Source organism: Nansenia antarctica (assembly GCF_963989245.1).
Source record: "Nansenia antarctica genome assembly, chromosome: 3".
In the NCBI taxonomy this organism is placed as follows: Eukaryota; Metazoa; Chordata; class Actinopteri; order Argentiniformes; family Microstomatidae; genus Nansenia; species Nansenia antarctica.
The window spans coordinates 53036513-53108601 of NC_137688.1; the positions used below are offsets into that span (position 1 = coordinate 53036513).

General features: G+C 44.1%; 4 protein-coding genes across 5 annotated transcripts in view; 2 read left to right on the forward strand and 2 right to left on the reverse strand.

The window, feature by feature from the left end:
• Positions 1-13221: 13221 nt before the first annotated feature.
• Positions 13222-20878, reverse strand: tdh (L-threonine dehydrogenase). Of its 2 annotated transcripts, none has more exons than XM_080525170.1 (9): positions 20751-20878; positions 18242-18437; positions 17850-17892; positions 17616-17686; positions 16475-16624; positions 16207-16379; positions 15994-16084; positions 15232-15501; positions 13222-14868 (listed from the first exon to the last, which is right to left on the reverse strand). In XM_080525170.1, exons 2-9 carry the CDS (start codon positions 18423-18425, stop codon positions 14729-14731), a joined length of 1122 nt encoding a protein of 373 aa, XP_080381296.1. In that variant the 5' UTR covers positions 18426-18437; positions 20751-20878; the 3' UTR covers positions 13222-14728. The 2 variants fall into 2 exon arrangements, with proteins under 2 accessions (XP_080381296.1, XP_080381297.1); XM_080525171.1 differs by lacking the exon at positions 20751-20878 and adding an exon at positions 19663-19676.
• A 4389-nt stretch (positions 20879-25267) lies between these two features.
• Positions 25268-42165, reverse strand: mtmr9 (myotubularin related protein 9; the record flags this gene model as incomplete). The annotated part of the gene is made up of 11 exons (XM_080526730.1): positions 42132-42165; positions 41387-41592; positions 40977-41085; positions 40040-40165; positions 39442-39615; positions 38841-39058; positions 36639-36800; positions 36355-36496; positions 33758-33978; positions 31111-31262; positions 25268-25428 (listed from the first exon to the last, which is right to left on the reverse strand). The coding sequence occupies exons 2-11, from the start codon at positions 41566-41568 to the stop codon at positions 25268-25270; spliced, it is 1647 nt and encodes a 548-aa protein (XP_080382856.1). The 5' UTR covers positions 41569-41592; positions 42132-42165.
• Positions 42166-64092: 21927 nt separating this feature from the next.
• Positions 64093-67602, forward strand: LOC308152993 (alpha-1,6-mannosyl-glycoprotein 2-beta-N-acetylglucosaminyltransferase). The gene has a single exon (XM_080526072.1). It carries the CDS (start codon positions 64444-64446, stop codon positions 65692-65694), a length of 1251 nt encoding a protein of 416 aa, XP_080382198.1. The 5' UTR covers positions 64093-64443; the 3' UTR covers positions 65695-67602.
• A 355-nt stretch (positions 67603-67957) lies between these two features.
• The window catches only part of brox (BRO1 domain and CAAX motif containing), a 12595-nt gene continuing 8463 nt past the window's right edge, over positions 67958-72089 (forward strand). Inside the window, exons 1-7 of the mRNA XM_080525511.1 lie at positions 67958-67998; positions 68581-68711; positions 68930-69036; positions 69238-69334; positions 69888-69983; positions 70105-70177; positions 70412-70517. Of these exons, the coding sequence (XP_080381637.1) occupies positions 68611-68711; positions 68930-69036; positions 69238-69334; positions 69888-69983; positions 70105-70177; positions 70412-70517 (580 nt within the window). The 5' untranslated portion in view covers positions 67958-67998; positions 68581-68610. The remainder of the gene's footprint in view (positions 67999-68580; positions 68712-68929; positions 69037-69237; positions 69335-69887; positions 69984-70104; positions 70178-70411; positions 70518-72089) is intronic.

Below are 72089 nucleotides of genomic sequence, written 5' to 3' on the forward strand. Positions count from 1 at the left end.
GATATTTTTCCAAACACACCAACAGTTGTGCGCCTTTTATCATCAATGAATGAAAGTTATGTAAGATGGGCCTCCAGCTTAATGTTAATACTTGCTGTTTTGGTAAACCTCCATGGGAAAGAGAGAAATAAAGAGAAAGGGAAGGGGGGGGAAGTCAGTTGACTCAGAGCCAAACACAGAGAGAATTACATTATTGCTTTTCCATATTCTTACAAGGGAGTGGACTGGAGGTCATGGGAGGGGAGGGGAGGGTTGGCTTGTGTTCCCATAGCAACAGGCTACTATGTGAATAACAGCTGCGGCGTAGAGTGTTTTGGCATTTCTGTCTGCCTGTGTCTCCTTTGAAAGACCTTCTCTCCAGTCATGCTTATGTTAAGCCTTTCCTTCACTCTTACACCCCACCCCCCAGTCCCCTCCCCCAGAAATGAAGAACAACAAGGCCTCAGAGCTTTCAGGCTCTCTCATTGGTCAAGCAGAGAACAGCGTGTGGGGGTGTGCGCATGCGCAAAGAGTCCCATTACATAACAAGGATGCTTGCCCAATCAGGAAGTGGCGCAAAATTAATGGCCTGTTCAGCTCCCACCGCAACAACCCCCTCTTCTCTTTCAAGGCTTTGGCTCATGATATCATATTATGAGACATGTTGGAAAGAGGAGGATTTCTTAATCAAGATTATGTAATTTGTATGGGGGTGTTTGAATGTGTGAAATGTTCCATGTAATTCAGTGTTCCACTCAATAATGTCCTTGCACTCTTATCATCAGATACATGTACAGAGACAGTATTCATGGCATATTTATTTTGAAAATAGTATTTATGAAATCCCAATTTGATAATCTGTCGTATCACATCTTGTTGCACCACGAATCCCATTCGAATGGCACGAAGATGCATCCAACGATAGCCTTGCATTTGGCCACTTCCTGATAGTTCCTCCTGCACAAAGGCTATTACCTCATTTAAATCTGAGTGATTTCTCCTTCTGTAGCCTAAAGACCCAGTTCGCGACAACGTAGCTTCAAAGTACGAATACTTGTTATAATAAGGGGATTTTGTGCCAATAGACAAAGAATGTCCTTATTACTAAAGCCAATTCCAAAGTATAACTTGATAAGAGCATTCATGTCATTCATTTTAACCAGTAGGACCAATAAACACTAATAAATTCTGACTTTTTATCTCAGAAATTCTGACTTTAATCTCAGAAATTCTGACTTTTTATCTCAGAAATTCTGACTTTAATCTCAGAAATTCTGACTTTTTACCTCAGAAATTCAGACTTTTTTCTGACTTTAATCTCAGAAATTCTGACTTTAAACTCAGAATATAACCCCCCCCCCCCTTTCGGGAGAAAAAAACCCTCAAATTGGTGGCCCTAATACTCTTCCGTAGATTACACTGAGCAGGTATCACTGCTCTCAGCCCCTCCCCCCTGCTCCAGAACAACACACACCAAGGTCCCCAGAGGGACTTTTCTTACTGATGTGCAGAAATTGAAGAGGCAATCAAGCATGGTGTCACATAAAATGCCCTCTGGTTAAGGTTATGGCCTCGCTTGATCACTGAGAGAAACAGGTAATCGGTAATGATGTACTTCCATTGACCACACTCTAGTGCGTCATCTTTGGACCATTAATTTCTCCTCAGAGACATCTACCAAAGAAAAATGGTTGGTGTAAGAAGCTGTTCTCCAACCATTTCAGACATGATGAGGGGGGGGGGCATGCTCTTAAAGGGATAGTTCAGATTTTCATTTTCCACTTACCGTACTTGTGTTGTAGGCTAATCCACAGTCATATTTCCATTCTTGAGTTTTCTTTGGCTGGCTCCGGGGCTGGTATTTTGCCATACATTTGTACATTACATGGGATCACCTGTACACTATACACTCACTGAACACTTTATTAGGAACACTATACCTATACTGGGTAAGGCCTTCCTTTGCTCTCAAAACAGCCTCATTTCTTTGTGGCATTGATTCCGTAAGAAGTTGGAAACATTCCTTTGAGATTCTGGTCTATGATGACATGATTGCATCATGCAATTTCTACATAAGTCAACAATACATCACATTACACAAGTGTAAGAAAGTAAAATTCTTAGGCTTCAGTTCCTGACATTGCAGCACAAAACAATATGGCAACCGGCATAATTCAAGATTTAAAAAGTGACAATAGTACAGGACATAAGTGACAAATAAGACAGGATACAATTAGCAGTAATTAGTAACTAGTAATAAAATAGATAGTTCAAGTAGTAAAGTGGCTATGAGCTTAAGGTTTAGGTAGTCTGTATACAAGGAGTGTGCTTGGAGATGATAGTCAATTATCGACAGTGGGCTTGTTCATTAGGCTGATCGCCTGGGGGAAGTAGCTGTTGGTTAGCCTCTGAGTTTTGGCCCTGAGCTCCGGAAGAGGCTTCGCCTTTTGGACAGCATTGGTTCAAACAGACTGTGGTTGGGGTGGCTGGGATCTTTGATGATCCTCTGGGCTTTGCTGACACACCGTTTGTTATAGATAACCTGGATGGAGGGAAACCCACATCCACTGATGTGCTCGGCTGTCCGCACCATCCTCTGTAGTGCTCTGCGGTCGAGGGCAGTGCAGTTGCTATGCCAGGCAGTGATGCACCCAGTCAGAATGCTCTTGGTCATGCCTCTGTAGAACGTCCGCAGGGTCTTGGACCCCATGCCAAACTTCTTCAGGCCCCTGAGGTGAAAGAGGCGCTGCTGTGCCTTTTTCATCACCTGTTTGGTATGCACGTCCCAGGTGAGGTCGTCTGAGATGTGGACGCTGAGGAACTTAAAACTGCTGCCCCTTTCTATGGCTGACCCATTGATGGTGATGGGGTCCTGTTCCTGGCCTTTCTTCCTGAAGTCCACCATCAGCTCCTTGGTCTTGTCAGTGTTGAGAGAGAGGTTGTTCTCCTGGCTGTCGACCTCTCTCCTGTAGGCCGTCTTATTGCCGTTGGTGATCAGGCCAATCACTGTTGTGTCATCAGCTAATTTTATTCATTGAGTTGGTGCTGTGTGTGGCCACGCAGTGTGCGTATACATGGTGGGTGTACAGGGAGTAGAGGAGGGGGCTCAGGACAATGCCTTGGGGGGCTCCTGTGTTGAGGGATAGAGGGGTGGAGGTCTTTGAGCCCATTCTCACTACCTGGCGTCTGGAGCGAGCAGGGGGTCCCAGTGTAAAAACTCTGGTTTGGGGTAAGTGGTCGTCAAGTCTCTTATGTGCAGTAGTGTGTCATACCTGAGGTAGCTAATCACTTTAAAGGGTAAAATAACACAAAAAAACAATAAAATAAGCAAAAAACTGCAATGTTGCTCAGGAGCCCGAAGCATGGCTGCCATGCACGGTGCCATCTTGGTCTTTTTTCAGGTGCACTTTCAAGATGTGAGTCTCCCGTTCTACCACATGCCAAAAGTGTTCTATTGGATTCAGATCCAGTGACTGGGAAGGCCAACATTGAACTCTTTGTCATGTTCATGAAACCAGTTTGAGATTACTTTTGCTTTGTGACATGGTGCATTATGATACTGGAAGTAGCTATTAGAAGAGGGGTACATTGTGGCCATGAAGGGATGCACATGGTCAGCAACAATACTCAAATAGGCTGTGGCATTCAAAAGAAGATTGATTGGTAATAACGGGCCCAAAGTGTGCCAATAAAACATCCCCCATACCATTACACCACCTCCACCAGCTTGGACTGTTGACTGAGTTCCTAATAAAGTGTGAGTGTATGTATGACTACATAAAAACATCTCCACCAGAAATTCTACAGCCATCTCATATTTTTGTACATACAGTGCAACATGCATGTAGAAAACAATTTGTTATTTACACTATTACAAGCATAAACGTATATTTCACCAGGACACACACTCAAACCCCCCATAGATAGGTAATAATAATAGTAATAATAATAATAATAATAATAATAATTAATTGTATTTATATAGCGCTTTTCCGGGACTCAAAGATGCTGACATGGGAAAAACTGAAAACACAGAAACAACAAGCAATAGATAACATGAGCACATCAGAATCAGAATCAGAATCAGAAGACTTTTATTGCCATGACATGTAAACATGTTAGGAATTTGGTTTGGTACCATGGAGCACGGTTTACAGAAGGACAGGTGCAAGACAGGACAAGACAGTGCAAACCAACATCAAAGTGCAAGAGTCATAATTAATATAAATATAAAGTGCAGAGATCAAGTGTTCAAGTGTTCAAGTGTTCATATCCAGACAGTGCAAAGCTCTCTGGGTGGGGGTGGAGGGAGGGTAGATAGATAGGGGTCAGGTCAGGGGGGGGGGGGGGCCAGCGGCATTTAGGAGCCGGATGGCTGTGGGGAAAAAGCTGTTTGTATGTCGGACCTTCACAGTATTTATGGACCGCACCCTCCTGCCTGAGGGGAGCGGGGCGAAGAGACCGTGTCCTGGGTGTGCGGGGTCAGCCATGATCTTCCTGGCCCTCCCCAAAGCCCTACTTTTAAACAGGGCCTCAAGGGGGGGCAAAGGGCAGCCAATCACCCTCTCCGCCGAGCGTATCACCCGCTGCAGCTTGGCCTTGTCCTTGGCCGCTGCAGCGGGGAACCAGATGATGATGGCGGAGGTGACGATGGACTCAATGATGGCCGTGTAGAAGTTCACCAGCGTGGTCTTAGGAAGGTGGAATTTCCTGAGCTGCCTCAGGAAAAACAGTCTCTTCTGGGCCTTTTTTGTGAGGGCGTCGATGTGGGGCCCCCACTTCAAGTCCCGAGAGACTGTCACCCCAAGGAAGCGGCATGACTCCACTGTGGTGACTGGAGTGCCTCCCAGTATGATTGGAGAGGGAGGGGGTGGGTTCCTCCTGAAGTCCACTATCAGCTCCACTGTCTTAAGAGCATTTAGCTCTAGGTTGTTCCGGGTGCACCAGGAGACCACCAAGTCAATCTCGCTCCTGTAAGCAGATTCATCCCCCTTGGAGATGAGCCCTACCAGGGTGGTATCGTCCGCGAACTTGAGGAGCTTGACCGACTGGTGGCTGGAGGTACAGCAGTTGGTGTAGAGGGAAAACAGGAGGGGAGACAGGACGCAGCCCTGCGGGGAACCGGTGCTGATGGTCCTCAGCTCAGAGATGGACTTCCCGAGCTTCACCCGCTGGGTCCTGTTGGACAGAAAGTTCGTGATCCACCTGCAGGTGTAGTCAGGCACCTGCAGTGCAGAGAGCCCACACTCCAGTATGGGTGGCAAGATGGTGTTGAATGCCGAACTGAAGTCAACGAACAGGATTCTGGCGTAGGTCCCGGCCGTGTCCAGATGTTTTAGGACATGGTGTAGGGCCATGTTGACTGCGTCCTCCACGGACCTGTTGGCTCTATACGCGAACTGCATGGGGTCTAGGAGAGGGTCTGTGATGGACTTTAGGTGGGCAAGGACGAGGCGTTCAAAGACCTTCATGACTACACAGGGCTCGACAGTGCGACTGTTTTGGTCGCATTTGCGAGTGAATATATTTCTGTGCGACTTGGAAATACATTCAATCGCACCAGTGCGATCAAAAAAAAAAAACGGAACTACTGTCATGCGCAGTCAATCTTATGTTCGTTAATAAGATCACAGCGCATCTAAACCAATGCAATCCTTTGAAAACAGACACGTGACAGACACGTGACCCGCAAGTACAACAAGCGCGCATTTACATTTGAAAATCCTGTCAGAAAAAGACCGCTGTTAAAATGAATCCGATTACGGCATACTTTAGCAAGAAGGCTAATGTTAGCAGCGTTCCAGACAGAGAGGAGGTAGAGGGGGGTAGTGGAGTCAACATTACAGCTGGAGACGAGAGGGACGAAGAAGACAGAGACGGGGAAAGCGAGGATGAGAGCGCCCGGTCAGAAAGTGTGTCAGGGGAGGAGGAAGGTCATTATCCGCGCGGTGATAATGGCGGTGCCACTGCCAACGCGAAGTCTGGTCTGACAAAAGTGACAAAGGTCTACAGGTACAGTGCCGAGTGGCAAACATCTTTCCCGTGGCTGTTGCTGAAGGAAGGGAAGATGTATTGCAAGTGGTGTGTCGCCCACATGAAGTTAGCTGGAAAGACCGTGTTTGTGTCAGGAGACGTACAGCTGAAACGCGACACAGTGAAAAAACATGGTCTGTCTCGCAAACATGTGAAATGCAGGGAAGCTTTCATGTCAGCTCAGAACAAGCCCCTTGAGAAAGCTGTTGTACGCCAGAAGGCTAGCTCCAGTGAGGAAATTAAAAGACAGCTCAAGTTAAAGTTTAACATCGCTTACTACGTGGCAAAAGAAGAGATCCCATTTATTAAATTCCACAAATTATTCGCCCTTCACAAGAAAAATGGCGTTGAATTAAATCCAACCTATAGTAATGACAAACGATGCGCTGACATGATCGGGCAGATAGCGGATGCCATGAGAGAAGACCTTGCTGTGAAGATCAATTCCGCACACTATCTCGCCGTACTGATAGACGGGGACATGGACATCACGAACACAGAGTGTGAGATTGTATATGTACGTCTTCTTGACAACGGGAAGCCTGTGAACCTTCTGGTGGGACAACAAGCCCTCGAACATGCCCATGCCATTGGTAAGTTTTTTTTTAATAGTCTTAATTTATGTAAGTTGTAATTAGTCTATTTGGTTTTGGAGACTATTGTGTTTTTCTAATTGTGTTTTTTTCTGTAAAGGGGTTCTGAAGGCCACAAAGGCTGCCTTTGCAGCTGTTTGTGAAGGTGATGGAGCGGCATGGATGCAGAAGTGTGTGTCGTTTGGTGCTGATGGGGCCGCAGTGAACATGGGCAGGCAGGGGGGGGTGATAGCCCATCTTCAGCGAGAGGCAGGGCCTCACATCATACCCATCCATTGTATGCCACACAGGTGAGTGTAAATGCATAACGCTACACTATACATAAATAATTACTACCTACTGTAAACTATAAATACTATGCACTAAATAAATAAGCCTATGATAACACTACCATATACATAAATACTGTACACTATAAATACTATACACTTAATAAATACTACACTTTAAATAAATACTCATGAACACAACCATTCATAGTTGCATTACAATCTCCATACTCTTAACCTTGAAAACATTTTTAATTAAGTGGCAACACATTTGTTTGAGTCTCTTGTGTTGGAAGAATATGTCTGCTTCTTACACAGATTGGAGCTTGCCATACTCACTCTACAGAAGACAGAGCCAAAGGTGTCGATAGTCTATGATCTCCTGCACCTCATCTGGAAGACCTACCACTACAGTGGAAAATCTAAACGAGAGCTCTGTGCTCTTGGACAGGAGCTTGGAGTGGATGTCCACAATCCCAGCAGTGTCAAGGTGTTGTATTTAATACTTATCTGGAATGTTGTTTTGTTATGGACATGATTCCGATGTTTTACCCTGTAAAACACTTAATAATTATTATTATTATTAAGGGAACTCGGTGGATCCCCCACATTCACCGGGCGCTGAAGGTATTCCTGCAGTATGGAGAGGGGAAGGACCTTGCCAGTGATCCTGATCAATACTCTGTGGTTCTCCAACATATGGAGCATCTGGCAGCCTCACAGTCCACTTCTGTGGAAGTGCAAGGACGGGCCAAAAAGGTCAGTTTTCTTGTGTTGACCACTATGAATAAATAAACTAAAGTTAGGCTTTAAAGAATAGGTTAAAAACGCAAACACTACTGTCATCAAGTTGTTAGATGGTTAAGTTTATTTTCAACAGCTAACCATTTTTTATCGTATCCATTTACTCAACTACTCAACAGATAAAGAAGGAAATGGAGACTACACTTTTCTGTGTATTCTGCCACTTTCTCTGTGACCTGTTTGGCCTGCTAGCCAGCCTCAGCCTCACACTGCAGAGGAACAGTTTAATCCTCCCCACAGCCACTTCAGAAATAAGAAAAACGTTAACCAAGCTTCAGGCACTCAAGACACAGCCAAAGGAAGGTGGCTTGTTTGAGAGAATCCTGGCCACATTCGCACAGCAGCAGGGAAATGAGATGAGATTCCAGGTTAGTTTAAGATAAGTCAGTGTTTGTGATGTCAGGGTTTAACATTGATCATCTTGAGGATTATGCTGGGTTGAGAGAGTTTGAGGATGAAATACTGCTATGGTCACAACCAAGATTTTGTGTGTGTGTGTGTGTGTGTGTCTTTTGAAGGGAATGACCCTGAAGGGGAACATGAACGGCCTCACACATCCACAGCTGAAGCGACATGTGGATGCTGCCATTGACATCAGCATGGATGCTATCAAAGCGAGGTATGGGCAACAAACACTAAAGGAGCTCTGTGCTCTCTTTTGTTTTTAAAAGCATCACACCAAGGTAAATCACAAATCGATTGTGTTGACATCGCAATAAATCTTCTTTTTTAGGTTTGGTAGTTTGGTGTCAGATGAGGGCGTCAAGTCTACGCTGGACTCTTTCAAAGTCTTCAACCCTGATGCCTGGCCAAAAGACCAAGCCAGCCTACTCACTTATGGAAATGAGAGCGTTGCAGATCTGGCAAGGCATTTCCATGAGCCTCTGACAGGGTAAGAATGCATTTTAAGACATTGCATTGACAGACGTGAGACACTAGTTGCATATGTGCTAACCCAATTGCTCTCTTCTATCCTTCAGAGTGGGGTGTGATATTCCTGCCCTGCAACAGGAATGGGAAGGGCTGAAAGTACTCGTAAGCGAGAACTTCAGCGACAAAAGCTATGCTGAGCTGTGGGAGGTTCTCCTCACAAAGGACCCCTATAAGAAAGACTACCAAGTAAGGCAAAGTAGATCCAGATAGCCCTACACTTAAACACATTCATGTTTATTGTATGTATGTTGTTTTTGAATAGTGAGAGGTGAGGGTTAAACATTTATTAAAAATGAAAATTGTTCTCCCCTTAGAACATACTGGAACTGGTCCAAATTATGTTGGTGCTCCCAATCTCGGCTGCCCAATGTGAGAGGGGGTTTTCAGCCCAGAACCGCATTAAAAGTGCAACCAGAAGTAGCCTGGCCGTTTCTACCACAGAAGACCTAATGCGAATCAGTTTGGAGGGGCCTCCGCTTGAGCAGTTTGATCCAAGTCCAGCGGTTGAAAGATGGCTTGATAGCTCTAAGCGGGCCAGGCGACCAGATTATCAAGACTGCTGGACCACAGACATTCTTAGCATTTAATTGCTCAGAATTTATGAATTTTATATGAAAGCCTGGGCTTAATTATTTATTTATTCATGAATCATTTATTAATAAATGAATATTCTTACTTCCCCTTTACATTGTGTGAGTCTCAATTTTTATTACGGCCAAGAGCCGGTTATGATAATTCTGATATGTTATGATTATGATCATTTGTTGTCGTCATACGAAAACTGCGCAATTTTCATTGTGCTACTGAAATTGTTGGTGTGCTACTAAATTTTTTGACATGGTATCACAGTGCTACCTGGGGAAAAGGTAAGCGTCAAGCCCTGCTACAGAGGTCAGGGCAACGGGTCTGTAGTCATTCAGGCCTGTGATCCTCGACTTTTTGGGGACAGGGATAATGGTGGAGGTCTTGAAGCAGGCTGGTACCTGACAGCACTCCAGGGAGGAGTTGAAGATGTTGCTGAACACAGGGGACCACACATAGAACACAGAGTTAACGAACAGGCACAGGGAACAATTAACACAGCAATGTCCAGGGGGGGAGGGGGTGGCAGGGTTAGGGGAGATGGTTAGGGGTAGGGAAGGTTGTATGCATGGGAGAACAGGTAGGTTTTGAGGTGGGATTTAAAAGTGGAGAATGGTAAACACAGAATGAACCTGAATGTGGAAGCTGGGACGGAGGTTGGGACGACCAACAAATGTAACTCTCATAGGCAGTGGCGAAAACACTGCACATGTGATGTGTTTTGCATATGTAAGATCAACTGTCCTTCACCTGATGACCAGCTGCCCCTTAAAGTGTTCTGCCTGAACCTACATAAACCTTATTGGAACTGAGTAGTTGCTACTACAGTTGAAGTAGCTAGTCCATTCTGTTCAAAGGCACAATGACCATTGATAATTTTCTATAAAAACAACATAATATTTTTCTACAGAACCCCCCCATAACTTAATTAAGTTTTACATTTTGTGTGGGAAAGCCATTTTCTGTGGTTTTGATAGCGTACAGGTGATCCCATTAATGTACACTGGTGGTATTGTGTGATGCACTGTGTAAGGAAATGTGATCAATGATAAGGCCAATCAAACATGTTTGTCTAGTCATCATTATGGGAACAATGAATGAGGGGCCTCAGCGCGACCTCTGAAACTGGTCTGGAAACACAATCTGCTACTTCAATAGTGAACAGGAAGGCTATTGTTAACCACTCTCAGGTCACCACACCTTTGCGGTCTCTTGTATGAAATGGATTTAAAAATCACATACCGTAGACAAAGTCACAAAGTCACCAAGCTCTTCGGCTATCAAAGCTAGGTATATACAGAAAACACATTCAACAAGTTAAACTTTTCTGCCAGATGTTCCATGCCAAAAAACGTTAAAACAACATAATCTCTCTCTATCTATTATATTATTATTAGAGGTGGGATGGGATGAAAAAAAATATCGAATTAATTAGAGGCTTTGTAATTAATTAATCGAAATTAATCGCATTTTAATCGTATATCAATATTTGACACGAGAAGCAACAGTTCAATTCAAATGGATTTGGTATACGAGTGAATCAATGAATAGACATATACTGTACATGTGTTTGTAGCAGTCTCTAGGCACAGAGGGAGGTCGACACAGAGGAACAGTTGTAGAATAGGCTTTTATTTAACAGTTGCACAGCTCAGCACCGTCACTGACGTGCTGAGCGAGTCTTTCCCCCCCCGCTGTTCTCCCTTTCGGGACCTGCTCCGTCCGCTGCTGGCAGAGCCCTCGCTCTCGCCCCGCTATTCCGCTCCTGGCAGAGCCCTCGCTCCCGCCCCGCTAGTCCTCCCTTTCGGGACCCGCTCCGTCCGCTGCTGGCAGAGCCCTCGCTCTCGCCCCGCTATTCCGCTCCTGGCAGAGCCCTTGCTCTCGCCCCGCTAGTCCTCCCTTTCGGGACCCGCTCCGTCCGCTGCTGGCAGAGCCCTCGCTCTCGCCCCGCTATTCCGCTCTTGGCAGAGCCCTCGCTCTCGCCCCGCTAGTCCTCCCTTTCGGGACCCGCTCCGTCCGCCCGGCTCCCTGCACCTCACCCCCTTTCGGGGTCTCGTGCGTCCTCGCCGCGGCTCTCTCTCTCTCGGTCTCCCCGTGTCTCCGTGTGGCAGGTACTTCCTGCCCTACTCATCTCCCGAGGGAACAAACACACACAGGTTAAATAGACCAGTGGAACAATGAGTCTGATCACTGACACCTGTCCGTAATCAGCCCATCATTCCCCTCCAATGGCAGTCTAGCTCCCTCTGCAGGCCAGAACGCGCCATGTTCCCCACAGTGTTTAAAGCAGCAAAATCCTGTTTATTTTAGCTACACAGACCAACAGATCACACAATGTACCTAACCTAATGTTACACTAACCCTCCCCACCCTCCCGTACCCACCCAAATATCCTTGGGAGGAAAAAAAAAACAGTACCCTTCACAGTAACAACAAACCCATTGGTCTCAGGATACCTCTAAGCCTACTACATCTTCTGCTTCTTCTCTTTCAGTCAGTTGCTGAGACAAACTAGCCTGTTTACATTTTCAGAGCTCAAGGCTGCCCTCTTTTTTTGCACTATGTTGCCTGCAAGGGAGAAAAGTCTCTCACAAGGGACAGAATGAATGAATGAATGAATGAATGAATGAAGAAGTGACAGGGCTGGCCAAAAAAAAGCTGCGTTAAAAAAGTGAATGCGTTATTTTTTCTGTAATTAATTAATCGAAATTAACGTGTTAAAGTCCCAGGCCTAATTATTAGATTATTATTATTATATCTATCGCTCTCTAATCTATATATATAACTGAGGTCTTACTGCATACAAACAATGTGATTAATTGTTGCCATATTGGTGGGATTTAAAGTTACATAAACTTGAAAGCTCCCCATGATAGCTGAGGGCAGTGACCTGGCAGACTGATAAACTCTCATATGACAAAAGGCCAATCCTCTCCAGTTACAAATGTTCCTGGACGCATCCATCAACAGAACAGTAGTCTCCGACCAAATTCCTGCAAAGATTTTGATCCATGTTACAGTCAATGCTTAAGCCAAGTAAAACAACAAGTAGCCTGGGAATATATTTTGTTTTCACAAAGTTCCGCACATGCATGTCAAGCTGTTCCATGGTTTTACGTCACATGACACACAAAGTAGCACATTTAGCCTGGCATGGTGGTACTGTTACGCAATTCCTCAAGCAAATGTTATCTGCGGCTTATATTAGTCTTGGCTCGAGAAATGAGGACCCAACCTTAAAACTGTAGGAACATACAGTATCTTTACTTTAATCTTTCCACTTGATGTGTTCACACAAGATGCCTAAGCAATCTCTAATTGCTACCTTTTGTTTTGGTGTGGTTTAGGGCCGGCACTGATCCAGTAGTTTGATTCTTTTATGAGGTATGATGCTGCACCTCACAGTATCCAGCTTTTCTGATGCTGTTGTTGAAATCAAGAGGTCAACAACATGACTGCCATCTCATCATTTTTTAATGAGCAATCTACTAAAAGTGCTTTGCTAAACTGACCGATCTGAGGCTATCTGAATGCCATCTCAGGTGTCTTCAAGGGAAACTGCACGTGTATGTTTTTATTAAGGCACACCTTGAATAACTGACAATCGCTCTAGATTCTTTGGCTCATACAATAACTGTTGTGACAGCCATAGGACATGACTGAGCATATCCCTTTCACTTTTACAAGGCCAACCAAGATGTCACTTTAATTACATACCAAGCAACTTAAGTAATGAATTCACTTTAGGATTAACATGCATATTAAAACATTCTCATCTGTGCTTTTCAGACAGTGACATTTGAGCAGGAAAAGTTTACATGATTTTCACCTGGTATTCAGGTATCACGGCCTCCAGTCATTCTGTGTTATGCTTTTGAAAAGGGCTTGAAAGAACATGGTAAAAACTCAGAGGAAGCTCGTTAACATTGGAATAGTGCAGCAGAGACATCCGTAGTGACATGTAGTGTACACATCCGAACAGAGAAAGGGTATTTGGAAAAAAGGTTTTTATTGACAAAGCAGGTTTTGTGATTGAAATAACATAACGTGCTCCAACTATCACACAATAAGCAATATTCATTTACAGAATCTGAAAAGAAACATGTAACCACAAAAATGGCTAGATTTCCCTTTTTACCCACAACTCTGAGACCTTTTTTCTTTTTTAAAAGTTTTTTTTTTTCTGAGTGGGGCAGTCCCACAATTTTTTTTATTGTATTGGATAGAGATAGTGAAGATAGACAGGAAAGTAAGGAGAAGAGGGCATGGGCCGGATTCAAACCCATGCGGACATTTGTGCACTGTAGATCGCAGTGCTAGACCACTGGACCGTATTGCATGGGTGAATAAATTAATAGTGTTGACAGCTAAACGAACTAATTCAAACAGTCCATATTTAGCCAATCAAAACCAGCACTGGACCCAACACCAACCCCTAACTAAGCCCCAATGAACTTTATTGAACTCTACTGAACATTATTGAATAGCACAATCTCTGTCTTTGTTGTTCATTTTTACAGTTTTTGATGTAAGGGAAATGGCTGTAAATGTAAATATAATGTAAATATGTAAATATTCATTGTACAAATTGTAAATACTGGTGTTCATTTTATAAAAAACAAATAAAAACACCTTTAGCCAATCAAAATTCCTGTGGAACATTCATACAAAAGTGCAAAAAACACATTTACTCATGATTCCCATACATTTATCACCAGCAGACAGAATAAATAGAATTCAAAATAAGTGGAAAATAAACAGCAAAAATAAGAAATACAAAATGATCGTTCATCTTCAATGAATGCCTTCCCACCATGATAAACACAGATGGACTGTCAGAATCGCCCCCTCATGCGATTCCCCACACCTGTTCAGCAACAATGTTTTTAAAAGGATGAAATCATACTAAAGTGCATCAAACGACAACGCTCACTTTAATTTCTAAACCTCTCAATCATTACTCATCTACCAACTTGATGTTGGCTATACACCTATAGGGCCTCCCTGATACCTGAATTCTCAAAGGTCTTGGCAAATTTGAAAAATTCAAATGCTTGCATTAGTTTTCATAAAACAAAGCGTTCAAGCGAATAAGATCGACCGACGCTACATTCATTTGTTTCGTTTGCTTGGTTTAGCCCAGAAAACGTTACAATGGTTACAATTCATAGCCATGCAAACCAGAGGCCCTGTGATCTGCATCGGTCTTCATGATGACATCCCAACCAACTGACAGAGAGAGAACGAGGAAATAGAGGTGGGAGGGTAGGAAAGGGAGTTGGCCCGCTCCGTCACGGGACCTTCACATTCTGCAGACATTATGTAAAGCACTTTGAATTACCCCCTGTTGTATGAAATGTTCTGTACAAATAAACTTGCCTTGCCTTGCAGATGTGGTAGCTTTGCGCCAGGCAAACAGAGCCCTTCCTAATTACACAGAGGAGAGAGAGAAAGACTATTTACAGACCACATTTCTCCCTTCTCTTAAGCAGTCTTTACAGTATGTACAGAGAGACTCCCGCTGCTCCCGTCGGCTCAGTTGGCACGTGCGATGCGCGAGTCTGAGCCAATGAAGTTGAGCATCGTCTGGACGAGCTCTGGGAGGTCGTAGTCGTGCTTCCATCCCCAGTCATTCCGTGCATTGGTGTCATCGAAGTCCATGGGCCAGCTGTCAGCTGAAAAGAAAAGACACAAAGACGTTCATGTTTTGCTCTGTTGTGGCTCATTTCATTGAACTGGCTAAAATGTCCTAGTTTTAGGCACAACCTAGCTAATCCCCCGTCGGTGGCAAGACAGGAACATTAATCAGTTCATACATTCATTCATTATAGCTAGGAAAAAAGTATTTATTTAAAATGCATGGTAACAACAAAACTGCAATCTGAACAAAATAAATATTTATGTTGATTTAGGCTTATTATTTTACAGTGAGGCTTTTTTTGTTGTTTTTTGAAAACGTTTACTGTTACAGTTAATCCAATCTACAGGATTCAAATAAATGTAAAAAAAACATAAACAACAAACATTAGCATATTTACCGATGGCTTGTCGCACGTGATCGATTTCGTAGGTGACCTCTAGGTCAGGCAACTGTTTCTGGACTTCCTGGGCCAGCTCGTCCGGGGTGAAGCTCATGGCGTTGATGTTGTAGGTGCGCATACTGAGCGTGTTAGCGGGCGCCTCCATCACCTCCAAGGTGGCCCGCAGGCAGTCGTCAATGTACATCATGGGGAGACGCGTGTCAGGCCCGAGGTTGCACTCAAACTTGCCCGTCTTGACGGCGTCGTGGAAGATTGCAACAGCGTAATCTGCAGAGAGAAAAGGCATGCTCCTTTTTAAATTGTGGATACCTTTTTGTTTTGACACTGACTACTCAGGATCTATGATGAGCACAAGAGTGGAAAACACTTTTCAGTCTCTACAAATATTGTAGTTTCAAGAGACTTACTTACTTTAGTTTAGCAATCTCATACAGTAGTGGCTCAACTATAGATGTTGCCCTTCTCCCAAGTTACAGATACCACCCCCCCCCCCCCCCCCTCAGGTGCCACAATTAGATAACCACCCATGGGAAGACATGGGGTGAGGGGTGTCGAGGGGAGTGGTTAAAATATGGGGTGGCCCTATCTAATGTTATCAGCGTGGCTAAAAATCCAGTGGGCCACAACTATTTTCTAGAACAAATTACTGTTTTATTTAAGCAATGTCATGTTTAAGTCAGGAGGGGATGTAAACAGATAAATGTAAAGGTAAATGTAATGGATAATTTTTAAAGAAAATTACCAAAAAGCCTTGCTCACCTGTTGTGCCTCCACCAGGCTGGGAGTCTGCAGAGATGATTCCTGGGTAGCGCAGACAACGGAAGTCTAGGCCATAACGATGGTGGTAGTACTGTTGAATGGCAAATAGGAATAACAATTAGATGGTATAAAGACTGGTTGATTAATTTACCTTTTAGTGCAAAGATGAGGAAAGAATGTGTTAGGGTTAGGGTTAATTAGGGTTTATCTCACCTCGCCCATGAGCTCAGCGTGGACCTTGGAGACACCATAGATGGTGCGGGGCCTCTGGATACACAGGTCTGGGGTGGGGTTTCTGGGCGAGGTGGGACCAAAGGCACCGATGGTGCTAGGGACAAAGAGACGCAGCCCATGTTCTGCAGCAATGTCCAGGATATTGTGCAGGCCTGAAAAAGAGTGGTTAGGAGTTAGACACTTCCTGGACTTCCTGGAGATTCACTTCCTGGACCAATGAAAAGATGCTACGTTGCAGCATGCTCACCAGTGATGTTGACAGCACGTGCCAGGGGTACGTTGGCCTCCCCGACGGCACTGAGGAGAGCACTGTAATGGACCAGCCAGGTGATGCGGTTGTTTACCACAATCTCACGCAGGTTCTTATAGTCCAGGATGTCTGAGTAAATGAAGGGACCTAAGGAGACAAACAAATAGTTCCTTTAAAAAAAAAATGTTAACACAAAAAGGTTAAAAAGCCCCAAAATGGCTGCCTACTTGACTTGCTAGAAGGGGGAGTCTCATGCTTTTCTTCCCATTCTTTTTCTTTCTTTCAATTGGTTGCTCAATCTTTACAATTGGTGAAATATCACTTTTACCCCTTGCCTGTTCCTGCCTTCTCTTTGTTTTCTTGTTTGAGATTTAATTAATCAGCTGTCAGCAATGGTTTATCCTTTTAATTTTCTGCACCATTTCTAATATTTTTTATTGTTTAGTTTGGTTGGAACTATTATTATTAGGTGCACCTGCATTCATCACATTTGTGGACATGTCATTACCAGGTATAGGCAAGCCAGTCACCATTCATCGTGTACTGATCTAGGATGTGACCATTCATCAATGAACACAAATGCTTCCTATTGACCTTTTTTATTGTTAGAGTTTGAAACATATTTTGGGACATATGAACATGTTAACAGTCTCCAGACTGAATGCCATGTTGACTTAAGGGAACTAGGACATGATTCCTTCCTCATTTTGACCTGACCAAGTGCCAGTGGAGTATTTGCACTGTCTGGCAATAACAGACTGATGCAAAAGGGTATAGAACAAATGTAAAATATTAACACATTTCATTTACTTATTTGAATAAATAATAATGACTGAGAACTTTTAGAGCAGAATATTTAGTAAATATCAAAAAGATTAACCAAACTAAATATTTCAGTCTATTGTTCATATGATCTCATGGTCGATGTCTACTTATCACATACATGTGCATTAGCACATACAGGTTCTGTTACACCACATGAGACTTAATTCACCACATGAGATAATTTTCTAAATGTATTCTAAGATAAAGCATGTTTGCTATTATTGCTCTTTAAGAATTATGACTTTGTTTATTGCTGAGCATAGAAAAAAAGTTATAGTCTGGGTTAGTTTCAATAGGTAAAGGTTCACCTTACCGCTGTGGAATACGTGGCTTGGAGGTTTCCTGATATCTGACAGAATAACGTTGTTTTTTCCAAACCGCTTCCTGTAAGGAAGGAGGTCGCAAAAAAAGTTTCAAATTAGATGTCAGATGGTGTTACAATGTCATTATACTGATACTGTATATCATAATAACTTCATAACCATAGTGTAAAAACCAAAACTAGTTGAGAGGCAAACATGTTTTCAATCCCACACGGTAGACTCACCTCAAAATGTTAGCGAGCCCCACCCCCAGCTGCCCAAGGCCACCTGAGAGAGAGAGAGGACAAAACAGACATTATCAGAGGACATCCGAGATGTGAAATCGACAGCAGGATTTTGTGGCTTTCGGAGGGGTTGCCATGGAGACAGAGTTACGTCGGAGGCATAAACTGGGAGAGTGGACCACATGAGGAGGGTCAGGGACCTTCATGCCTATAGCTGATTACGGCAGCAAACCTATGATGTTCTGCCACGCAATCCTTACAAATAGAGCTATTTGTTGCTATCTGAGTCATTGTTCAATTAGAAAAAGCTTTTGTTTGATCATAGCAGGAATATTGTGTCAATGATGGGAATAGTGCCCCAATGCAATGAGATTCCCAAACGATCCCCTTACCTGTGATGAGAACTTTAGGATGGTCCGTCTCTGAGAACGAGACGGAGTGGAAGCTGGCGTCAGAGGTCACCTGGCGGGGGGAGAAGCTGATGTTGCGAGCAGCAACCGTTAAAGGTTGGCATCCGCATCCTGAGGCCAGCAGGGCCTGCTTGGCCACCTTGCTAAGGGTTCTGATGACAGGCATCTTCACAGTCACCTATTGGAAAGAGAGGACTCATTAGGGCCCACTGACCACAACCCTGCAGTTATGTGGTCAACACTTAGTCCGCTAAGCCACCTAAGCACCCCTGAAACACCTTAACATTATGTGACATTTACAAAAAGTTAAGCCATTTCTGTTCCCTGCCAGGCTGTTTCTAATTCGACTATTCTGCAGAGGATCGAGGCAAACAGACACACTGTTCAAAGATACAGACCCCTCCAAAACCCCGGGGACAGATAGGCTAACGTGCCAAGAAGAGACGTGGAAACTTTAGAAGAATGTAGCAGCGCCTGCTCTGCAATTCTTGACATCAGTGACTTGACGTGAGAGACATTTACATTCAGGGCCGGCAGAAGGCATACACAGTCTATGCAATCGCTTAGGGCCACACTAAGGGGGCCACACTTTAGCCATCGACTTCCCGCAGGCTACCAACTGTCAATGAAAGTCTCCGCTACTTCCGTCCAACAATCCAAAACTCTGCTAACAGTTTAGCTTTAGTTTAACATTAATTGCAACTTTTTTTTTGTTTTATTTTTTTACTTTTAACAGAACATAGCCACAATTGATTTTAACATGGCAAGCTGGCTAGAAAGTAAAGAATGTATTACATTTAGCTGAAACATTCACTAGAACAAGCTTTTCTTACTAATGTTTTAGCCTATAGCTGTTGTTTTGTAGTTAACCATTTTTTTGTGTTCACTTTATTTATTTGGAATATGTTGCAATGTTTATTTATTTATATATATATATGTTGCAATGTTTATTTATTTATATATATATATATATATTTTAGGTGTTCATTTGTCATTGTCTTTAGTTATAGACCTTGTTATGTGCACGTTTGTTGCTTCTATAGTTGAATAAATAACTAATATAAATAGACCCCCCCCCTCGACAACCGACAATTAGGCAACTTAAAAAACGATACTTATACTATAGCAAGTTATAAGCCAATTTTACTGAATGAAACGTTGGCAAATGTCTTCTTTTTTTTATGTAGATAATATGCTCACTATTAATGTACGATTGATACAATTGGCGACACTGTAAGCGAAACTGTACATCTTTTTGTCAGTAGGCTATAGTGAATTACCGTATGTGAGGCAAGCGCATCTTTTCTAGCGTAGTACTGCACAACAAAATTCACCACAAACATCTTTAATAATTGCAGGTTTAAAACTGAAAAGAAATATCACTTTTCTTGGATTCTTCTTACCTTAGAGTCGGATGAAATTCCGAAAAGGAACGAAAAGTATAATTTGAGAGTATTTATACTGCCCTGCCTTCACTCTGAGCCAATCAGAGTGAGAGGAGTGGATATGAGGAGACAGTAGTGCCAAGCTTGCTACACGCTTTTCAAGGTGTGCCAGAGAGATGACATGGCTATCTTTAGGAAATTATTTAGGGCACTGGTTGATCATTTGGCTTTTGGCTGATGTCATGGCTAGTTTCTTAGCTAATTGTAGAAATTAATTATCATGTAAAAACAAATGTAATGGAAATAATGTACAGTATGCCACTATAATTGTATGTCGGATGAGATGCTTGAGGAAATAATAATGATTGGCCTTTGCTTTGTAATGTATCTGAATGTAGAGTGGTTGTAGGCTAATTTGCAGATTCACGATGAGACTGGCTAATACATGTGCTCTATTTCCGTCTCTCCTTAGCGAGGGCGCGTCCACGCTGTAATGTTCCCCTTTGTCATTGATAATGATAACTGAGATAATGTGTCATAGTTCTTTTTCAAAACCTATGCCCACGGACCATGGTAGAGTAGACAATTGGGACAAACAATAGAAAACTATGTTGGCCGAGCCATACTATGAAGTGTCTTGAGGGACAATGGGATGTACACGATGTATTATTACATATGTTTTTGCTTTTTAATGTAACAATGCTAAGGTGCTGCTTAGGCTACAACCTCGCAAAACATTGCCTGTAGTTTGGGGGGAAATACAATCCTGTGTATGAAGGCCAATCACCTTGAGAATTAAGACAGCTAGTGTTTAAATTAACATATACCGGTAGCCTAGGGGGTATCATCATTTGCGTTATTGCGTATGCACAATTGCTCTCCCATATAATTGTTTTAAGAATTCTGCATACACTCATAAATATAAATAAATAATTTACCATTTTGCAGTCGCTTTTAATCCAAAACGAGATTAGAGATTACATACAGGGACATTCTCCCTGGAGGGCTAAATGCCTTACTCAAGGGCACACTAGTGATATTAGTAATATTTTTAATCTTTAAATACCCACGTTCACTCATTAAATGAATGTAGAGTATTTACTCACCGATAAATATAACTTTGAAATAGAAAGAGAGTTAGGCGGTCCCTTTTCCCTGAGTCTTGGTTTATAGTAGGATGCTTTTCCTTGAGCTGGTCCTTTCACTGCGCTTGCCCGCCGTACGAAACACGTGTGTTCTCTCTCCCTACTATTGCATCAGCTTCGAGATTTTATATCAGCGGCCATCTGGTTTCAAGGGAAGCCGGTTTTCGCTCCGATTGGCGGACCCTCGGAGGTGCGGTCTCACGTCATGACCACTCCCACCACACGTCACTGTGGGGTCTGTGTTCAGTTTTTGACTGCCGCACATAAGTGGCCACGAGTTTCAACTGTCCTAAAAACCGTGTGCCAGTGGTAAGGAGGCATGAGAGCGGTGTTCTTAGGGAGAGTTATTTTGAGGGGTGTGGAGGTTAGGAAAGGTTTGATGATGTTGCCAAGTGGTAATACATATGCACTCAACTGCTTTCGCCTGCCCTAATGTCATTTGAGTTGTAGTACTTTCTAGAAGCCATTTAGATATTCGACCTGCGTCCTTTATCGCATACATTTTATCTTAAAGGTGCAATCTGTAATTCAAACTGGGCTCCAGTTTGTTGGTAAACTGCTGATGGATGGGGCTGGAGATGTAGGCTACTCTTAGAGCAAGAACTGACCATCCAGAGATCCAAATTATAGTTTAAACCATGTTTTCATGCTATAGTTAAACAAGGTTACCGTATATTGTGGGTTCTTATTAGGTAAGACCGTTGAACCAAGCTCATGAGGCATTTGTAAGTTATTATTCAAGAATCAATGGATATATATCATTAATTTAAAAGTCATAAAATGTATGTACAAATGCAGATTGCCCCTTTAAGTCTTGGGTGTTAATCAGTAGGCATTTATGAAGAGGTATGTTGTTCTTTCCGTTAGAAGGTCATCTTTTGTTTTGGATTGACAGGTGATAGGTGCATATCAGTTTAATCAGTCATCGCTGAATCACTTTATTTGAGTGGGGCAGTGTAAATAAATGCGCTCCACATTAAACAGTGTGACATGTCTGACACATGAGGCGAGGTGGGCAGGGCTCTGACCTCAGCTGTGTGAGTGGTTGAGAGGTGCACACCCCCAGGTCCGTCATCATAGGAAATAGGACTCCTCTCTCCAAAACAACACAGGTTAACCAATAATCTGTAGTGACACAAGGTATGGAAATGGAACACATTTATGGAAGACAACATTAGTGACCCAAAGGATACTCTCTCCAAAAAAAAAGAAAAAAAAAGAGACTCCTATTACATTGGGAATTGAATAGGTCATTTGGTTTCCAAACTAGTGGTGAATGCCTGAGTTTAAATGTTCCGGTGGGTTCACTACATTTAAAAGGGATGACTTGATTCTACAGAGGGCAAGGTGTCACTTGATACCATGAGAGGACATTAGTGATAATATCACAGCATAATCCCTTTCCCAAAACATCTTATTTGTGTGTGTGTGTGTATGGATTAAGAGATCATGTAAACACAGATTAATCAGTATTTAACTGAAAGTCAACTATAAATGATTTTCACCAAATTGCTGTTCTATAAGCTGTTCTGTCACCTTCAAGAGTAGAGTGCAGGAGATGTGTACATGGAAAAAGTGAGAGTTTGAGCTTCAGTTGACATATCAAGGAGAATGGGTGCAAACATAGTCAGCTATTCAAACACATGATTGGCATAGGAGGTCTAAACTGTTTGATGTAAACTGTAAACATGGCCACAAATGCTTCAATGTCTATTTCTGCCTGGATGCGTCATCAGTTGGAATGTCCTCATGTTGACGGCCACACACTGGTGTTGGGAGCCGTTTCACAATCCTCTCAGGCGAATCAAACCATGGCACAAGGTGCAACTGGATTCCTAACTGCCCTCAGTGGTTTATATCCATTCTATGGGAAGCTGTGACAACATCACCACTGGGATTCGGTCTGGAATATTTTCCCCTTTTGTCTCAGGGAACGAAGCAATAACCACACATGAAACACATGCATGCTTTCAGCAGTCATCTTTTAATGCCCAAAGAGCTTTTAAAAAAAATCATAAATCATACTCTATTTATCATTTAGCTAAATAAGATTAATCTCAAAGACAAAGGAAATGTTAACAGTGACCATAGAAATAAACAAACATTTCACCATTTCAGTAAGTCATTGCACTGATCAGATATAAAGAAAACATCAGAAAGTTAAAAGCGGGCCAACTTGTTTGACAGTAATGCCTACAATGCTAGTATGGACATAGTAAAATAGTTTATGTGCGTATTGTACATGTATGCCTGGGTTCTTTGATATGCCACCAAGTACCCTATTATAGTAAGCTTAAGCTATTACCCCATATTTAATCAGTGTCCCTTGAGGCTATAGGAGCTGCTGCCGCAGGACCCATGTCCCTTATAAACCCCCAGTTTTTAGACACTGAGTACTGTAACTTATTCAACTTACAGTGTGATCTTAGATCACTCTACCCATGTCTAAAGTCAGTCATACAATTAGAGAACAAGATTTATCCTTCACGAGTGCAATGTGTTTTTCTATTTTTAAAAAAGGACAAAAACATATTTAGGCCATGGTGTTCAGACATCCATCAGCCCTTTCCATATGTCAGTGCAAATTTCAAAGATGCCAAAAACTTAATTATGTGGTTTTCAAACCAAGCTCTAATTCGCTACATGTTGAACTAGAGCAGTTCCATGGTGTAATGTGCTAAAACATGGAGCCACAAGACACACCTGTAAAATATAGCTTTATAAAGCAGGCTGACTACAGTAGTTCACTAAAACAGAGTAGATAAGAAGAATGTTCGTTGATTAAAAGGTGAACAAATGACTAATTTGGGGGAACAAAGCACGGATTTGCTATAACATCATGAGACACCTGACATTGGCACGTATTTGGACTTAAAAAAACATTTAAAATAATTGGCAATGGCTTGGTAAAACAATGATAAAGGTTTTGAATGTTTGTGTCTCCTTAAATCACATCATGAGATGCTTATGTTGTAATTTTCACATAAGCTTCACAGAAAGATTTTCACATTCAGCATTAAAACATTTTGGCCAATGAGGACAAGTAGTTCATGGAAAACACTGAACATGTACAAGATAGTGTTAAATATAGGACAAGTTCATATATTTAACTGTAGTAGAGTAAAATGACACATACAAGTAAAATGCCTCTCCCAAAAAGTGCATTTGTCATTACTGTTTAAAGCATAACCGTAACCACACCGAAAAACAGTAGAATTATTTGTTCACCACTTGTTTACCTCTTTAAACTACCTACAGAGATATATTATGAATTACGAAAGAGCTAAATATAACTGTAATTGGCCTGAAACATCAAACGCTAACAATTTGTCTTTGTTCACATTTCTGTGTTCAAACTTCACACTATAAACATTTTAGCAATGTAATAAATCATATAGTTAATTAATGTAACAAATATTTCATATATTCAATATATTCAAGTGATGTTAAACTACCTGATTCTGATCCAACTCCTCATCATGAAGTGGTCAATGTGTATCCGGGCCTGGGAATATGGAGTTGCCATGGTTACTTTAACTGATGCCCACAAGATAATTACTGCCTCATAGATTACTAGATGAATATGTGTGTGTCTGTCCTTGTCTGTAAGTGCATGCATACATATATACAGTACTGAGTGGCAGGTGAGCTACACAGGGGTTGTGTTTTGTGTGTGTGTGTGTGAAAGAGAGAGCACATGAGGCAACAGCTATGGAGATCAGCTGACTGGGATAGCATGATGTCTGTACGTGTCTGGACATGCATGCATACAGTACTGTGGCAGGTAGTTATACAGGGGTGGGGTGGTTTGGCTTTAGTGGTTACACTTAAGAGTCACTGGCTGTGTTTCTTTCTCTCTCTTTTTCAATCTCCTTCTAATTTCTCCCAGGCTGCCCTGTTTGAAAACTACTTTGAGAATATATTTGTCCTTCACACCTTCCCAGAGTTTGGACAGGAGAGATGAAAGCAAGAAGTTCACTTTATTGCTTTCACCCATCAGATTGCTTTTGTCACATCACCTCAGTAACTGCTTTGAGAAAAGAAGGACTCTGACTCTCTCTCTCTCTCTCTCTCTCTCTCTCTCTCTCTCTCTCTCTCTCTCTCTCTCTCTCTCTCTCTCTCTCTCTCTCTCTCTCTCTCTCTCTCTCTCTCTCTCTCTCTCTCTCTCTCTCTCTCTCTCTCTCTCTCTCTCTCTCTCTCTCTCTCTCTCTCTCTCTCTCTCTCTCTCTCTCTCTCTCTCTCTCTCTCTCTCTCTCTCTCTCTCTCTCTCTCTCTCTCTCTCTCTCTCTCTCTCTCTCTCTCTCTCTCTCTCTCTCTCTCTCTCTCTCTCTCTCTCTCTCTCTCTCTCTCTCTCTCTCTCTCTCTCTCTCTCTCTCTCTCTCTCTCTCTCTCTCTCTCTCTCTCTCTCTCTCTCTCTCTCTCTCTCTCTCTCTCTCTCTCTCTCTCTCTCTCTCTCTCTCTCTCTCTCTCTGATCCTTCTATGGCGTCAGTTGCGGGTCCTCTGTCTCCAGCTGGGCCAGTTGTCTGCGCAGGCTGTTGACTTTGCTCTGCAGCTGCTTATTGTACTCGATGATGTGCACCATCTCTTCGTAGGCCTCGTCCAGACACTTGGAGGAACGGTTCCAACGCAGGAACACTCCTGGGGAGGGGGGGAGACACAGCACAAGCACATGCTTATGTCATAGTCCTGTAGTTAAGCTCCAAAAAAGACCACATTGTTCACTTTTGAAAGTGAGCATGAGAATTTGCATACCTGATATGGTACCAATTGAGCTTGTAGCACCACCAAGAGGTCAATAACTTAAAATGCTCAGAGCTTAAAAAGTACACTTTTTTTTATCAACATGCTGCATCTCATGCAACAGAAGCAAAGACAACCTTAAGTGTCTACCTTGGAGTCTCTAGCTTAAAACATGAAAGAGCTGTTAAGTTAACACTACCATAGCCCCGCGGTGGCGCAGCGGTCTAAGCATTAGCCTCTAGTGCAAGCTGCCCACCGGGGACTGGGATCGAATCCCGGTCTCGCCAGACCCGGATATGGCCGGGGCTCACAGGGAGCGGCATATTGAGCGGCCGCTCCCAAGGGGGGTATAGGACTATTTTCCGGACAAGGATCCGTCGCGCAACACCGCCCCCGTCTGGTGCTGGAGTAACGGTGTCGGGCTCGAGGACCCAGACAGCTATTCTGCCTGGCGATCTCCTCTGGGGCTGCCGGCCACGGGGTCGTGCGGCGGATCCTACGCAATAGGCAGGGGATAATTGGATGCTAGGTTGGGTGCAATTGGATACCAAATTGGGTGAAAAAGGGATAAAAACAGAAAAACAAATAAAAAAAAATATTTTGTGTTTGTGTGTGTGTGTCGGTGGAAAAGGAAACTGTGAACACTGCTCAGCATTCTCTTCTCAAGAATACGTGGGAGGAAACCACTAAAAAAGCAAAAAGTGGCTTCTTTGAAGAATCTAAAATATAAAACATATTCTGATTTCTTTAACACTTTTTTGTTTACTACATAATTCCATATGTGTTCTTTCATAGTGTTGATGTCTTCAGTATTAATCTAGAATGTAGAAAATAATATAAAAATAAAGAAAAACCATTGAATGAGAAGGTGTCCAAACTTTTGACTGGTACTGTATATTGCAATCAATTAGATTGTGTAGTTACAGGGAGCTGACTTGGATTATGTTTGCCACTCACTAAGTTCACTGGCCAACTAAAGCATTGGGTTGATAAGAATATCGGTGACACTGAATTACCAAAACAGTGAAGGCACTTGGTTTTAGTATTATGTAGCGCACTTTAGTGAAAGCAAATTGGGGGATGTGAATAAGTGAGGGAAAATTGTAAAGAATGATATAGGCCTGCTTTGAGACAGCAGATATAAGCTTGGTATTAGGTGGGGCTAGTGCCTGCAAAACTCTCCCAGCCTGTAAAGGCTGTGAATAGTGCTTCAGTGAATAGGAAATGCAGGGGTGCATATCCCATAGTGAGGTGCCAAAAAAATGAATGAATGGCACCGAGTCAACTGAAATAGAACAATGACGTGTGTAAGAGGTCTGTCAGCCAAATCATATACGGTAGTCTAGATGTCATATATAGAAATGTCATAATGCCAGCCTGCGTAACTGTCACGGGAGGCCCTGAATGAGAGTTGGGGAAAAAGAGAGTTGGTCGCGTTGCGTGAGATCATTGCGAGGGGAAAAAATGCTTGAGGAGGCACTCAGTTTTCCAACATAGTGAGACTTCAAAGATCTACTCTATGGTTGCAATGTACAACACAATCAGGAGGACATTCTCCATTTGACAACTTGCTGATGCATTTTTCGACGTATGTTCAAAATTGCCTAAGTTTCTTAAAACTGTGGTTTCCTGTCCTTGACATTTTAATTTCTCCATAGTAAAATACAGTCTTTGCTATAGGTTTGTGTTATTGAACAAAATGAATCTTCTGTATGCTCCTTCTCAAAAATGTATTGAAAAATACTATAATTTCCGAGATCCGAGAAGTGCACCTGGAACAAGCAGGTTTGGGAAATGTGCTCAACAAGTGTGCTGGACAGCAAAATACTGTACTTCTGTACTCTTTCACCAATTCCCTACTCACATTTACATACACAACTTTATTTTTTAAAATCATACAATCCTTCTCAATGCTTCAAAAATGAATGAATGGCATCTCTTTACTGAATGAAAAAGGGGAGAGGAATGAGTCTGACATTCTTTGGTTTCTCTTGAACCAAGTCCATACCACACACCCTGTGGAATGTAACTCCTATATGTCAGCTCTTGTGTTGCAGTCATGCAGGCACGTTTTGAACTCAATAACCTCCAAGTTGCCTTCAAGTTGAGCTGATGCAAGAGTACGCACAGCATAGTCTGTGAGCAGCAAATAGTTTCATAGGTTCATGGTTGTGGGACAGGAGCATGGTTGGTTACTTGGAAAGAGTAAAATACACTTTGGGGGACATTAGGACAACACTAAAAATCTGTGCAGTTCTTGAAACAGACTGAAAAAGTACTTACGTGTGGGCCTGATCTCAATAAATGGTAAATGGACTGCACTTACATAGTGCCTTATTCCAAAGCGCTTTACAATGGCCTCTCATTCACCCATTTACACACACATTCACACACTAATGGCGGTAAGCTACCATGCAAGGCGCCGCCCCACTCACTGGGAGCAATTTGGAGTTCAGTGTCTTGCCCAAGGACACCTCGACACGTGGACAGGAGGAGCCAGGGATCGAGCCACCAACCTTGCAAGCATTAGACACCGGCTCTACCTCCTGAGCCAGAGCGGCCCTACATATTTTTAGAATGCAAACTGTGTTGCATGTCAACTTCAATGTTCTTTCAACTTGGGGCACAAATTAATAGTTGGGATGAATGGTACAGTAACACAGGTAACGAATCAGGGATGGATACATCTGAGACTGAAGGCTGTAGCCTTGTGACTCCCCATGTCTCCCCATGTATGAGTCACTATTGCCACAAAATAGTGCTGTGCTAAGATTAGCAGCAATATGATGCGTCACTGGCCTTCTCTTGAAGCCTGCTCGTGTCACGGCTGCTAAGGTGACAGTGAGGACATCCTATAATAGTACAACCATGCAGGGACAGCATCAATATGCTTGAGCTGCAATCTGATGGACATCAGTGAAACCTCCTATAATGGTCATAAGAACCCTCAAGCTCCCATGCTAAAATGTTTGATGAAATGCTTGTGGACATTTGCACATACAGTTGAGGCCAAAATTATTAGCCTCCCAGGAATTATGGAACATTTCCCTAAAATTCTTCCCAAATGTTTGCAGCATTGATAAAACTTGATATAATCAAACATTCACCAGTGCTATTTAGTAGATTTTGGTACATTTTGAAATATAAAATAAGTTCTTAGGCTTGCTTTATTTCAAATAGTGAAAAATGGGGTGGTCAAAAATATATATTTTGCTTTCAAAACACACCTAATCAACCAATCAGCTTTCAAACCACACCTGTGCAGTCAATTGGCTTCCTAACAACACCTGAGCATTCAATCAAATTAAAAGGACTCCAAGAAACCGGACACTTGAACACATTATTGGGAGGGGCTATACTACTACTCTTTATCACCATGCTAAAGACAAAGGAAATCAGTCTTGAGCTCAGAAAGAAGATAGTGGAGGCTCATGATAAGGGGGAAGGCTATACTGCCATTTCCAAGTGTTTCAGTGTCTAGAGCAGCTGTACGTTGCATCATTACTAAGTACAAGGAGCCAAATTCTGTAAGAAACAAACCTGGGTGTGGTCGAAAGCACAAGATTTCAAGAACTCTGGAGTGGAAAATAGTCAGAGATGTCAGCAAGAAGCCCCGAACATCTGCCAAGATGATTGTTGCTGACTTGGCCTCTTCTGGAGTTGATGTTTCAAACAACACAGTTGTGAGGGCTCTTCATCGTGGTGGGCTTCAGGGCCATCGTCCCAGAAGAACCCCTTTACTCAAAGAGCGGCACATCAGAGCCAGACTGAGGTTTGCCCGTGAACATTTGAAAGGTAAAGATGAGTTTTGTAAGTCTGTGCTTTGGTCTGATCAGACTAAAATGGAACTGTTGGGCACATGGATGTTGCTTAAGTTTTGGCAAAAAAAGGGAGAGGCCTTCAACCCTAAGAACACAGTTCCCACAGTTAAACATGGTGGTGGGAGCCTCATGCTGTGGGGCTGTTTTGCCACCTCAGGCACAGGAAGCCTTGTTCAGGTGCATGGAATCATGAAAAAAAAATAAATAAATTGAGGGATAATATGAAGAAATCTGCTCTTAGTCTAGGCTTAGGTCGTCACTGGGTCTTCCAGGACAATGACCCAAAGCATATGAAAAAATTGGTCCAACAGTTCCTAAAGGACACCAAACCAAGGTCCTGGAGTGGTCTGCATAGATCCTATTGAGAATCTGTGGCGGGTGCTCAAAGTGAATGTCCATGCTCGGAAACCATGCAATTTGGACCAGCTGGAACAATTTGTAATGGAAGAATTGGCCAAAACCCCTCAAGAGACAACCTAGTAAAGAACTACTCTAAGAGCTTGTTGTCAGTTGTGGCTCAGAAAGGGTACACTATTGACTATTAATGGCCAGGGGGCTAATCATTTTGGATGTGTCATTTTTGGCGTTTCTTGTTTCAACTCAGTGCATCAATAAATTATCCTAATCAAACTTAGTGGACATTTTGTCTTTATTATTTTGGAAACAAATACACTATAAACACTTGTTGTTAATGGTCATTTCCATGGAGAAAATCATTTTGGCCTGTAACTGTAAGTGACCTTGTGAATAAAACAAAAGCATTCTAGTCAATACATTATTTTCTTGAGTGTTTCTTCTAATGCATATTTTCCCTGATGCAAACAGCACAAACAGTACATAAAGCAAGCGTTTTTGTCTTGCGACACCAAATTGACATCAATAATTTCCCATGACCCCAACAACTTGATTGTGGGCTGTCAACACCTAATAATGATGTCCAAGTGTAGTCGAATCACCTAAAAGATTTAACCCCAAAACACTGCAGTATAGACTACAGGTGCAATACACATACAGTACCAGTCAAAAGTTTGAACTTTTGACTGGTACTGTACATTTTCTTCATACACAACAAAAATGGTTGTGTGCTATGTATCAAATCAAAAAGGCTAGTTTGATTTTGTCAGGGGACCGCAAAATGAAATCACGACCCCAAGTTTGAGAACTGCTGAATAAAGCTGACAAAGTAATATGTCATAAAATATAAGAAGGAGAATATTACTGATATGTGAATTGTTCTCTTTTTGTTTACAGTAAGTGATCTCCATCTGATTCAATGGTTTCAAAGCCCCCAAGGAGCCCTCAAGAGCAAATGTAGCATTCCATATAAGCAATGCTACCCCCCTCTGGTGAAAGTGCACATTTAAGTAGAATTATGAAATAGGGGGCAGACAGATCCAGTATGAAATATTATTGAAATAGGAGAGGGGAGGGGAGGAAAGGAGAAGTAAGGAAATAGCAAGAAATGCCAGGAACAGAAGAAGAAAAAATAGCTAAGAGGGAAGTGAGACATGTGGCGTACATGCTCGTACATGTGGACTGAAACAGTGGAGAACAGTGAGGTATTTTTATATAGCACTACTATTTGGTTGTCTAATTTGGAACAACCCTTTAGGTGGGTCAGGTTGCAGATGACAATCTGGAGCAGCGTATTTCTGTGTGTCTGTGTGTCTTGTTATGTCTAGTATGCTTCTTGCATCCAAGGAAATAAAGTACAAGTACTTGCATCCAAGAAAATATTTAGTTCGATTAACAGTCCTACCTTCCCACAGCAGCAGGCTCTGGGGAGCCACGGATGGCCAGATGACCAGGCTGTTGGCCTCATAGAGGGGGTTGGAGAGGCGCTCCAGCTCCTGGGGCCTGTTCACCCATGACCACAGAGACACCGTCTTCTGAGGCAGCTTCAGCTTCGTCCTGACACAGAGAAAGAGAGAGAGCAACATGTTATTAAGTTATTAATACAGGCGTATTCTCAGCAAAACGCCACAGAATAAATACCCATCTCTTTAGACTACATTTGGGCTCTTCTTCCTAAGACCTCTTCCACTCCTAACATTTCCCAACATACTACTCCTGTGTTGAATCTGAACCTTTACCAAACAAAACAAAACAAAAAAACACTTGTTTCTCTAGCACAGTGACTACATCTTGCACTTTTTAAAAATTGAAATAAGCCTCCAAGTGTCTTTGTGGTATAACTCAACTTAGGTTCTTCAAAAGTTGTATTTGGTTACAATCTGATCCACAAGCTGGGAAATACATCAGTGTCAATAGACATTTTAAAAACACTTGTGTACTTGTTTAATGAGATATTAGTATTTCGTCAACATGTGATTTCTTTTATTTTTTATTGGGTGCCTTTCCTCACAGCAAACAAAAATGCATATAGAGGACTTGGCACGGTACTAGGGACCTCGATGTGAACCAACCATAGGCAGCAGACTGGGTGGGGGTAACTTGAGCTGTGAATGGAGACCCCCTTCTAGACATCTTGCCCTCCAGCTGACCCTGTCTGATGCAAATGATGCTCTGTGGCTGACGAGGTCATAATCCACCACAGCAACAAACTGCCAACGACAGACTTATGCTGCAGCCCATTTATCCCCCCTGACGTGTGCACTTGTGAACTTGTGCACTTCCCCACCTGGATGGACTGGTGTAAAAGCCAGCCCTATGCTCTTAAATCCACATGGGCAGGAGAAATGAAACTCCACATCGTCAGCCACAGAGAAGTTGCATCAGATAGGGTGGAGAAATGGGATAGTGTAAGACGCTCCCAAAAACTCTGGAAGCTGTGGTTTACAACAGAGAGAAAGCCTAAGTATGTGAGATAAACTATGTATTAAAAAAATGTCAAGTGAAAAATGTTTTACATTTCATTATGTCACATTTCTTTATTTCTTTAAAAGAAAAACTATTTGTTTGACAGCTAAACATACAGAACTGTGTATGTACTGTACACAACTGTCAACTTTGGAACAGGTCTCTTGTAAAAGCTCATTTTAAACATACTCCCACCTTATTTCAGGGTATCAAAAGTATTGAGAATTTTTTACAATGTCCAAAATAAAGGACTCATATTAATTTATACATTTTTGGTTGAAAATCATTTACATGTAATAACTGCTTAAAGTCTGTGCCAGTTGACCGCACCAGATGCTGGGTATCTTCTGTGGTGTCCCTTCTTCAGCAACTGAAATGCATGTTCAATTGGATTTAATTCTGGAGATTGACTTGACACTCAACACTTTTTGAGCCTTCTTGGTGTATGATGAAGCATCATCTAATGAGATTGAAAGCATTGGCTTGTACTTCAGCAGACGAGAGCAGTTTCTGTACACTTGAGAATTCATTCTGCTGTTGCCATCAGCAGTTACATCATCAGTGAGCCAGTTCAAGTGGAAGCCATACACGCCCAAGCCACAACAGTCCCTCCTCCACATTTCACAGATTGTGAATGTTCCAAACTGATGTTCCAAACTGTGAATTTTTGCAAGCCTAGGGTTTCGGATATGCTTCAGATTTCTTCAGATCTTTCGACCTAATTATGGCTTTCTTGACTTGCAGTGAAAACTCTTTGGTCTTCATGTTGGCAGACACCAATAGCAGACTCTAACGGCAAACCAAAGCCTAGAATCAAGACTATACATTGACAGCTCTCATATGCCTGCACAAATGTGACAGAACACACCTGACTAACCAGAAACACGTGTCAAGACAATTTTCCAGAAACCTTCGGTGCCCTGACATTTTTTTTAAAAGGGTTGTAATTTCTAAATGGTGAAACAAAGCTGAGAATCTCTAACTTTAACTTCATAATTGTTTCATTTCAAATCCAAACTGCTGAACTTTCATCAGAGTCTCATCAGATACAGCATTACAGCTTGGTTTGGTAACCTATCTGTACATTTAAAGTCCAAACTGGTCCGGCTGATGCAGACTGCATGGAAGATCATAGCGGTGAAAGGCCACTCATCCCTGCAGTCTATTTTTGAACAGGCTACGGTACTCTAAGACAGGCTAATATAATTCTCACGAATCCCTCTCATGTCCTACATGCAGAGTTTGACCTACTGCCCTCTGGGAGGAGGTTTAGAGTCCCCCGCTCTAGATTTAAAATGTATTTTATTCCGGTTTCAGTTCAACTTTTAAACAGCACCAGACGAATGTTGGATTGATTTTTCTACTCTTGTCTGAATCAGGGTTGCCTTCTGTCTGTGTTTTAACATGTTGTATTGTCTGTTGTTCTTTTTTGGCTGCAGTGTGGTGTAAGCCCAAAACAAATTTCCCAGTCATGGGACAATAAAGTGACTTTTGACTTTGACTTGAACTATAGCGGCAAAAGAATTTTTGAAAATGCTTCCTTTTCCCAATACTTATGGAGGGGGCACTGAATTGTGCTAACTGACCTCTCTGCAGCACTGTTTCCCATGAAGGTGCCGAACTGCGAGGCGTAGGCATGCTCAACGAGCAGCACCAGGAAGTGCTCGCTGAACTGGAAGGAGCAGGGGAACTGGCGGAGGATCTGCCACACGCAGTCAAGGAAGAGCAGGAAGACGGGCGCCTCCCAGCGGGGCTTGCTGTTGGAGTAGGCCGACTGGGCACAGCGCTGCTGGAATGGATGGCCCGCCTTCCAAGGGTTCAAAAGGGGTCAGAGAAAAAAGGTGAGCTGGGTCATGTGGTCACGGTACTTGTAAGGGATCCATTCTAATTCTAAGTGTATGATGTTAAGGGGAATCGGAATTGCCACTCAATTATGGAAATATAATCATAAAGTTAATGCAACAGGCTGGAGACTGAAAGCACCAAGAGCCCGTCTAAACTGTTAGAAGAGATCATTCATACTCTGCTGTAACCATAGGTGAAAGTGGGCCGGAACGGTCCGGTGCTGCGTTCCGGCAAGACTTTCTGTGCCCGAACGCTGTTGGGGGAAGAGATGCAGCTGCCTGTCAATCAAAATCCGATTGCTGCAGAGTGCAGAAGCAATCACGATTCACGATCCATAATTTCCAACAAGGAAACACATGGCTGAAGTTATGTTTCCTTGCGTCTATTTAATACCTTTGAAAAGGACATGTTAACCCGCTTTACAGTAGACCCGACGCGACGCGACGTGGTTGGGTGGGCAGCACTGGGCACTGAGACAGTCCGACGGGGATTACAGTCGCGCCGGGGGCGGGGGGACAGTCGCACCTTACAGTAGGTGGCCGTGAGACTCACGCATTTCAACCAGTTCTCGTTTTGCGGGACTTGAAATTCATTTAAAGAAAGCTACCGGACACGAGTTTCGTGTCATCTTTCTGCACGCTCGTTAACTTCAGTCTGCAATCTAATGGAAGAACCTGTGTTCACCCGAGCTGCATGTAACGTAGCAATTATGGAAGCATATAGTGGACTTTATTCAAATGTTAATGCAATTTGAGATTGCATTTGCATGTTCCACTTTTGCATTCATTCTTTCAGACAATATTCAAATTCAAATGCAATTCTAATGATTTGCATTTTCATTTTCATGTACCTGATGTGCACATTCGCTGTCAATATTAAAATGATAATGCAAAGCCATTTGACATTTAATTTTCAAAGTCATGCGCTGCTTTGTAGCTGACAAAATTCAAAAGTTCATTCTAATGTGAAAATGACTATGCAATCCCAAAATAGCATATTCATTTGCCACTTTTGCCTGCGTTATTTGAGTCAATATTCAAATGGTAATGCAATAATGTGATACGCAATTGCATTTACATGTTCTAGTAAACACATCCGCTTTGTAGCTGACAATTCAAATATTCATTCTAATGTGAAAATGACTATGCAATCCCAAAATAGCATATTCATTTGCCACTTTTGCCTGCGTTATTTGAGTCAATATTCAAATTGTAATGCAATAATGTGATAAGCAATTGCATTTATATGTTCTAGGAAACACATCCGCTCATTAGAATTGCATTTGAATTTGAATATTGTCTGAAAGAATGCATGCAAAAGTGGAACATGCAAATGCAATCTCAAATCGCATTAACATTTGAATTCAGTCCACTATATGCTTCCATAAGCAAGCCGTGTTGCCAGATTGGGCTACTTTTGGTCACACTGGACGGGTGGATTCGGCAGCTTTTAGACTGGTTGGGCTGGAAATTGTAAATTCCATCTGGCAACCCTGGTAGCAAAATATGTGCATACGTATCTGGTAGCCTACTGGTACTTTCAAATCGCATCGTATTATTATTATTATTAATAATTACAATTTACAATACAAATCCAACAATTGGGGGTCCCTCAAAGAAAATGCACTGCGCGCGCACAACATCAACCTCCAAGGCTTGATTCTGACCCAGGAAAAACCCTGGTATGTACTGTATAACATGATAGCCATCTATGAGCAATGCACTGTATATAAGATGATGACCAAGGGTCTTTCTGCTGCTGACCAAGGGGTTGAGTTCACTTGATGAGGCCCAATTTTGTTTTAGACTCTGTAGGCTACTGTATTTGTTTATTAAGACTTAAGATATATTATCTGAATTTCTCTTGTTTTATCAAATGTTCCAATTATTTTCATTTCTTGTGCTGGTTTAAAATTGCAGGAAACTAGCACAAACAATTGTGTGGGAGAGAGGGGCCGCCGCTACCAAAACGTGCACAGTTTTGGGTCGCTCCACCACCAAAAACTCTCACTCCAAACTTTTGGTGAAACTTGGCAGCCCTAAAGTGTTTCTAATTTCGACACCAACACCACGATGTGTGTGTTCAGGGATGCATGAAGCTGGGGGCAGGAGGAGAACAATATGAAACGATGAAGGTTGGGGTAGTAGCCTATAGTTCCTGTAAGAAACTCAAACCACTTTCACCCCTGGCTGTAACCATAAATAACCTGTTTATTTCACACTGTATGACATATACACAGTGTGCTGAAGATAATAAAGTTTCCTTACGTATCTTATGTAAAGATAACAGAAGCTCTGAGCTTTCCTCCGTATGGACCTGTGGCTGCAGAGACACTCACCTGGAGCCACTCGTGCTCCACTAGGGCCTGGAAGCCCTGAATGGTCCTGCAGGTCGGGTCCAGGATGATCTGAGCCAGGGAGGTCACCTGCAGGGTGGAGTCTGTGCCCTCGGTGCCGTGGACCAGCACAGACGCCCCCTCCCTGAGAGAGAACACACATGCACAAAGGTCAAAAACACACCCACACACCGAGAGTGAATGTACACGTGTGTGTGTGTGTGTGTGTGTGTGTGTGTGTGTGTCTGTGTGAACAGAAAGACTAATGGAGGTCTATGTCTGCTAACCTGTCGATGCATTGGGCAGCCAGGCAGGCGGTGGTGAGGATCTCTTTGACGTGGGTCTGCCAGTTGGAGGCCTCCAGTTTGCTGAGCCAGCGGTCCATGCTGTGGGACTGGTCATTGCACGCCTCCACCAGCTTGATCAGGCTCTCCTGGAGAATGTTGGACCTAGCGATGGAAGTTAGCATGACCATCAAATATGGTGAATCAAGTATACACTCCAATTAGGGAAGGATAGCATACAGGCTTAATGGTAGATTAGGGTGCTTTGCACACACATACGGTAAGGTTGACTAGTGTGTGTGTGTGTGTGTGTGTGTGTGTGTGTGTGTATGCGTGTGTGTGTGTGTGTGTGTGTGTGTGTACGCTCGTGTATGCGTGTGTGCGTGTGTGTGTGTGTGTGTGTGTGTGTGTGTGTGTGTGTGCGTGTGTGTGTGTGAGCTTTTGAGGGAAGTGGAGATGACCGCAAGAATGTATTGCGAAACAGTTTATGCTGTGAATTCATACAACGTATGCATCATCAGTTTATATTTCACATGGAACATATACAGTGGGGAGAACAAGTATTTGATACACTGCTGATTTTGCACGTTTTCCCACTTAGAAAGAATGTAGAGGTCTGTAATTTTTATCATAGGTACACTTCAACTGTGAGAGACAGAATCTAAAAATAAATCCAGAAAATCAAATTGTATGATTTTAAAGTAATTAAGTTACATTTTATTGCATGAAATAAGTATTTGATACATCAGAAAAACAGAACTTAATATTTGGTAAAGAAACCTTTGTTTGCAATTACAGAGATCAGACGTTTCCTGTAGTTCTTGACCAGGTTTGCACACACTGCAGCAGGGATTTGGGCCCACTCCTCCATACAGATCTTCTCCAGATCCTTCAGGTTTCGGGGCTGTCGCTGGGCAACACAGACTTTCAGCTCCCTCCAAAGATTTTCTATTGGGTTCAGGTCTGGAGACTGGCTAGGCCACTCCAGGACCTTGAGATGCTTCTTACGGAGCCACTCCTTAGTTGCCCTGGCTGTGTGTTTCGGGTCGTTGTCATGCTGGAAGACCCAGCCACGACCCATCTTCAATGCTCTTACTGAGGGAAGGAGGTTATTGGCCAAGATCTCGCGATACTTGGCCCCATCCATCCTCCCCTCAATACGGTGCATTCGTCCTGTCCCCTTTGCAGAAAAGCATCCCCAAAGAATGATGTTTCCACCTCCATGCTTCACGGTTGGGATGGTGTTCTTGGGGTTGTACTCATCCTTCTTCTTCCTCCAAACACGGCGAGTGGAGTTTATGCCAAAAAGCTCTATTTTGGTCTCATCAGACCACATGACCTTCTCCCATTCCTCCTCTGGATCATCCAGATGATCATTGGCAAACCTCAGACGGGCCTGGACATGCGCTGGCTTGAGCAGGGGGACCTTGCGTGCGCTACAGGATTTTAATCCCTGACGGCGTAGTGTGTTACTGATAGTTTTCTTTGAGACTGTGGTCCCAGCTTCAGGTCATTGACCAGGTCCTGCCGTGTAGTTCTGGGCTGATCCCTCACCTTTCTTATGATCATTGATGCCCCACGAGGTGAGATCTTGCATGGAGCCCCAGACCGAGGGAGATTGACCGTCATCTTAAATTTCTTCCATTTTCTAATAATTGCACCAACAGTTGTTGCCTTCTCACCAAGCTGCTTCCCTATTGTCCTGTAGCCCATCCCAGCCTTGTGCAGGTCTACAATTTTGTCCCTGATGTCCTTAGAAAGCTCTTTGGTCTTGCCAATTGTGGAGAGGTTGGGGTCTGATTGATTGAGTGTGTGGAGAGGTGTCTTTTATAAAGGTAACGAGTTCAAACAGCCGCAGTTAATACAGGTAATGAGTGGAGAATAGGAGGGCTTCTTAAAGAAAAACTAACAGGTCTGTGAGAGCCGGAATTATTACTGGTTGGTAGGTGATCAAATACTTATTTCATACAATAAAATGCAAATTAATTATTTAAAAGTCATACAATGTGATTTTCTGGATTTTTGTTTTAGATTCCGTCTCTCACAGTTGAAGTGTACCTATGATAAAAATTACAGACCTCTACATTCTTTCTAAGTGGGAAAACCTGCAAAATCAGCAGTGTAGCAAATACTTGTTCTCCCCACTGTATGTGGTTCATGGCTCAAGTTTTCCATGCATATCTCAAGGACCCAGCGCCCACTTACCTCTCAATGGCCTTATGGATCCTCCTCCACTGTGGGTAGTTGGCCTCTGTCTCGAACCCACCACCGCGCGCTTTGGCCTGCTGGGACACACTTATGGTGCGCGTGTCGATGATGTATCCGCGCTTGCCCGCCCGTAACGTGGCGTTGATCAGCTTCTCGTCCTCCTTGCAGCGCCGCCCATTGGTGCCCGTCAGGGGCTGCCCTGCTCGCATTATCACCTGGGGATAAAGAGTGGTCAAAGGACAGCGAATCATTTCAAATTGCAAACATTTTTTATAATTTAAACAAATGTAATTTCAAGTTCCACTATACTATTATTACTGTAGTATGATTACAATTGTATTGTATTATTTTAAGGTACCCACGATACCCAATGATCTTCTTAGCTCCTGGTGCACTTGTTTTTGTTGTTGTTTGTATGTGGTGAGACGTTTTTATGTTTTTTTGTGAACATTCTGCTCTAAACTAATTGCCCCTAGTGGGACTAATAGTTGTTTGAATTGAATTGAATTACTCTCCCAGCGGTCACTATATGTATGAAGGAGAAGCTTAAAAGTCGCTGGTGAGACCTCATGCTATTCCCATGGTTCCCTGCTCTCACCATGCCATTCTTCTTGTGGTAGTAGCTGAGCACGGGGAAGCGGCCGCCGTGACGGAAGGTGGCCACTTTCCTCAGGGTGTCGTCGTCGACGTCTTTTGGCACGGCCACCAGAGGAGGGTAAGAGGAACACACACTGAAGTCCTTGTTCACGTCGCTCAACCTCCACTCGTCTGTCTGAGAGGAGGGGGGGCATCATAGGATGAGTTGCACAAGTTTAGGTATGAGTGTCAAGTAACAAGTTCTGCTTTACCTTTCAGCTTCAAATGAAGGCTCCCAAACCCCTGTTTTGTTACTGTTTATTTATTATGGTAATTTTTCTTTTCTTACTTATGTCGCATCCACATTAGTGACAGCAAGATGTCATTGTGTTCAATGAGATGGTCATGGCCACTTCAGCAAAGGTCAATGACAAATAAGTCCCGACTTTTGTTTTGTTGCTAATACAGATGTGATTATGATAGTGTTATTTGACATATCAACAAAAATCAGCACCCTGAAAAGCATCTATTTCTCATGAGATAAAAATATGTATTTGTAGCTTGTTAAAAAAAAGAAAACACTACTATAAACTCTACTGTGATTATGAAAGCAACTATACCATGGACTCAAGGTCTTTGAAGACATCCTCTGGAAGGAAAGAGTTCCAGCCGTTCTCTATGACCTCAAACATGGGCCGGTAGAAGAAAGGGTACATCAGGGAGACAGAGTCCAGCGTGGACAGTGCCTGTGGGGGCCATGAGCAGAGAACAGTGAGTATGCACTTTAGTAGACACAGAGCAAATATTTGACCTAGTGGACATCAGTGAATTAAGATGAAACAGAGTGGATGTTGTATTAAAAAAAGTAGAGGAGCACAACTCTCCTGAATGTATACAAATTAATCTTCAAATGCAGTAGAGTTGTACCCTTTCCCTCTATTTATTCTACAGTGGACTATGTGCATTCGTAAATACACTCTGGAAATCAGTTAATTTACAAAGGGTCAGTTAAAAGTCTTTACAAACTAGCTGTAAACATGGTGGACACCAACGATAACATTACCATCATTTCGCTGGCGGCCAACAATTGTACGTTATCATGTTAACATTAAAGTTAGCTAGCTTTCTGTTGCTAACTTTAGTGATGTTGACAGTAGATACTCGTCAACTAACGTTGCCTTTTTCATCTTCATCTCATTCAACTGAACGTTAATTCATCCCATAAACGTTATTATGACCTGTTTTGTTACATGTAGATGCATGTTGAATAATACTCTCTAGAGCACCAATTAAGCTGCAACCATAAACATTTTGCAACGACTTGCTCCGACATTTTTAGATTGTAATGTTCAGAGGCTCGGACAAACCGCCCAGTGGGACGCTCTGAGCACTCTGAATTTCTGAACGACCAGAGAGCACCCGAGGTGTGCTCCAGCGTTCTCAGAGCGTATTTACGAATGCACCCTATGTAGACAGGTAAAGTTAATCAGAAACATCTCTAAAGTCATCTAACTCCCCGTGGGGATATTGCAGACATTTCAGACTGAGCTCACTGACCTCAATGGAGCTGGCGATGTTAAGGCACTCCTCCATCCCAGGGATGTCCAGCTGGATTACCCTCAGGTCTTTGCATTTCACTATGATGGTCCCCAGGGAGCCAATAAACCTACAGGATAATGGTATAATATGGTTCCATTAGCAGTATATGATCGTATTTGCTCAACTTGCAATCCTACAGTATCACAAACCTGGAAGCTGAGTTAGAATTTTTAGGTTTTTGACAGTGTAGACAGTTCAAAAAAGCTCCCCATCTTATTAAGGTTCACTATGGTCACTGAGATGAATGTTAGGTCACTGAGATGAATGTTAGGTCACGGGTACCTCCTCTCCTGACTGTAGAACTTTAACACTGGTAAAATAAAAATAAAAAATAATAAAAAAAAACTGTTAGCCATTAGCCCGCTCACCTCTTCTCTATGGAATCAATGTTTGAGTGGAGCAGCCACAGCTCCTCAGTGTTGTCCTGCCTGGAGGAGAGGATGAGGTGGTGTCCCGTCAGACACAGGGTCCCCTCCACCGTGGGCATGAAGGGACGATGGAGGACCACCCCATCCACCCGAGGGGTCTTGATGAGCTCCGCAAACTCCATTCCCAATTAAGAGGCGCAGAAAGCCTAAAAAGAGGAGATATGGTCATGAAGTTAGTTAGGTTAATGTCATGTCATCGTGTCTTGCTAATAGATGTCAGGACAGGAGCTTAAAATCAAGAAAGCATCTAGCTAGAAGAAACTGCTGCCGAGTATGGATAGCCCCTAAACGAGACTTCATCATGTGCTTCCTGCCTTGTGTCTGAAAATGAAGGCTTAGCCCATATATCATTGGTAGCTAGTTAGCTAGCTAGCTATTAATCTTTTTCCATTTACATATACTGAGTATCTCCTCCAACCAACCATGATATGCACTTTGCAAGCTAGCTGCATTAGTAAGCATGTAACGGTAAACATTATATCCAGATTTGTATCGGATTACTACTACCTGACTACTTGTATCTGTCAGACAGCTAGTTAGCCTCTGGCTCTGAACAGAAAGTGTGTCGCTAATAGCATCTTTGTAAACAGAAAACTGTCAATAGATAAATAAACCAATAGTCTACTAATACCCTTTTGCTCATGTATGACGCAAGAAGGTAGAGTTTGAAATACGAGCATTTTACCTGACACCTCGGCAATGTTTTTGACAGGTTGACCGACAGAGTTCGCTTAGAAAAACATGCCGACTGGAACAGGTGGGAGTGATATAGTGTTCCGTACAAAGAGTATAACAAAAGCTAGAAGCCTCTTCTGGATAAAAGAAATATCTATTTTGTTGAGACTTTTTTAATGACCTTCATATGAGATATGAGGTATTACCTTTGTTACTAAAAAATAAAATTGGAAAAATACTACTACTAGTCACAGACTATGAAAGTGTTTGAGAGGATCAAGTTTGAGTAGTTGCCGACCAGCGTTGACCACAGTCTCACAGATTTCATGAAGCAGCAATTCCCTGTCATTTTGGGAGACACATTTATGACCAATAATGTTGTCTTGTGTCTGAATCGTTTGCCGCTGTTGGCTCACCCCCAACCCCCACCCCCGCAGATTGTCAATCCCCTCGCTTCCTTTCAATACAATAGTTTACAGTAATACATGTAGGCCCTATGTATTATATTATTTAATAACAATAATGTACACTATAACATCCACGATAATGAATTGCGAGAGCACTTAAATACGTAATAGTTTACAGTAATACATTTATGTACCATATAATTTAATAATAATAATTTCTACAACCTTTTGATACCCTAGAAAGCACCTGCCTGTAGTTACAACAGAGAACAAGCGATCGTATATTTTATAATACAAAGATAAAACAACCCGCGGGCCCTCCGAGAGGCGGGATGGAAGATGGGCCTAACACGACAAATCATACGGTAACGACTGGAATGGAAACTGATAACGGGAAGAAGATCCTGTGGAACTGTGGATGCGGATGGGAGAATGTGACCACATTCAGGGGGTTGCAAATCCACCAGGGGAAAGCAAGGTGTGGGGAGACAAGCCAACAGCAACCTTGCACTGCAGCACCAGGTCAGACAAGAGCGACCGAAAGCCGAATGGAAAACCACAGTGCTGACGAGCCCAATGTTGCTGAAGGCAGGGAAGTTGTGGAGGAAGAAGGCCCACTGGTGGGCAGTATCCAGCAGAGCTCTCAGACAAACAGATGGGGAGAACTGTGTTGACGCAGCTCTCAGAAGGCCTGGCAAGGATTGACCAAAGCCAACTCACAGGGAAGTACAAAGTGTGGTACTACCAGTTCATTCTCTACAGGAGGGTGATGTGGCTGCTGAAAATGAGTGAAATCCCCTCATCCACCACAAGCAAGATGGATGGGAAAGCCAACTCATTCATCCAAAAGTGGCTGGGGTTGCCAAGGTGCCTCTCTGAAACGGGCCTCTTTGTGAAGAACACATTGCAGCTGCCACTGCAACCCATCAGTGTTGGCTATAAGCAGGAAAAGACCAGGCTGATTCTCGAACTAAGAGAGTCCACTGATCAGTCAGTAATGGCGCTTTTCCATCAGCGGCCCAGCTCGGGTCGGGTCAGGTCGGGTCAGTTCGCTTCGGCCCGCTTCGGCCCGCTTTTGATCAGTTCTGGTTTTCCACTATACACAACAGACGAGACACAACACAGCCACAACAACAGCGACATGGAGGAACTTGAAGCTATCGTATACTTTTTCCTCGGCATGTGGTATATTACTAACCGTGATTTTTTTGGGGAGAGAAAGAGAAAGAGAGAGAGGAAGCTATGTACACATAATAAAGTCATGTTTTTTGAACCCTTAAAACCACTGCCTTCACTTGTCTGCTTTATGATCTGTAGTATCATTGTGTGCCGTGTTATTCACGGACAAACACGGTGCCCTTTGCGGGTTAATAACTTCGGTTTTTCGGATAGGGGAGAGGACAGGGAATTTTCGTGTTCGGATAGGGGAGAGGACAGGGAATCCAAAACCATTTGAATGGTGTCGATACGACACTGTTATCACGGTTGACAAAGCATAACTTCTCGGGGTGTAAAGCACTCTCTCTATTTCGGGCTAAACTGTGCAGTGTAGCCGGCGTCCTGGTTCCTCCAGCAACCGGACACTTCCATAAATAACAACAAATATGTAATATGTAAATATGTATAATACCACGTTCATTGATAAAATGACGCCAGGGATGGAAAGGGGTGATGGCAGTTTTAGAAGGGGGATGATGAAGCTCTGGACTACGGAACGGCACAGCACAACGGGGGAAAATGCGATAAGAATGTCAAAATGCAGCACCATCATGCACAGATCAGCCTTAAAACATGTAACGTTAGATATATATCGTTATACAGGGAGCGATGTATTTCTACGGAAAGGCTGATAGATTGTAGAATCTTCTTGTCGGTAAAACGATGGAATCAATCTATTGAGGATTGTGATCTTAAATGCGTTGTGTCATCTCAGGATAGATTAGGTGCACAGCATACACGATTTGACAAGGAAATAGGATGTTCAACACGGGTCGGAATCTCTGTACAGTTCAACTGTTCAAAAAGTGCAACTTCTCTGCTTTCAGAAACTCTTTGAATTTTTTAGATTGGGCATATAGTTCATGAATTACGATTCCGTAAGTTTGAATCCGCTGTAGACAGCTCCGGTTTCGGAGCAAGATTATCGGCAAATACATGCTCACATCAAGTCATCCGCTCACTGCTCTCCATCAAAAATGGCACATCCATCAATAATATTACACAATAACAACTGCTCTGATTAGATTGCTTAGATTGTTTAATACATCAACGGGGGGAAAAGCGAGATGAACTCGCGAGTATCATGCCTCATTGAACGGAAAGTCCTATCTATTCCATTCAAAGTGTTTTAGCCATCCCCCTTTGGAATGGAATGGAATGGAATGGAATGGACTTTATTTGTCATTGCTACAGTACAGGTACCAAACAACGAAATTTAGGAGGGGTGGCTCCCCTGGTGTTAGGAAAGGGATTTTTTTTTTTTTTTTGAAAAAGCATAAAATCACAAGAAGGTAAGGAGCTGGTTTACATAAATAAAGGCTATGTACACAATCCACTGTACTATACTGCACAGATAGTCAACTAGGGTTGTCATATTGCACAAAAGTATTTTTTCACGTTATTTTAAAGTGTCACAGTTTGCAGGCTTGAAATGTACATGTAGGTGCCTCAGCGCTAGCTGCCATACAATCCGTCCGGACTGTCCTGGGCCCAGAACTTAGGCCTTTGCTGTGTTCAGGGCCTTGACGGCCCTGTGGTAGAAGCAGTTCTTCAGTCTGTTTGTCTTAGCGGCCGGGGTCCTGTACCTCCTATTCGAGGGCAGCCTGATAAAGTGTACGTGCCCAGGGTGGGTCGGGTCCCTGGAGATCTTGGAGGCCTTCCTGAGACAGCGTGTGTTGTACAGCTCTTCCAGAGAGGGGAGGGGGGCGCCGGTGATCTTCTGTGCTGTTCTCACGACTCTCTGTAGCGCGTTTCTCTCCGCTGTTGTGCAGCTGTGGAACCAGTTGCAGATGCCGTAGGTTAGGATGCTCTCCACTGCGCCGTGGTAGAAGGCCACCAGTATCTCCTGCTTGTTGTGTTCTTTCCTGAGGCATCTCAGGGTGTATAGCCGCTGTTGTGCCCTCTTAAAGGTGCCTTTTGTGTTGTCCTTCCAGGCCAGGTCATCCCGCATGTGATGTCCCAGGAATCGGAGGGTTGAGACTCTCTCCACGCTCTCTCCGTCGATGAGCAGGGGCTGGATCTCGGACTTTTTCCTCCTGAAGTCTACGATGAATTCCTGGGTCTTTGACTTGTTTAGCAGCAGGTTGTTAACCTTGCACAGCTTGCTCAGTTGCTCTACCTCATCCCTGTACCCCGCCTCGTCCCCCCCCGAGATACATCCCACCACGGTGGTGTCGTCTGCAAACTTTACGATGTAGTTGCTGGGTTGGACGGGGGTGAAGTCGTGGGTGTAGAGGTTGTAGAGGATGGGGCTTAGCACGCAGCCCTGGGGGGACCCAGTGCTGAGGCTGAGGGCTGTGGAGGTGTGGGGGCCCACCCGCACCCTCTGGGGGCGGTCGGTCAGGAAGTCCTTGATCCACGCACATATAGAGTGTGATAGACCCAGGTCTAGTAGTTTGGTCACTAGCCTGTCTGGAAGGATGGTGTTGAAGGCGGAGCTGAAGTCCACGAAGAGCAGTCTCGCGTAGCTGTTTCCCCTCTCCAGGTGGGATAGAGTGGCGTGGAGAGTCGTCGCTATGGCGTCCTCTGTGGACCTGTGGGCTCTGTAGGCGAACTGGTATGGATCCAGGTTGGGCGGGAGGCGTGTGAGTATGTGGGCGCGGACTAGTTTCTCGAAGCACTTCATGAGGATTGGTGTGAGTGCCACCGGGCGGTAGTCGTTTAGGCAGCTCACCGTGCTTTTCTTCGGGACTGGGATGATAGTTGAGGTTTTCAGGCAGGGTGGCCTGGGACAGGGACTGGTTAAAGATGTTGGTGAAAACCCCGGCCAGCTGGTCGGCGCAGTCTCTCAGCACCCGTCCCAGGACGCCATCCGGCCCCGAGGCTTTCCTGGGGTCCACCGCCTTCAGTACGCGTCTCACCTCATGCTCTGTGAGGGTGAGGCTGCTGAGAGCTGGAGAGAGTGGTGTTTGTGTTGCGGTTACCTCCGTTCGCCCCTCGTCGAACCGGGCGTAGAAGGTGTTCAGCTTTCCCGCCAGCAGGGGGTCGTCCTCTGCGGCTGTGAGCCTGTTGGCTCTGAAGTTTGTCATCTGCTGAACCCCCTGCCACATCCGCCTGGAGTCGTTGCTCAGGAGGCATTCCTCAATCTTCTCTCTGTGCTCTGCCTTGGCCGCTTTGATGCCGCGCTTTAGGTTGGCCCTGGTGGAGCTGTACAGCGGTGTGCGCTTCCCTGCGAAGAAGGCGTTGTCCCTCTCGTTGATCAGTTTTTGGACCTTCCCAGTCATCCATGGCTTCGTGTTGGGGTAGACCCGGACCCGTTTGTCCACGGTGACTGAGTTGGTGCAGTTCACTATGTGGTTCAGAACCGACGACGTGTACTGTTCCAGGTCCTCATGCTCATATTCCTGCCATAGGGTGTCATTTAGGCAGATCTGCAGTGGAGCGGACCCTTCTGGCCAGGTTCTGACAGTCTTAGTGGTGATGGGAGCACTTTTCCCCATTGTAGTGTATGCAGGAATCAGGAGGATTGACACATGGTCAGACATGCCTAGATGAGCTAGCGGACTAGCCTTGTAAGCACGTTTGATGTTGGTGTATACCTTATCCAGTGTTTTTTCTCCTCTCGTTGCACATTTTACATGCTGATAGAACTTGGGTAGTACTGCCTTCAGGTCGACATGATTAAAGTCCCCCGCTATGATGTGAATAGCCTGTGGATCAGTGCTTTGTTGGCTACTAATGACTTCATATAGTCGCGCCAATGCTACTTTGCTGTCTGCGCTAGGCGCTATATACACACATGTAATTAGCACCGCGTTAAACTCCCTAGGGAGGTATGTGGGTCGGCATTTAACAGTCAAGTATTCCAGGTCTGGGGAGCAGTGGCTACTTACAGTTTTCGTGTTTAAGAACCAGCTGTCCTTCGTAGATATAATGAGGCCGCCTCCGTTCGGTCAGCGCGGTGCAACGTACGTCCCTCCAAGCTAACAGTAGCGTCCACAATGTTGTCATTTAGCCAGGTTTCGGTCAGAATAATCACACAGCTATCCCCTACGATGTTGTTTTTGGCCACCTGTAGTCTCAGTTCATCCATCTTGTTCGTCAGGGATCTGACGTTAGAGAGGAAAATGCTTGGCAAAGCTGGTTTGTTTGGGCTTCTCCTCAGCCTTGCTAGCAGGCCTCCCCGGCGGCCTCGGCGTTGTTTACGGTCTCGCCTCCGTCGCTTACGCCTTAGTGTTGGGATAGCGTAGTACTGTTCACCCGGCGATCTCGCGATGTCGAAAGGGATCCTTTGTTGTTCTAAGAATTCCGCCGTTACAGTCCCCTCGTTTTTCGCACCAACTTCTAGTAAGTTTTGATTGATTGATTGAAAACTTTATTAGAAGATTTGCAGAAGTAGGTACATGAAAGTACATATTACATACAAGGTCAACTAAAAGGATAAAAACCCAAGAAAGCCACTGGCTTATTTCAATTGGGGTCCTTGATTTTCAATTCATCGTTACATGTAAGACAGACAGGGAAAAAAAACAACTAGTACTATCTACACGATAATACAGACAAATAACTATTACTATCTACAAGATAAAAATACATCCATCATGGGAAGAACAATACTAGATATACAATACAACAAAACATCAGGTATGTACAGCGGGTAGGACAGGTGGGGACATACACCACAGGTGGGGGCGGGGGACAAAACACAAAGTATGTACAGTGGGTAGTTCGGGTCTTTTAATCTGATTTTTGATTTAGAGGGTCCAGTTACGGATTGCAGCCTCCTGTAAATGTTTTTTGAGAGTGGTTTTGAAGGTGGGCAGTGTTTTGCACTCCTTTAAGATTATAGGAAGGGCGTTCCACATTTTTACTGCATAGTTTGCAAACGAGTTTAACCCCTTGTTTGTGGTGCAACGCGGTTGAACGTGGTTCGTGGAGCTTCCTCTGGTGTTGTATGTGTGGACGTTGTTCACTTTTTGGAAGTATGTTGACAGGTACTTGGGTGTCTTTGTGGTGTAGCGTATCTTGAAGACCAGGCCCAGTGCAAGCTGCTGCACTCTGTCAACTACTCGTAGCCAATCAAGGCTCAAAAAATGAGCAGCGGTTAGATGTGTCCTAGGGTTGAGGCCTAGCAGAAGCCTAACCAGTTTATTTTGGGCTGTCTGGAGTCTTGTTTTATGGGCCTTTGTGGTTCTATAGTACCATGATGTTACGGCATAGTCGAAGTGACATTGAATGAGAGCTCCTGATAGGGTCCTCAGTGTGTTTTTACTGACAAGTGAGGATATCCTGTACAAGAATCTAGTTCTATGGTTCACTTTTTTGATTACTTTTGCTGCCATTTTATCTCCGGAAAGATTTGCCTCTAAGATGGAGCCCAGGTATGTAATATCCTCTTTTCTTGTGATATTAATGTTACCCACTTTTATTTTAAAATTTTCAGCCTTTCTGAGTTTAGATGGGGATCCGTATAGGATGGTTTCAGTTTTACCTAGGTGTATTGATAGTTTATTGTCAGCTAGCCAGATGCAGATTCTACTCAGTTCAGTGCTTAGCGCTTTTTCCACCTGCAATATGTCCCTGTCAGAGACCAGCAGAGCCGAGTCATCCGCGAACAGGAACAAATTGCAATCACATGCTGATGACATGTCATTCACATTAGGAACAGTAAAGGTCCCAATATGCTTCCTTGTGGAACGCCGCAGGTCACTGGGAGGGGGTCTAGTCTAGTCTGCTGTAGGTACTATTTACACAACCGTTCCCTATAAGTACTAAAATAAAAATGTACATACAAATATTCTTAAAAACACTAAAAAACACCAGCGTGGAGCCACTCCGAGCCTCGTGTCTAAGCGCGCCGCCATCTTGGATTGCAGCCATTGCAGTGCTTGCAGTGCTTGCAGTGCTTTCCACTGGTAATAAGGAATTGGCAAGAATAGATCGATATAAATAGATCAACATAATGCAGCACTATCATGCACAGATCAGCCTTAAAACATGTAAGGTTATATATATAACGGAGCGATGTATTTCTACGGAAAGGCTGACTGACGCGGGGCTCATTCAATCTCCAGCAGGCGCGGTCAACAGGAGTTTCATCCAGCAGCAAGCGGTGCTTTGCGGGTTAATAACTTTGGATTACCGTGGGTTAGGATAACAATTCAAACGTGTCCGGATAGAGGAGAGGACAGGGAATCCAAAACCATTTGAATGGTGTCGATCCTACACTCCTATCACCGTCGACAGCGCGGAGCGAATTCCCTGTTAAAACGTTTCTCTGCCCCCGCTGTCAACGGGACTTTCAACCAGCAGCAAGCGGTGCTGCGAGCAGCAGCGGCTGGGTGAACTCCCGGTTCGAAGAATGAATGAATGAATGAATGAGTTTACGGTTAAAAGCATAACTTCTCGGGGTGTCAGCGCGGTGGTTAAGGGCTCAAAATGACCGTAGACCGATGGTGAAGTTAGCAAAGGAGTATTGTGTTTCCACATTCACAGCCGGTGTTATTCACGGGCAAAGACGGTGCATAATAGCGATTTTTGTGTTATGCTTGTTGTAAATAAAAGTTCTATGATGCATTGAAATGACATTAAACTAAGATAATACGATGGTCAGCATAATTTTTCTAATCTTTATTAATAAGCTATTACAGAAGCCAAATGTCACAAGAGTGGTACCACCACTGGTTCCTTTCTTAAATTATGGCAAAGTCACAGCATTTTTCATGCAAGGTGTATTTATTTGGCCCGTGTAGACAAAGACAAAGCATACAGATACCACAGCATCCTGGCTCTCCCAAACTCCGACTCCCTAGGGTTTACTCTGGGGCCCCTCTTAAACTCTAAGCCCCGCCCCCTTGGAACATACCAAGTTCACATACCATAATTAGTTAGTGCCAAACTAACTTCCCTTGTCTGTAAATACAATATTCTACTATATTACCAACACAAAGTATTTTACAGTACAGTACACACATCCACATACATGTCAAAACACATTAACGACAATACCCACAAACAGTCAATTAACACTTGGTCTAAGCTGGTTTTTGAACACACCCATCCCAGCCCCATGCGCACGCATTATAAGACCCGCCCCCTCCCGACATCTCTGTTTGGCCGATCTCCGCTACACCCCGGAAGACCTACTGCGGGGACAATGGACAAACAGTTTACAAACAAATCCTGTGGCTCGTGCTCTCGAACCCAGGTTTGCGTGTCCAGTGGTAGAACCCGCAGAAGCTGCTCCAAGATGATTGTCTCCCCGATCTGGTCCTTCGTCTCCTTCTCAGGCCGAATCCAGCGTCGGTAGAGTCCTCTCAGGCGGTGATACGTCTCTGTCGGTGATTCCCCTGGTGGTGTCGTTGCCGCCCGGAAACGTTGGCGGTGGGTCTCGGATGAAATGTCAAATTTCAGCAACAGTACCTCCTTCAGATCCGCGTAGACATTGGACATGTCCTCGTCCATGGCGGTGTAGGCCTCTAGGGCTTTGCCCGTCAACAACGGGACCAGCCGACACGCCCACTCACCCTCCGGCCACTGCCATGTCCTTGCCATTCTTTCGAACCGCAGGAGGTAATTCTCAATGTCCTCCCCCTGCTGGTACAATGGTATTTTAGGCTCTTTCCGCTGAAAAACCGGCAAGTCATCCCCGCTGACGAGGTCAGCCTGGCCGCTTGGGCTGCTGGCACGCTGCCCCCAGCTGACCGACGAAACACCCGACCTTCTTGGGGCTGGAGTCGGGAGTGCCCATCTGGGACTACTGCTGGCTGACGTGGCTGGACCCGAAGGGACTGCTGCCCCAGCCCCTCTGGACGGTGATGGGAGGAGTGATGCCTGGAGGCCGCGGAGTTCCTCCCGTAGGTCCTCATCTCTCCTCTATTGTATAGACAAAAAGTTCTGAAACAGGGACACCAAGCCAGGGTCCGCTACCGATTCAACTGGGGCTGACCCAGTCCGCCTGGAGCTAGGCCCGGGCTTGTCATACCCCTGGCTGTCCTCATCCTCAGAGGTGGTCGCTGTCTGCCATGCCTTCTCCTTTTTCCCTGCTGGGGCCAACCGATCTGAACGCAGCCCCGTCCTGGTCTTCTTCCGGCCCAGGCCCGGACGCACTGGTTTGCGACTTGCCATCCCACCGCTGGCCCAGGCTGGCACGATAGTGGAAAAGGGGCTTAAGGGACGCAAACGTCACGGCCCGAACTGGCCGGAAGTGGAATGTCCAAGCTGAGAGCCGAGGCTTCGTGGGGATGTCAACCACACGCCTGTTGAGGGATGCAGGAGTGACAGGAGAAAAGCTGTGGCTTTGGCGGTGGCTGAGGAGGAAGGACAAGTGTTGGGGAAATGGATGTTGAATCTATGCCACAAAGACTTAAGGCAGTTCTGAAGGCAAAAGGGGGTCCAACCCGGTACTAGCAAGGTGTACCTAATGAAGTGGCTGGTGAGTGTATATATGTTACGGTACATGTGGGAATATGGTACATGTGGGAAAACTAGGGTTAGGGTTAGGTGTTAGGGTTAGGGTTAAGGGTGAATCCCAATTCACCACTCCAGCTCCGTTTTCACCCCTACGGCTCCATTTTGCGCATTCACGTGTAGCCGTAGTGGCGTCCCAATTCATTACTCATTTAGGGTTAGGGGGAGGGTTAGGGTTTTCCATGGCTCCATTTGGAGAAAATCTTGACCCTCGTTCGATTCGGAGCCATGAGACTCCCTTCCGGCATGCATTGCGAATCATCTACAGAAATGTTCTTTTCGCTCTCGTAATACGGAAGCGAGCCTGAAATGTCATTTACTTTTTCTGGAATTACTTGTAATTAAAGACTTGAAGAATTATGATAACCATCGTATTATCTTAGTTTAATGTCATTTCAATGCATTATAGACCTTTTCTTTACAACAAGCATAACAAAAAAATCGCTGTTATGCCGAGGTGCTTAACATAGAAAGTTCCACAGTCCAGCGCGCTTGGGACAGCGGGCAGGACACCAGAGCGCGTTTGTCACAGGCTGACAGTCACCGTGTTCCGCTGCCCCGGCGTCAGTCCCATGGAAGTGTCAAGCACAGCCTTCCCAATAGAAATAAATCGGTGCGCGATTCACATTTCAGAGATGTACAATCATGTTTATTTAGAAATAAATTATTACCTGTGGTGTTTGACAGCATGATAGGCGTGAATTCCCCCCCCCCCCCTTAGTGGTATATGACGCTATAGTTGTTATTATACCAAAACAACCGGCAATCTAATCCGAGCAGTTGTTATTATGTAGCCTAATATTATTGATGGATGTGCCATTTCTGATGGAGGGCAGTGAGTGGGAGACTCATCAAGGACATGTAGTTAATTAATGCAGTGGACAGCGGCTGTTTCTCCAGCGTTCCTGTCACATCGGATTTCGTAACGCCATAAAAATATATCTGTGCTGTTATATATATATATAAATTACATGTTATTATAAGGCTGATCTGCGGATGATAGTGCTGCATTTTGACATATTTCATGTTTCCGCCCGTTGATGGTATATGACGCTATAGTCAGTGCCAATGGTCCAAAAGTCAAGCGCTTCGTAACACAGACGGGGTGAATTTTATGAATGAAAGTGAAAGTTCTGTCACAAAACGCCGTTACGTATCCTCACACATTTTTAAGTGGGTATACGGAAATCCTTGGCCTTTCCTAGTGGGTATACGGCGTAGTCCTGCGTATCACCTAGACTACACCACTGGAGCACAGGTTTCATACAGGTTAGAGCTTATTCTGTCATGGTCTGATAATGAAGCATTGTTCTTTTTTATTTGATGACTTGTTTGATCAATTGATAGCGTTCAAGTTCATTCAAGTTGTGAATGAATCGCGGTCGTCAATGCTTTTCTACGATACTACGTGTAATGTCACTTGGACATAGAATAATAAGACACTTTAGTCTGGGTTCAACAAAGGTATAACCAGTTTACTTCGGTTCTCTCGACACCTGTCACCTACTGGTATATCATGAACTCTCTCTAAGGCGCATGCGCTGTCCTGACTATGAATTAACCCATTCATTCACTACGGATGACGTATTAGTCGTGAAGGGTTGTCCCATTTCCCCCGGGGAACCACTACGGCTTGTGGCTCTGTTCGGAGGCCTTGGCTCCAAAGCGAGTGACTCCAAAACGAGCCGAAGTGGTAGAAAAGAGAATCGGGATTGGGCCTAAGGTTAAGGTTAGGGTTAGGGTTAGACATGCCAGCATGTACCAAGCAGTGGCGTAGCGGACGGGCCCGCAAGCGACCCACCGCGGGGGGCCCCAGCCACTAGGGGGCCCCCTAACATTGGATCCAAACTTTTATTTTTATTTTTTTTATATAATTTAAAAATATATAAAATAAAGAAAATAAGTGGCCCTTCATTGTGTCAACCTTAATTTTAATATATAGGCCTATATTCAAAAATATATACATAGTAAGCCGTATCCAATAGCAACATGACTTTGACGTCACACGTAGGCAGCGAGACACAAGGAAAATGAGCAAGCGAAAATACAATACAAAGTACAATAAGCATTCTTTAGGTGGTGGTAGATTCTCTATTCGGACATTATAGCCACTATATGTGGGACTGTCGGTCCGATATTGTAAAAAAATCAAATAAAAAATGTATGTTTACGGAAGTACATGTCTCAAGTATTATCTCGGCGGTTAGTCGAGTGAAAGAAAAACAACATACAGATGATAATTCACACAATATAATACCACGAAAGCGTACAGGGTTAGGGTTATATTTATTTATATTTAAACAATAACATTTATTTGGGCAGCATCATACTCAAACTCAGGCAGAAGGGCAGGGTCCGGCCAGGTTCACAGTCACAGGCTGTCGCATCATACAGGTACATACTGTAATTCAGCATGGTTAGGCTATATATAGCTGTTTCTTTTTTCTATTCTACTATTCTAATCTACTTCTGCTGTCTGCGTCTCCCTGGGTATTCCTAGACCAGATGGCAAACAGTAAAGAAATGCCACAATATACCAATATACGAGATGTCCAACAAAGGATTTGACTAACCCTGGCCAATTTTACGCAACAAGTAGACTCTGATGCAGCGGAGACAGGGTTGCCAGATGGGCTGGTTTTTGGTGGATTTAGAAGTTTTTAGATTGGTTAGGTTGGAAATTCTCAATCCCATCTGGCAACCCTTAGCGGAGAGTCTACAGATATGTTTACAGATATCACACTGCTGTGCACACCACACTTTGTTAAAAGAAATAAAGCTTGTACTATTCTACTTATAATACATTCTACTGATGTAGTGTAGTCTACCATTTGGTTTTAGTTATAGGCTATTGCTCTCACTTGTTTGTACCTTTTGCTAAGTCAAGCATTTAGAATGTAGAGTGCATATTGCGAAATTTCGCAACGTCAATAACGCATCGGCCTCTAAAAAACGCACGTTTTTTTTTGTTTTTGTTTTACTCCGTTGCGAAAGGGCCCCCGCCGCCACTACCCCGCTACGCCACTGGTACCAAGTCACCCTAGCATCTAACCTTAACCCTAGTTTTCCCACATGTACCGTATTCCCACATGTACCGTAACATACACTCACAGAACACTTTATTAGGAACACTATACTAACACTGGGTAGGGCCTCCCTTTTCTCTCAAAACATCCTCCATTCTTCGTGGCATAGATTCCATAAGATGTTGGAAACATTCCTGTAGGAGACTGTCATGTACTTATACTACCACCTTGTGGGGCATCCGGGTACTGCCTAGTATATATGTATGACGTGTTATGTGTTCCGGTTGTTGACTAATAAAGTTACCTCCACTACAGTAACACGGTCTCCATCTCCTGCTTGCTCTACTGTATAGAAAGTATATTTAGTTATATCAACATACCTAGTTAGGATATAACAAGTGGCGACGAGGATCGGCGAGACTTACGTGTGTTTTCGTCGGTTTTGTAGTAGAGTTAGGAGACGTTACGACGGAGCCAGGCTACCAAGGTATGCTAACAACATTAGCATTGCTAGCACCGGCAGTGAAAGTGACGCATGTCTGACGGCGAACAGCGGCAGCCAGCTGAACCAGCCCAGCCTATCCCAGCTGTTATTATGGCGGGGATATTGGGAAGCATCGGCCCCTTTGAGGAAGGTACGGAGCAGTGGAACTCCTACACTGAACGTTTTGAGTACTTTGCAGCAGCAAATGGTATTGAAGGGGTGAAGTTGGTGCCGATGTTTTTGAGTGTCATGGGACCTAAAGCATATAATTTGCTCCGTGCACTAGTCCAGCCGGACAAACCTGGGACTAAAAACTATGCTGCTATTGTGAAAAACCTGTCAGAGCACTTTTCACCAAAGCCCCTGGTGATTGCGGAGCGGTTTCGCTTCCATAAAAGGAACCAAGAGGAGGGGGAGTCAGTAGTGACATTTGTGGCTGCCCTTAGAAGGCTGACAGAGCATTGTGAATTTGGCAATGTACTGAACGACACCATACGGGACAGGCTCGTGTGCGGCCTCAGGAGTGAGGCTGCCCAGAAACGCCTCTTAACTGAAAGTGCACTTACCCTGGAAAGAGCTATTGAAGTGAGTGTGTCCATGGAATTAGCGACCAAGGACGCTCATCAGCTCAGTGAGAGCGGTAAGCTGCACAGAGTCTCCGCAGAGGACAGAGGTACCCAGAGCAAATGTTACAGATGCGACAAGAGTGGACATTTGGCTGCTGAGTGTTGGAGTAAGGATGTGGACTGCAGGAAGTGTGGAAAAAAAGGTCACATTGAACGGGCATGCAAAAGTAAGGGACTGATTAAAAATCCTAGTCTGGACAACAATAAGTCAAAATACAGATTCCAAAAGAGACAGCCTGTGCATAGTGTACAACCTAGCCAAGCTACGGCTAATCTCAGCAGCTCATCAGACGAGGAACCTGTGTATGTCCTGTCAGTAGTGGGAGGTGCAGGGGGTTATTTCGAAACTCCACTGCTGGAGGGGAAACCAGTGCGTATGGAAATAGACACTGGGGCAGCAGTCTCTCTTATATCGTATGCTGTCTACAAAGAAACCCTGCCGCATCTGCCACTACAACCAACGAAACTCAAACTGAGAACCTACACCGGCGAGTCAGTGCCAACCAAGGGGGTCATCCATGTCACAGTCCAGGTGAATGGGCAAACCGCACACCTACCACTGTACGTCGTGGGGGGCGGCTTGTCATCTCTGCTAGGCCGTTCGTGGCTGGCGGAACTCCGACTGGACTGGCCCAAGGTTCACATGCTGAACAAAGGGGAATCCCCTCTGACTGCTATCCTGAACAAACATGCGGAGGTGTTCAAAGAGGAACTTGGAAAAATTAAGGACATCATAGTCAGTCTGAACATCAAGCCAGACAGCAGACCCAAGTTCCTGAAAGCGAGACAAGTCCCATACGCCATAAAGCCAAAAGTGGAAGCTGAGCTGGAATCATTGGTCAAGAGTGGGGTGCTGGAGCCCATCAGTCGAAGTGAGTGGGCCACTCCCATCGTACCAGTCATTAAAAAAGATACTTCGGTGAGAATCTGCGGAGATTTTAAAGTCACCCTGAACCCTGTGCTAGAGGCTGAACACTATCCACTCCCTCGCATAGAGGACCTGTTCACAGGCTTGGCTGGAGGACAAAGATTCAGCAAAATCGACCTCAACCAAGCCTACTTACAGATGCAGGTCGACGAGAAATCTAGAGACCTGCTCACCATAGTCACTCACAAGGGCCTGTACCGATACTGCAGACTACCTTTCGGGATTACGTCTGCACCGGCTCTCTTCCAGCGTGCGATGGAGCAGATACTGAGCGGCTTAGACGGGGTCCAATGTTATTTGGATGACATACTCATCACTGGAAGGACAGAACAGGAACATCTGGGGAACCTGGAGGCCACTCTGCAGCGACTGGAAGAATATGGATTAAAAGTTCGCAAGTCAAAGTGTGAGTTTTTCCAGTCTTCCGTCGAGTATCTGGGTCACGTGATTGACGCGGAGGGCTTGCACAAGGCTCCATCCAAAACCAAGGCCATCGTGGAAGCACCAGCACCTCAAAATGTGAGTCAACTCCGCTCTTATCTGGGGCTCCTCAATTACTACGGGAAGTTTATCCAGAACCTGTCTTCTCTACTGCGACCCCTACATCAGCTGCTGTGCCACGGGCAAGCCTGGGTATGGACTCAACAATGTGAGGCTGCGTTTGAGATAACGAAACGGGCGCTGCTGGAATCTGACGCCCTGACACATTTTGACCCCGCACTGCCCCTACAACTGGCGTGTGATGCCTCCCCATATGGGGTGGGAGCAGTTGTTTCACACATCATGCCCAGCGGGGAGGAACGGCCAATTGCATTCGCCTCCCGTACACTCAGCAAGGCTGAGAGCGGCTATGCACAAATAGAACGTGAAGCACTGGGGATTGTGTTTGGAGTAAAAAAAAATCATCACTATCTCTTTGGGAGAAAGTTTGTTCTCCTGACAGACCATCAGCCCCTCACAACAATCTTCGGGCCCCACACCGGCATTCCATCCCTGGCGGCGGGAAGGATGCAAAGATGGGCCTTGTTGTTGTCTGCTCATGACTACGACATCAAATACCGCAAGTCGGAGCTGCACGCCAATGCGGATGGCCTCTCGAGACTACCCCTGCCTGTGGTCCGTGCCGAGCTGACACGGACCGGCATTTTCTACTTCAGTCAAGTTGAGGAAGCGCCCATCACAGCAGCTCAAGTGAAGAGACACACCCGGAATGACCCTGTATTGTCAACGCTGATGGATGTACTGATCACCGGTAGGAGGGGAGACCTTCCCGAGCTCAAGCCCTACCTCACAAGAAGGAGTGAACTGTCTGTGCAGGCAGGATGTCTCCTCTGGGGACGCCGGGTGATTATTCCGCCTGTGTTACGGAAAAGGCTACTACTGCAGCTACATGAAGGACATAGTGGGATCGTCCGCATGAAGGAGCTTGCGAGAAGCTACTTTTGGTGGCCTGGACTGGATGGTCAGATCGAGGAGACTGTGAAAACATGTACGTCATGCCAGCAGGTGCGCTGCATGCCGCAGCCAGCTCCCCTCCATCCGTGGGATTGGCCGGAGGCACCATGGCAGCGAGTTCATGTGGACTTCGCTGGCCCGATGGAGGAGAGGATGTTCCTGGTGGTGGTTGATGCCCACAGTAAGTGGCCGGAAGTGGCGATAATGAGATCGACCACAGCAGAGAAAACCATCGAGAAACTAGGAGAGATGTTCAGTCGATTCGGGTTTCCAGAACAGCTGGTGAGCGATAACGGGCCCCAATTCGTCTCACAAGAGTTTGAGAGATTCCTGGAGGCAAATGGAGTACAACACATCCGCTCTGCCCCCTATCACCCATCCACAAATGGATTAGCAGAGAGATTTGTTCAGAGCATGAAAAACGGCCTGAAGGCCTCACAGGGACAAGGATCTCTCCACCAGCGGCTCAATAGGTTTCTGCTGTCATACAGAAATATACCGCACTCAACCACTCAAGTTGCGCCGGCAGCACTTCTCATGAAGAGACAACTCCGCACCAATCTCGACCTTCTGAAACCCCCAAAGACCAAAGAGACTGTGCACCTGAAACAACAGGCTCAGGTCAAGAGACGTGAGCAGAGAGCAAAAGAAAGGACCTTCCGCCCCGGTGACCGTGTACTGGCACGTAACTATAACAACCGAGCTAAGTGGACGCCTGCTACAGTCCTGGAACAGACCGGGCCGGTGTCTTATACAGTGCGGACCAAGGATGACCTAGTCTGGAGGAGACACACCGACCAGCTTCTCGCGGGGTCTGCAACACCTGGGGAAAACACACCAGTGGTTGCTGCTGAGCCAAGCAACCGGGGCAGCCCAATCCAGAGCACACTCATCCAGGATACACCAGGTACAGTGGAGCCTGTTGACTCTGGATCCACTTTCACCGCTGTATCAGAGACAGAACTGTCGCCGTGTTCCACACCGAAACCTGTTCCGGATACAGACAGTGTAGTTCTGCCGGATGGCCGTACTACTCATCGCCAGTCACAGAGAGAGCGGCGACCGCCGAAACGCCTGGATCTGTAGTAGGGATGTGACAGACCCTCAAGAATGGGGCATAATAATCCCCTGGGTCATGTCAGGGTTTGAGTAGTCCGTAACTCATTCCCTTAGAATAAGATGAATGGTTTATAACAAGTTAACAAAGTGATCTTGTTGTTGTGATTGGAGTTCTGAGCGATTGTTAATTTCAAGGGCTATACCTATTTTCATCCGTGACAACTACATGTTGAATTGTCTGTTGCCAGGGGTGTAGGGGTTCAGGGTTTGTTAGTGAGCCTACTTGTTCATTAAGTGGGGAGGAGTTGTCATGTACTTATACTACCACCTTGTGGGGCATCCGGGTACTGCCTAGTATATATGTATGACGTGTTATGTGTTCCGGTTGTTGACTAATAAAGTTACCACCACTACAGTAACACGGTCTCCATCTCCTGCTTGCTCTACTGTATAGAAAGTATATTTAGTTATATCAACATACCTAGTTAGGATATAACAGAGACAAAGTATAAAAGTATATATAATGAAGTCTAAGATATTTCAGCTTGTGCTTTCCCCCTAGTGGTCAGCTATGACAAATTTAGGCGAGATAAGGGCACCTCAGCATTCGCCAGGTGAAGACAGATGCATAATTACCTGTAGGACACCAAGTTGAAATAGTTTTTCAACAAGCTTTGCTTTCACATTTCAATTGCTTTTTTTAGTTTGGAAAGGAAGCTGGGGTCCCTTTAGAATAGTTTTATTTTGTATGGGTTGTCGCGACATATCCTTGTTTCGTTCTTGTTGTTGGGAAATGTTTTACACCTGCTTTGACATTTTAACCCTGGTTTACAAATCACTCATTGAATCCATTCTCACCTTCAATAACACATCCTGGTACAACTCCCTCACTGTCAAACACAAAACCAAACTCTCCCGTATAGTCAATCAGGCAAGTAAAATCATCGGCTCACCTCAAACTCCCCTGTCTGAAATCTACAACCGGTCACTAATCAGGAAAGCCACACAAATCACACAGGACCCCTCTCACCCCCTCCACCAATCATTTCAGCCACTTCCATCAGGCCGCCGTTACAGAACTCCACTGGCCCGGAAAAACACATACAAAAAATCATTCATTCCCACTGCAACCACCGCCCTGAACATTTTAAAATAGGAAGCACACTGTTTTTCTTTTAAACCACAACATTTTAGCTTTTTAAATCATAATACAGTTTTTTTTTACTATTATTTTTAAATGACTGGACTTTTTAAATAGGCACAACATTTTATAAACACTGTTATATCTGTCTGTTTTTATTGTATGTATGTGACCTATGTGTGTTTTTAATGTGGAAACCATTCATGAACTGCACAAAGCCTGTCAAAGGAGAATTTCTGTCACTCTGTGACAGACAATAAAGCAATCTTGAATATTGAATCTTGAATCTTTGTATTACATTTACATTTTGGGCATTTAGCAGATGCCTTATTCCAAAGCGACTTACAATTGATACATTTGACTAGAAGTGGTGGGGCCAGTCGGCCAGCAGAGGTGGAGGAGTGGAGTGAACAAGGTGAAGTTTGGGGGGTGACCATTGCCTGCAGGTAGGCTGGGGCTGTCCCTTTTGCTGCCTGGTAGGCAAGCACCAGGGTCTTGAATCTGATGCGAGCTGCTATCGGGAGCCAGTGCAGGGTGCGAAGGAGAGGGGCAGGAGTACGTTGTATCTCGCCAAGTATCATGGCGTTAGCCTAGGATTTACTGCTACAAACATACAGGCTCACTCATTCATCCTCTAGCAACAACAACAAAATCAAGAAGAAGCAGTCAACTACCATGAGTAACCCAATGCAAGGTTAAATTAAGTGAAGGTTGAATTAAAGTGAACTTAGTTATCATTTGTCTGATAGGAACGGCCTGATAGACTGATAGAAAAAAGGCTGTTCCAATTCCTTTGAGATTCTGGTCCATGATGACATGATTGCATCACACAGTTCGTGCAGATTTTTCAGGTGCACGTTCAAGTGGTGAATCTCCTGTTTTACCACATCCCAAAGGTGTTCTATCTATTCTATTCAGATTGCTTTGTGTCATGGTGCATTATCATGCTGGAAGTAGATATTAGAAGATGGGTAAATTGTAGCCATGAAGGGATGCACTTGGTCAGCAACAATACTCAAATAGGCTGTGGCATTCCAGCGATGATTGATTGGTATTAACAATTAAAAGTGTGGCAAGAATTCCCCGCACCATTACAACACCTCCATGAATGAGAAGGTGTACAGGTGTTCCTAATAAAGTGTTCAGTGAGTGTAAGGTATAGTTTACTACCCCTATGGAGTAGTATGGAGTACATGAAGCTAGGTTCATAGTTTGCAAAGCAGTGTAAACATCATGACACAGTTCCAGTTAAAATTGTGAAATAGTGCACTCTACTGGTGGGAGTTGAGAAAAGCTTATGGCACCGGGTATTTCCGGGACCAGGGCCCGGGACGCGCCCGGGACAGGGACTGATGGGTCAAATCTCTGTTACGGTTATACACGAGTGGCCGTTCGGTTCCACCAGGAAAACACGGGCCTAGTCCTATCAGTTGGTATGACAAAGTTGGCTGAATTTGGCTGAAAATATGCTAAAACCCTGTAGCATCACTTCAAAGTTTGGACCCAAGTTATAAGCTATACCTTATAGGTAAATAACTTATAGGTATAACTTTAGGTGCTAGGAGTTTTTCCTGGTCAGAACATGTCATCAGGACATGGTCTCCAACTGAAACGTCGACATAATAAAGGTGTGCAGAGGTAATGGTGCATGCAGGAATATTTCTTACTATTATGAAAGGAAATATTTTGGCCGAAGAAACACACATGTCCCTACCCATGCTATATTCTGAAGCCTGAGTGTGTCAGTGACCCAGAATGGAATGCCAACACACTGGGTGGAGTTGGGTGTTACATGTTTCAACTCCACATAGCCCACAATACAATACAATACAACATAATTAGTCCATAAGTTACCACAGAAACACGGCCACTATGCTCTCAATTCCGTCAAAACCACGTGTGCGTTTTGACCTTGCATGTGCATTCTCTTTCAGGGAGGGGGCGTCTGTGCTGGTCCACGGCACCGAGGGCACAGACTCCACCCTGCAGGTGACCTCCCTGGCTCAGATCATCCTGGACCCGACCTGCAGGACCATTCAGGGCTTCCAGGCCCTGGTGGAGCACGAGTGGCTCCAGGTGAGTGTCTCTGCAGTCTGCAGCCACAGGTCCATACGGAGGAAAGCTCAGAGCTTCTGTTATCTTTACATAAGATACGTAAGGAAACTTTATTATCTTCAGCATTTAGCTGAAGCGGCCACCGGCCAACCCTGCTATGTAATCTTCTTTCTTTTTCTTTCTTTATTATTATTATTATACAGGAAAAGTAAATGAAAATTTAAAGTAATATTACAGATCTTAAAATGTGTTACATCGAGACTGGCCTGAGACAGAAAAGAAGACAGAATCACATAAACAATACAAAAGGTAGAATCGGGAACAATCACATAGGGAAGACAACAAGATAACATTGAACAGCTACACAGCACTACAAAGGAGAGGACTTAGGGGAGTGAGTAAGATGGTATATGTGAGTTGGATCAGTGGTTGCAGGTGTATCCTTCCATCAGATGGTGTTTACATGTAGCCTAGAGGTTAGAGAGGCCGGTGTAGGTCGCTGGTTGGATCTCCACCCCAGGAGGGAGCTGGAGATGAGCTGGTGACTCGAGGGTTGCTGGCATAATATCTAAGGTGCCTTGTGGTTGGTCACACAAGGTCGTTGTGCCCTTGAGCAAGGCACTTAACCCCTAACTGCTCCAGGGGGGGGGGGGGGGGGGGGGCAAAGATGGCTGACCCTGTGAGCTATGTTCTTCCTGGGGGGAGACGTGTGCACAATATACATTTCATTGTCTCAGTGGTTGTGCTTTGTTCAATGGCAATCTTTTGGATTAACCGTTAACCCTAGTACCAGATAAACAGCTTTAACCAGTCAAACCTGACTGAAAAAAAGGTTTAAGCTCATTCATCTTAAAACAATGAAAATTATGTATAGCCTACAATGATCTAGTTAGTCTTCTGTCTATAACTAACTTGGTGTGATTTTGAGAATAGTTGCAGACTGTTGCTTTCTTAAAACCTTCCTACAGAGATGTGGAGTAGGTTACGTTTTTAATATATTTAGTTCTCTCTCGTTTTACATAACCATGGGTAGGAATACTGATTCGTTGAGCAAGAACCCTGCCTGCGCGTGTTGGTTGGGTGGTACACGTCAGCACTCTCTTTTTTCTTTTACTATACCATGGTCCGTAGTCCTATCACGCGCTTCCTGGAAGCAATGTAGTGACACTTGACACCTCTACTTGGTAAGTCGCCTCAACAACAGTTAATTCACTTCCTGGATGCAGTTAAATGCATTATTTCCGACGGAGAAATAGCAACACATTACGGATAATATCAGCTGAATTGCCTGATGATCGTGTCTGAAAAACAACTGTCCGGGAAACTTTGATACTTCATGTGTTCGCGTCCCAGTGAGTAACGTTCTTCGGAAACTGCTGGATAAGGGACCCATCGAAAGATACAATGCAACAGCACACGGGGTTATTAACTTTATAATGAAGACTCTTTCGATTATCAGGTGATTTAAGCAATTGCTATTGTATGTATCCAACGGTTACCTTAAATTAGCAAAAATGAGGTTTCGACTCGCCAAAAGGAATTTACTCATCCTCATGGGGTTTTCTTTTATAGTTGTCACTGTCATGTTCACGACACGTGTATTAATTTCTGATGACACTGCGAGTGGCGTGGTTGAGGAACACACGCGCCTAGTACTGTCATATGGCATGACAAAGTTTCAGTTCGGTACCATAAGCGACATGGTTAAGTCCGTTTACCAAGCCAATTTCAGGCAATACATTCACAATGCGGACAAGTTTCCAGGTGAACCTCAGCTGGTGCTGGTTATCCAGGTGCATAACAGACCAGAATACCTCAAAATGCTCATAAAGTCCTTGGAAAGTGCAGCTGAGGTCCACAGCTTCCTGCTGATTTTCAGCCACGATTATTTTTCAGAGGAAATCAATGGCATTGTGCAAGGGATAACATTCTGCAAGGTTTTGCAAATATACTTCCCTTTCAGCACACAGCTCTATCCCAGTGAGTTTCCTGGGCAGGATCCACGCGACTGCTCACGGGACATATCCAAGGACAATGCTCTGAAAACAGGATGCCTGAACGCCAAGCACCCGGACGCCTACGGTCACTATAGGGAAGCCTCCATCACCCAAACCAAACACCACTGGTGGTGGAAGCTACACTTTGTGTGGGAGCGGGTGCAGGCCCTGCAGGGATACAACAGCTTTGTGATCTTCCTCGAGGAGGACAACTACATCCTGCCTGACTTCTACCACCTCTACAAGGAGATGGTTATATACAGGAAGAACAGCTGCCCCGACTGCGACATGCTGGTGCTAGGCAACCATGACCCCCTGGCGGAGTTTAACATGCTGACCAATAAGGTGGGCACCACAGGATGGATGTCCACCAAGCACAACATCGGCATGGGCATCTCCAGGGAGGTGTACTACAAGCTGATGGGCTGCAGCAATGAGTACTGCACCTACGATGACTACAACTGGGACTGGACCCTCCAGCACCTGTCTGGGGCGTGCATATCCAAGCCTCTGAAGGTTCTGGTGGCCAAGGGCTCCAGGGTGCTCCACACTGGGAACTGTGGGCTGCACCAGAAGGAGAAATGTCGGCCCGAATGGGCCCTGCAGAAGGCTGAGGAGTCCCTCAATCTGGCCAAGGACTCGCTGTTCCCTCAGTCCCTGGTCCTGACCAGCTCAGAGCCAGCCGAGCACAAGCCACACATGAAGAATGGAGGATGGGGAGATATCCGTGACCATGTCCTTTGTAATAATTATGCCAAACGTTTATGAACTAGGCCTATGGGGGGGGTTTCTCTGCTTTTTTTGATGTAGGGAGAAAAGATGTACCATTCATATATGTATACTTCATATATACGTGTACTTCCAGGGTTACAAAAGCTACAGTTATGTGTTTCTGACTTTTAATGAGGTCTTCCAAGGGTTAGGAAAAATGTGGTTTGGGAATGCTATTGTATTCCTACAGTAAGGTTAGGAAAAACGTATTTTGGGAATGCTATGCCATTTATTCAACTTGATTTTTATATTTGATAATGTTTCTACTGAAAGCTACACACTTGCCAAATATGTTATTTTTTCTTTATCACATCTACACAAGAAAAAACACAGCTTGTTCACTTGTTGTGTTATCAGGATTGCTCTATGTAAGTCTTAAAGAGGAAGACGGTTGATCACACTCAAGTTGTTTGTTTGTTTTAACTTAGTTGAAATTAAATGTAAAGCATGAGTCAAACGTTGCATGGGAACATGAAATTATTCCATGTCAATGTATTAAGAGACACAAATAATGACCCTGGAATAGTAAAGGATGACCGTCGTGGTTACAGAAAAATGGAAGGGAATTATCTGGTAACCAGAAATATAACACCTAGTAGAAACTAAGTCATAGCTCATTACCATTTTAAACAGTTTCTCGAAGATGTTATATGTCTTTACTTGCAGCACACAGGCTCTGTAATTGGGACTCATTCAGTTAAGTTTCAGAATCTCTGGCATTCTCACTAGAAACAAACTTTATTTGTTTATTAAAAAGGTATTTGGGATACTTACAGTCACCATCTCTGCGTGATGTGTTCAGCTATTTACCTACGAACGGTACAATTAGAAAAACGACAACAATACATTTATAGCATTTAATTGCACAAAACTAAAGGTTATTATATGAGATGTATATTATATATATATTTGAAAGTGACAATCTTATGAATTACCTTTTATATCTTTCTATGTGTGAATACAATCATTTTAAAATGTGAATCATAACTTTAAATGGACATTGGAACAACAGAATGTGTGTGTGTGTGTGTGTGTGTGTGTGTGTGTGTGTGTGTGTGTGTGTGTGTGTGTGTGTGTGTGTGTGTGTGTGTGTGTGTGTGTGTGTGTGTGTGTGTGTGTGTGTGTGTGTGTGTGTGTGTGTGTGTGTGTGTGTGTGTGTGTGTGTGTGTGTGTGCGCGTGTGTGCGTGTGTGCGTGTGTGCGTGTGTGTGTGTGTGTGTGTGTGTGTGTGTGTCTGTGTGCTTGCGATGTAGGTGTGTGTTGAGGGTTGAGGCTTCTTATCAAGATAATGTTACCAAACTGCTTTTGCAAATGTTGACTTTGCCCTACCTGACTTTTTGGCCTCGTTCATTTGCACATCCTTTGCTTCACTTAACTGTGCCTGGGGTTTTACCAGTGTGCCTATGTTTTAAAACAGCTGACATCATTAGATCAGTGTTTTAATACAGGTTGAAATGTCCTCTTGAGTGCACTGATGTCATGACACATTCCCTTGAGTAATGTGTGTTACTCATGCCTCATAGAGATTTGATTGTAAACGTCTTTCATATTTGATGTAGAGATATTTTTTAAATACTGCTGAATGCATTAAATGAATGGTTACTCTCCCACGTTTTGTTGTAAAGCACAATATTTTGTAGATATGTTTATTTTATGACAAGCAATTGTTTTGTTATTTTGGTGAGGGGGACTGATCCATATTCCTATTGTGAATGTAAATACTGTAGGCTACTTTTTTGAAATGATGTGTGCACACCAAAAACGTATATAATTTTATGTTGTTGTTGTTTGTTTTTGTCTTTGTCTTTATTATCACTTGAAATTAGTACAGTGTCTGTTTGTTGCTCTTTTCTCTCCAAATAATGTTTGACAATAATGGAAATAAAAGATTCAACTTTTAAAAATACATTTGAGATTGTTTTATTCTTCAAAGAAAATGAACTACAATATGAAACGTAAAAAAGAACATCCTAACCATCCTAATCATCGATAAATAGTTCAGAATCGTTTATGTTTGCATCATTATATTATGTTATTACTCCGATATGCATTCATCGGCCAAATATTCCCATAGCATAGTGGATGTTTTCGTTATATGTTCTTGATTTTTAACCGATCTAAGAACAGTTTTCCTTTTTATCTCACGTTTAAGTAAAGCAGCCATAGCTGATCCCACCTTCTTGAGGGCAAAACATTAGCACATGACTCAATGCATGACGTCATGACGCCATTCGACTGGTAGGATTTCCGTGCCTTTTATTTCCGGAAGTGAATCTTCTATCAGACTTCTTCCAAATCCAAGGTTTGTTATCATATCTACATTGCATTCACATTGCATTATTCAAACGAGGTGAACAACATCAATTTACATTGTCTTGGTTTTGTTTAGTATAGAATTTCTCCCTTCTATTTGGTTCTCTGAAGTTAGCCAAACAGCTGTGTTGTTTATTTGACGATGCTAGCTGTCAGTAGCTGTAGCTAGCTAGCTAGCTAGCTCAGATGTCACTTTTTACAAGTGCTGCCTAGATACTCACACACGTAATACAGTAATAGTGAGCGGTTTTGTGGTGATATTATATGAACGAATAGGTCAGGAAAGATTTGAGATACGCTACTTATTTCATCAGCACACATCTGCTTGCTAGTTTACAGGGAGGAGGAGGACGACGACGACTAACGGCGTTATGTAGCTAGGCCATTATGTAAACATTACAACGTCTGCCAGCCAGAATACGGATAAACTCATCTCTCCCTTTGCTGTTACAGCACTCTAAACCAGCACTAAAATGTCCGTGTACGGCGACGTCATGTACAGTTCTATTTTCAAATGTTGGTTAATTATGCAAATGTAAATCGATGTTATCGATGCCTGCTTCTTTCTCAGTACACCCAGTGTTTACAGTCAAGCCACACAATGACGCATTGGTTCCATCGAAACCCTTTGAAAGCCACAGCACCTGTCGCGTTCAACTTCTACGGAGTTGCTGCAAGTCCGGCAGCAAATAAGATATGCAAGTATGTTAAACATTTTGGCGTTTGATTTGTCTCTACTAGCATCAATAATATTGACATGCAGTATACACAACCTAATATATCACTTTGGGAGGAAGATATTTGTCCTTAAAACATACGTAATTGAAGGCCAATTCCTAAATAATCAATTTATAATAATGATCAACTGTATGTTGCTGCTGTTTATCTGTTTGATCCCCCCTCTCTCTCCCCATCATCAGTGACTTGAGGTCAACCAGGGCTAGACTCCTGGAGATGTTCACAGACACCACCTGCAATCCTGAGATCATGAAGAATGCCACAGATGCTTATTTCTCTCTCCTCCAAGGTGAATTTATATTACTCTATTCTCCTCTGTCTCCACTCCAGCAGGGTTCACTGTGTTACGCTGTGTTACTGCAGTGTCCTTGCTAGATGCGTCTGCTTTGCTTTCTAATAAGCTATCATTAAAATACAGTAGGCCTCTGTGCTGTCGCTATTAACAAGCCAGTCTTGCTGGTCTTTTGATCACGTCCTTGACACGACATAGGATTCATTGCTTCTCTGGATGGCACCACACAAGAGAACAAACTACGGTTCATCCAGAACTTCAAGTGGACCAACACTTTACAAGGAAACACACCAAGGTAAAGACATTCAGGGGTATAAACGTTGGTGTCAGAACAGACACCTCAGGTTCACGGCCAGAGCTCCGCGCTGACAGTATAGTGTATCGATCTGATTTTAGTTATACAGCACATTTAATTCACAACAGCAATACACAAGCACTTTATAGGTCAAATGAATTGAAACAAAGGGAGATCATACACACAGGGAGGTAAAAACAAAGGAAGTATACATCATAAGCTACATATTAGTTACTGTAGTCATTCCTTTAGGTTAGTTAGTTTATCTTCACTTCACTGAGCCACTCCTCATAGAAACACCCTTTCAACGAATCTAATAACGCAATGGTTGTTCCCGCCCCATTGTGGCTATTCATTGGATTTGTCACCACATCCATCAGGTTTCTGTGAAATGAATGCTCTCTCTCTCTCTCTCTCTCTCTCTCTCTCTCTCTCTCTCTCTCTCTCTCTCTCTCTCTCTCTCTCTCTCTCTCTCTCCCCCTCTCTCTCTCTCTCTCACTCGCACTCTCTCTCTTACCTCTCTCTTTTTTTCTCCCTCTCTCTCTCTTTATAGTGCCCAACAAGATGCTATATTTGAGCTGGTCTCCATGGGCTTTAATGTAGCTCTCTGGTACACCAAGTTTGCCTCAAGATGCGCAGGGAAGGAAAAGTATGTGTTTCTTGTCTACTTTAATCATTTCTTATAAGTTCAGGTTTATACGTGTGCTCTCAGTATTGATCTATCTTTACACTCTACTAATCATCTTACCACATTTTCAATTGTTTTGTAGCATAACAGAGGCTGAGGCAAAAGATGTCCACCGGAGCCTGAAAGTTGCTGCTGGGATTTTCAAACATCTCAAGGTGATAAAGATGCAATGTTCACATATATTGATATGCATGGAACGGAATGAGGAATGGTATACATTTTTATTGATGCCATTCTATGCATTACAAGGAGCGTGTCCTACCATTTCTACCTCCACTCTTCAATGCTGCACACGTTATCTCCTCAAACACATGTTGCATGCTGCTCCATGGTTATAGTCTACTGTGGGCAGCAGGCTCATCCTCTCGTCTCTCGTGTCTCTACTCCAGGAGGCCCACATCCCCCGCCTCATCACCCCAGCAGAGAAGGGCCGTGACCTGGAGCCCAGGGTCATCGACACCTACCTGGTCCAGTGTCAAGCAGAGGCCCAGGAAGGTACAGTACTCGATAAGACTCAGCCAACTTCAACTTCAAAGTTTATTGGCATATTTACTGGGATACAGGCGAGTGTGCTCATTCTCTGGTATCTACAGTATGATGTAATAGTGAGTATGAGAGATCATATTATGTAGCCCGGTTGTCCCAGATCTGTTTGTCATTGGCATGACACCAGTAGTAATAGGAGTTGTGCTGTATAGCACTAGAGAACTGAGTTGACCAGGCTAGGGTGCATGCTCTTGGCGAGAACAGATTCAATTAGATTCAACTTTATTGTCATTACACACAACAAGTACTGGGACAAGATAACCAAATGCAAAAGACATGACATGTAGACAGTGCATGGTATTAGGTATTACAGTATGAGGTATTACATTGAGTATACAGTGATGATGATGATGATGATGATATTCTATTGGGGACTTAATGTGAATAATGCTAATAAATGTCAGTGTTTCCTCCAAGATTTTTCACATTAGTGGCGGAGCGGCTATCTGTCGCGCGCACAGCGTGCACATTTTTTTTCCGCGTGCACGCGCATAAAACGCGCACTGGCGCTCAATAGAGGGTGGCAACAATTATATATATTTTAATGGCGGTTAAGTCATTAAAGCCGAGCAGGTGATTTTATATAGAAGGTGATCAAATACCAATATATCCTACAGCTGCAGCGCCGGTGGCGCTGCTCTGTAGCGGCTCGGGCCGGTGATACTGGTTTGCTTCAAGTGTTTTTATTTGTTTTTGTTCGTTTTGTGTTTTGTGTAATATGTCTATCGGCAAAATTCTACTGCTGGTCTTAATTATCAGCGACCGTCTCCGCTGCCGTGCGACCAACACGCAGGGGGAATATGGAACTATACAGCACATCACATACTCCAGGGAGAGACACAAAACAGTTTTGTGATTGGTCCGAATTTAGCGGGACATTTGGATTTCTCTTTTAGCCCGTCGCCGGTGCCTTTAATCCCGTATCCTAATCGAAAATGCAACATCATCAGCTCCACCAGTCACTCACACACACAGCCCCCCGCCGTGTCCTTTCCCAGCTGCAGCGGTGCGGTCTGCGCGCACGGACGAGTAGTCATCCAGGTTGATCAGAGAGTCTGGGATTCCCTGGTGGAGCCACAACGTCTCGGTCAGAACCAAGAGATTCGCCTTGGTATTCAAAGCAGCCCTTCATGTTGACACGTAGCTCGTCCATTTTAGGCAGCAGGGACCGCACATTGCTGAGGATTATTGACGGCAGCGGTGGTTTGTTGTTTCGCCGTCGGGGTACACCTCCCCGGCGACCTCGCCTGCGTTGTGGCCGTGGCCCGGTGTCTGTTGGCTGGGTGGAGTTCAGCACAAAGTCCGGTAGTGGCTGAGGTGGTCGGAGAGACAGCAGCGTTTCCCTGGAGTATGTGATGTGCTGTATAGTTCCATATTCCCCCTGCGTGTTGGTCGCACGGCAGCGGAGACTAGGGCTGCAACTAACGATTATTTTGGTAGTCGACTAATCTGTCGATTATTTTTTCAATTAGTCGTGTGGCTTTTCGCTGTGCGTAAATGGCGACGCAGAAGCATAAATCC

Excerpts from the sequence above, each read along its gene's own strand:
- tdh (XM_080525170.1), bottom strand. The coding sequence starts at position 18,425 with ATGCCTGTCATCAGAACCCTTAGCAAGGTGGCCAAGCAGGCCCTGCTG. Across the intron at positions 17,893-18,241 it reads TCCTAAAGTTCTCATCACAG|GTGGCCTTGGGCAGCTGGGG; the intron begins GTAAGGGGATCG and ends TCTCTCTCTCAG. Across the intron at positions 14,869-15,231 it reads TCACGTGCGACAAGCCATCG|CTGACAGCTGGCCCATGGAC; the intron begins GTAAATATGCTA and ends TTTTCTTTTCAG.
- LOC308152993 (XM_080526072.1), top strand. The coding sequence starts at position 64,444 with ATGAGGTTTCGACTCGCCAAAAGGAATTTACTCATCCTCATGGGGTTT.